Source organism: Mustela nivalis (assembly GCF_964662115.1).
Source record: "Mustela nivalis genome assembly, chromosome: 2".
Taxonomy (NCBI): domain Eukaryota; kingdom Metazoa; phylum Chordata; class Mammalia; order Carnivora; family Mustelidae; genus Mustela; species Mustela nivalis.
In genome coordinates this window covers 33,398,332-33,470,420 of record NC_139021.1, presented here as the reverse complement: position 1 = coordinate 33,470,420, position 72,089 = coordinate 33,398,332, and the positions used below count along the sequence as shown (strand labels likewise).

The following is a 72,089-nucleotide window of genomic DNA, read 5'->3' as shown; positions in this document are numbered from 1 at the left end:
GATAGGAATTACCTCCAAGTGGAAAGTCTGTTGGTATTTGTCATTCTGGGTAGCCCATGTGGCTTAAAATTGCTAAGCTTAAGAAAAGTGGAATGGTCCAGACATGTCCTACAGTGAGCTAGAATTTTTCTGCAACATTTTGATTAATGATTCAGTCACTTTAATGAGTGTTTGCTTCAAAAGCAAGGCAAGGTGACTGGGATGGCACAGAACTGAAGAAGCTGGGGCTCTTCCTAAGCCTCTTTCTTCTTTTGTTGGACCAGTTGTAGATGGTTCCATGTATATATTATTATTATTATTCAGCATTACGTTATTCCTTGATATTAACCACTCCTACCACCAGGCAAATGCAAGTAGAAGAGATTTTACTTTCACAAAACTCTGAGATGCTCATCTCAGCTTTTTACGGTCTGCTTGATTATCTATGAAATTACGTGAGACCACCCTGATTTGATTTTTTTGTGTACTAGTATTACTGCAGGCTTTGTTTTCCTATGTGACTTCTTAAAAAGCATTTTGTTAAAATGTGTCAAAATGTTACCTGCTTCTTTAACACCTGACATTGACAGACTGGTTACTTATTTATAGTTCATCAGAAGTTGCTGAGTTCTCTCTAAAATGACTCTGAATTATTAATATGTTTTTAAGTTTCTTTTAGGAGCGGTCAGAATGAGTTTCGGTGCTTTCCGAAGGTAAAAGATAGTAGACCTTGAGCCAGTAGAGAGATGAATTTTGCAAAGAGCCATTAGAGCAAAAAAACCCGGGGTCTTCTAAAACCTCCACCTATGCTTTATCTCTGATACTTTTTGCTATTGGTCGAAAAGAGACCAGTCAAGAATAAATATATAGTCTAGAATGTAAGGATCATGAAGGCAGATTCTGTTTCATTTACTGTGGTAACTGTAAAGTCCAGCACGTAGGACCCAGAAAATAGTTTTGGAGTGGAAAAAGAAAAGTAGATATATAGACCAGTTTGGCTTAAAATACTGAAGACCAGCTGTTTTGAGTAAAACTAAAAGATACCTTCAGTGGCGTGAAGAATTCTAAGAATGCCATGATTTAATTTTCTTAGAGTTCCTAACATCGGAGTCTCTTCTCTCTCTCCTTCTGTAAAAGTTAAGCTTTTTAAAATGTAGTTTGAGGAAAAGGAAAAGTGGAGTAATGGTCACACTACAACTTGAAAGCATCTTGTAAATGGAAATTGGAAATGCTAATTACACCCTATTTCTGTGTTTATGATAGGAGTGTACATTTACAAAAATGCGTTCAAACAGCGCTCTAAGAGTTTTGTTCAGTGGCTCCCTTCGGTTAAAATGCAGAAGTGCGTGCTGTCAGCGTTGGTATTTCACGTTCAATGGAGCTGAATGTTCTGGACCTCTTCCCATTGAAGCCATCATTTATTTGGACCAAGGAAGCCCTGAACTCAATTCAACAATTAATATTCATCGTACTTCTTCTGGTACGTAGAATAGTGACTGCAGGGTGTGCCTGACGTCTTTAGAGACGGAAGACTGGTTTGGAACCGCTATCATGTTAGCTCACCAGCCTTTGATAAAGAGACCGATAGCAAGTTTTCAGCACCTAACTCTTCATCCCGGTTGCATTTCAGAATTCCCTGAAACAGATCTTTAAAAAAAATACACAGATGCCTAAGTCCCGTCTCTGACCAACTGTGTCAGAATCTCTGGGTCTAAGACTGTATTTTTTAAAAGACCCCCGAAGTTGAAAATCACTGAATTAGATGAAATGGTAGAACAGCCCATAATGCCACAGAGCAGTGGTTTCCAACTCTGGCTACACATGAGGTTCAACTAGGGCACTTAAATCCCCACCCGCCCTTCTAAGGAGTCTGATTTCATGGGGCTAGATGCAGCCAAGGTACTGGAATTTCTAATGCTCAACCTGGCTTGAGGTCCACTTGGTAAGGTGATCATTTCTCTGCCTCATCCTTTAAAAGGATAGATATTGTCTGCTGAATTTGTAAAAGAGAACATTTCTATAGTGCATTCTTTGTTTCTGCCTAATGTAAGAGAAAGGACAATCATTTAAACCAGTGGTCATTAAGCTATAAGAAAAAACATTATTAGTTTGTTCTATTTGATTTTAAGGTTCATTAAAGAAAGTTTGGAAGATACCAAGAAATAGAGGGGGGAGGGGCTTCTGTTAATGTCATCACTCAGACACACCACTGTATTTGGCTGCCAGCCATTTTGGTTTCTTGAGTTGCAGTGGGATAGCACACTGTGATGGTCCACGTTGGGAGAATCACAAGATGTATATAGCACTGGCTTCATTCCCCTCACGTCTTGCAGGGATGTCTCACTAACCTTGTACGTAGCAATGACAGAGGGAAGAAAAGAGGTCCCTCCCTATTAATCAGAAGCAGTTCTATTTCAGCATGCTTTGGGGACCCAAGTCAGATACTGAACCCCAAAATTAACATAGCACATTTATTCCTAAGAAATCATGGCCATCCCTTCTGCATTCTTCCTCAAATCCCCACATTCTCCTTGAGATATAAAGAAGATATTTGAACCCCCTCTCTTGGCACATAGAAAAGGTCCAGGGAAATAAAGTGTGTTAGGTAGGACAGTACAATCAGTGTTCTGGCAAGCAGAAACCAGCTCCTTGCCTGCTCTCTTGTCTCCCCAGCCCTCTCATTGATAAAGTTAAAAAGTTTCATCACCAAGTCCTTAGATACTTGTGCTGGAAAGGATATGTTTTCCATCTGAGCAGCAGTCCCTGCAATAAGAAAAACCTAGATAGAAAATCAGAATTTGATTAGGAACTGATATATGTTTAGTATATATACATAGTATATATATATTATATACATAGACATAATATTTATTACATTATATACTACATAGTAGGTACAGGATATGTGTAGTTGAGATAAGCAACTAGCTTTCTATTGTATTACCTTTAAGGTGTTTGTGTTAATATCTTGCTATAATTTAAGCCTTTAGGCTCAGGAACTGTGACCTATACATGCATATGTTTTATAAATTATTTAACATAGCAGCTCCTAACCACAGTGTGGAAATTATTTGGTGTGATCACTTGGGTGGAATGTCAGAAGTAATTTGGTATTTATAACAGTTTTTGTATTAAGATGGTAGAAGGATACCTCCATAATGAAATCACTTTCCCTTGCGCACAGATACTCTTTCCTGAGAGAAAGGAGATACTCTACACTTAGTACATCAAGGATGACTTAAAGCCTTGGATATGCCCAAGGGAGTTTGAAAAACATTTAAATGTCACCTTGTTACCTGGGGCTAGAAAGGGAACAGGTCTAGAACCCCCTAATCCAACATATTTCGGGTGCTTATTAAGTTGCAATACTACCTTATCCCAGTAAATATGCTCATTCATTCAAAAAACATTATTTCACAGGTTCAAAACCATGAAGTGACCAATTGACCCTCCTCATGTGAGACTAGAGGTAGACTCAAATTTGTTTTACGTCCTGTACGTGTGGTGAACAAGTTTCTAGGCCATGGGTGTGCCGAACTTAGGAGAACATGAGTATTTCTGGACATTTTCACTCAGTGTGGCCCTAGATTAAGTGGGACTGTGATCATACTGCTTTGTTCTCCCAGCTTTGAAAGGGCACAGTCAAATCCCTGGATTCTGAGGGACTTACCTTAGATTCATTGATGTGTGAGCTCAAGGAAGAAGATCGCTTCAGACCTACATCCCTGAGGCTCAGTTGGAATGTACTAACCTACCAAATGGGAAACCTGACCGGTTACATGATAGCATCCCTCACTACTTCTACGTCAGAACTCATTTTCTGAAACAATCTGGCAACCTTGGGTTCCTTTTCCTCCTTACACAGACACGTATCTTTTTGTTTCTTAAAATGACCATTGAGGGATTTTTTTTTTTAAATATAGAAGGACCGCAGTAAGATGAAATGCAAGTTGTACATTAGAATATGGACCAGAGATCCTGAGAAAAGTTGTATATTAATAAAGCACAAGAACACTGAGGAAAAGCAGGGTGTTTGGTTTGTTCACTGTGAGGAAATTCCACGTAAAATGGGATTTCTAGACTGAAGGGCTGGTATAATGATTATGCTAGAATTTCTTTTAATGTTACAAAGTCCTTCTTTTGTATTTTGTATTTTATATTTTGTATTTACAAGTGTATAGGTAAGTGTTGGAAAAGGCTTACATATCAAAAAGACTTGCATATCAAATAAAATTTCATGGCTTTTTTTTTTTAAGATTTATTTAAAAAAAAAGATTTTATTTATTTATTCGACAGAGAGAGATCACAAGTAGGCAGAGAGGCAGGCAGAGAGAGAGGGGGAAGCAGGCTCCCTGCTGAGCAGAGAGCCCAATGCGGGGCTTGATCCCAGGACCCTGGGATCGACCCAAACCAAAGGCAGAGGCTTAACTCACTGAGCCATCCAGGGGACCCCAAAAGTCATGGCTTTCAAAAGTGTGGGCTTCTTCCATTTAAGGCAGTTAAAGAAACTGCCTTTATTTTTTGTTTCTAGTCACTTGAACAGTAACTTCTGGTAACTAAACAGATTCTGGTTTTATGGCTAAAACCTGTGAGAAAACTGCCTGTTCAGCTTATATCATCGGATGGATAGGTACACATTTTTTAAAAAATACTTACGTGGTAAGAAGGAGAGAACTTATCTTCATGAAGTCCTTATTAAGTGTTAGAATTTTTAATTCACTGTGCGTTCAATAGATTTGTTAGCTACCTTGCTAGGGTAATAACATTTAGATGAAGATTTTTGCTTTTTGTTCTAAAGAAGGGTGTAACTTTCCTCTCTGTTCTGCAGTGGAAGGGCTCTGTGAAGGAATCGGAGCTGGACTAGTGGATGTTGCCATCTGGGTCGGGACCTGTTCAGATTACCCAAAAGGGGACGCCTCCACCGGATGGAATTCAGTATCTCGCATCATTATTGAAGAACTGCCCAAATAAATCCTCTGATTTTCATTCCCTACCTCTTTTTTAATTAAAACTTTAAAGGGTTCATTTTAGTGGCATTTTTATATCATTTTTATGTATACGTCTGAAGAAGAAACGAAGATAAACGTGTCTCAGACCAAAGTGTAATCTCACACTGTTTGGAAAATCCAGTATTATTCATTTTCCTTCCATCAGAAATGGTTTCAGGATTTTGTAGTTGATTAGAATACCTTCTTCATAGTCCCCATTCCTTGAACCTGTAATCTGGAATGTCATTGTGGTCTTTAACTTTTCCTGTTCTCTTAGGATAGTGTTTTTTGAAACAGGAAGGCTACCATATCAGTCTTTGTACAAGTTGTAAATGTTGAGAACTATTTTATATCTGTGAAATAAAACTTATTTCAAACAACTTCAATATGTTAACCTAATTGCCACTAAAATTAGCATTCTTAGTACTTTCTTTCTGAAAAGTTGGGGTCATTTAACGATCATATATAAAATTTTAGTGCATGTATAGTACTGTTCCATATTTTGAAGAATATCAAGAAAAAAGGGGTATTTACATGTCAAGAAATACATTAGCACTTTAGGAATTTTATCTTTAACAAAGAATAAAAAGGTGTTATTTTTAACAAAGAATAAAAAGAGGAATTCTGTCCTTAAATTGTTTAGGATTTGGTAGGGAGGAGAAGATATATACAAAAATAACAATAAATCGAAGATCAATATGTAGATTGACATACAAGTTGTTGGAGGGGTGGTACAATTCAAGGGATGTTTTGTTACGTCTGACCAAGGTGATCAGAAAGAATTCATGAGGAAGGAAGGGCAGGTGTCAGACTGACAAAAGTTAAGTGAATCCTGGACTTGAACTGGGAGTATCCATATGAACTTCTGAAGTACTTTAACTTAAATAAGACTATAAAACAATAACAACAATGTCTCCTAGTTTCTGGCCTGCAAACAATATCCTAGAAAAGGCTTAGAAATGATGACCTATTGAGTAACGATCTCCACATTCCATTTCCTTCTAAAAGGAACTAAGCCTCCTTGAAGAAAGATGTGATTTCAGCTCCGGGATAGGAAGATGTGATTTCAGCTCCAGTGTGAGTCTGGAACATGTTGGCATACTTGGAAAACAAGGCAGCTATGAAAGATAACCGAAAAGGATCCAAGAGCCAACTTGAATTGGTTCCCTCTGGCAAGGACGGTACAATGTAAGCATCAATAAAGATAATAACTGCAATGGTTTGTAACACATCAAATATGTTTTAATATAGGAGTTCATGATGACATTAACATAAAATTCATCGGTCAACTTGGAGGATGCCAGCAAACCCCCCTGTTACTCTCAAGATTGGTAAATAGAAAAAAATACAAGCATTTATTCTGCTTTCTCAACATGAACCATATTTCTGGGTGACTATATTTTGGATGAAGGGAAATTTCTCCTTATGGAAGTGTGTGTGTACTTTGTAGTGTGTATTGGTATAGATAACAAATGAGGACTGATGGAATTGGAATATCAAATTTTCAACCCATCACAAATTAAGGGATCTAGCAATGACTGTCAATGACTGATTACTTTCCAAAAAGGGAGGGAAGAGACTAAGTACCTCTTAATGAAAGGATGTTAACACCACCCAAGAAGTAGTTTTGCCAAGGACAAGCAAACTTGGATTTTATAGAGCTTCCAGATAAAACTCTTAAACTTTAGGAAATATAGGGGATAGAAGAACCTGTTAATTGACACGACAGAATCATAATCAGCAAATCTAGACTGTGGAGACTTGAAAGACACCTTGGTTTCTTCAACAACAACAACAACAAAAATAAATTGCAAAACAAGAGAATGAAAAAACATGGATGACAAGAGATTTACTATTGTGTCAAGCCATCTCAATATTTGAACTTTATATGGATGTGAGATAGTTGAGGACATTTGGATATTAACTGGATATATGATATCAAATAATTACTTTTTAGATATAATAATGGTATTGTTATTTTTGGACTTTTAAAAAATATTTTATTTGCTTATTTGACAGAGATCACAAGTAGGCAGAGAGGCAGGTAGAGAGTGAGGGGGAAGCAGACTCCCCATTGAGCAGAGAGCCTGATGCGGGGCTTGATCCCAGGACCCTGAGATCATGACCTGAGCCGAAGGCAGAGGCTTAAGCCACTGAGACACCTAGGTGCCCCGTTTTTTGTTTTTTTTTTAAAGAATTTATTTTTAAGGGGCACCTGGGTGGCTCAGTGGGTTAAGCCTCTGTTTTTGACTCAGGTCATAATCCTGGGGTCCTAAAATCAAACCCCACATAGGGCTCCCTGCTCAGCGGGGAGCCTGCTTCACCCTCTCCCTCTGTCCCCCTACCCCACTCATGCTGTCTCTCTCTTTCTCATTTGCTCTTTCAAATAAATAAAATATTTTTAAAGGAAATTTTATTTTTAAGTAATCTCTACACCCAACATGGGGTTTGGATTCACAAACCCGGGATCAAGAGTCATATGCTCCACCGAGCCAACCAGGCACCCCATATGTGGTTATTTTTGAATAATGTTTATCTTTTAGAGGTACTGCAATATTTAAGGTAAAGTGATATGATGTCTGGGATTTGCTTCAGAATAATCTGGAAAGGAAAACTGGGTGAGAAGGAGGATGGATGAAATAATGTTGGAAAGAGAAGTTAACAAAGATGGGCAAAAATTTTGAGAAATGGGACTGGGATTAAGGACATGTTGGCTGGGGATGAGAACATTAGTTCAGACCTCTTTAAATCAGCACAGACTGTGAAGATATCTGGCTCCCACGTGAATGCCTACCAAAGAACATCCACTGCAGATCAGGCTTTTAATAGTGAGATGGACAAAATATCACACTGTTGATGTCAGCTCCTTTCTCCAGCCACTCCAGAGCTAGTTCAATGGAGCCATGAGCAAAGAGGCCCTGGCGGCAAGGATGGAGGCTCTTCAACAATATGGAGTTTCCCTTAAAAGGCTGGCTGGGTTAGTGTTACTGAACATGTAACACTGGCACCATTCCCTGAGAGGACAAGCCAAACATCTAGGGGACCTCTTCTACCACAGAGGGACAAAGATTCATTCTCATAGAAATAGACATATATTCTGGATATAGATTGCCCCTCCTCCCCATGCCAATAATACTTCTGCCAGCACTCTTATGCATGGACCCCACTGTCATGGCATTCTACTCGGCACTGCTTCAGATCCCGAAACCTCATTTTACAACACAGAAGTGTAGCAATGGGGCTCACCCCCATGGAATTAACTGGTCTTACTACTTACCCCGTCATTTGAGAGTGGCTAAGTCTAAAGGAAAGGTGAAATGGCTTACCAAGGACTCATTATGGTACCAGTCGGTAGACAGCATCCTAGAATAGGGTTTTGCCTTATAGGATGCAGTGTGTGCTTGGATCAGAAATCATAAGCTGTCATCTCTCCTGTGACCAGAATATAAGCAGTGGAAGTGAGAGTGGCTTCTCTCACTATTATACCATTTTGCTTTTTTTTTGTAGACTTTTTGCTTTCTGTCCTGGCAACTTTGAACTGCTGGTTTGGAGATCTTGGTATCCAAGAAGGGAATGCTTCCACCAGGGGAGACAAAAATAGTTCCACTGAATTGGAAGAGGAGACCTAGTTTTCTGTACTAGCTTTCTGTTGACTGCATAACTAATTTAGTAGATTTAGACAACATAAATTTATTTATCTCATGGTTTCTGTGGGCCAAGGGTCTAGGTACAGGTTAGTTGAGTCTTCTGCTTATGGAGTCACCGGGCTGAAATCAAGGTATTGGCTTAGTTATCTCATCTGACACTCAGGATTCTCTTCTCAACTCACGTGTTTGAAGAATCCAGTTCCTTGCAGCTGGGTTGTTAAAAACCTTGTTTTCTTGCTGTCAGCTGAGAACTGCTTTTACCTCTTAGAGGTCGCTCCCAGGTGCTATCTATGTGGCACCTCCTCTTATGACATGGCTCTTTTTCTTCCAGACCAGCAAGAGAACTCTGCTGCTTATAGGGCTTGCCTGACTGGGTTGATTGGGGTTCCCCAAGTTCATCTCCTTTTGGATTATAGCCAACTGTTTAGGGATCCTAATTACATCTGCAGAATTCCTTCTGCCATATAATATAATCATAGAATTGATACCCAACTCTATTGACAGGTCCTAACAATGCTCCACTAGAAATAGGTTGTTTACATCAGGGGCGGGGTTCATGGAATCCACACTAGAAGCCTATCTACCACAGCCTGCCACCTGGCCATTTTGCACTCTTTATACCACTGAACCAACAGGTGAAAAACAGGAGTTAATCTATCTGCTTTACTGGTGGATCCTAATTACCAAGGGAAATTAGTTGCTACTATGGTGAAAGCAAGAACTACGCTTGGAACCCAGAAGATTTTCTGAAGTTCTTTTTAGTACTTCAGTGTCAAAGATGAATGGAAAACCCGAAAAAGCAGAGTGACTGGGCATCCAGAACTTTCAGAAAGGAGGATTTGGACCTACTTCACCAGGTAAAGAAGACAGAGCTGTGGGTTCTGTCTGTGGGAAAGGAACATGTGGAATGGTAGTTAAAGGTGGAAGCTATAGCTATCAACTATGACCTTGTGAACAAGGACAGAAGCCAGTACTGTGGTAGTTTTGGATATTTTCTCTTTGGTATAGGTCTGCTTGCTAATGCTTTTCTTCCTTTCTCTCCTTCCCATTTTTATCTTGCATAAAAGTTGGTGGAGGTCAACTTTACAATGTAGTCTTTAGTTAACAAAATATTCACTGGGGCCATGACTGAATTTGGGGAGTAATTAATATAGCCAGCAATGGATTCAGTGATCGTTGGGCTTTGTATTTTCTCCTGCGGGGGGAGGGCAGGCACTTTTGGGAGAGCTGTATCATGCTAGGGCTAAAATAGTCAGTTGCTTCGTCCTTGTGCAGGAACTGGAATGTGTGTAGAAGGTTGCAAGTGAAACTAAGTACTCCAAAGGGTTAAGCTACTCACCAATTTATTACGTCTGAGCTCTAAACTGATTCTTCAGTACCTACACTGTGATAATGAGCGGGTCTCTTTAAGACGCCTCTAGTAGGATCCTATTAAGAGAATACTGGAGGGGCACTGCAGAAGAAAGAAGCTTGTCTTCCTAGGTTTCAGTGTGCTGAAAGGTGCTTTTTCTTGCTCCTCTCAGTGGTGTGTGTGTGTGTCTGTCTGGTGGTACTCTGCTCTTTGCACACCCAGAATGCACAGTCCTTTAACTAGGACTTATGGCCCCAGCCCCTGCAGTTGAGGACATCCCATACTCCTGGCTTCTGCTGTGGCGGCGCCCCTGACTCCAGCATGCCCACCCACAAGTCTCGGCTTGCCTGTGCCCTAGAGTTGTTTCTGAAGCCTTTCCAACGTGGACATCTGCCCTGGTTTTGCACCTGCAAAAATGTCCCAACTTCCTAGGCAACCTGCTCAACAAGACTTGGCTTGTGTCCTAAGGGATCTTTTCCTGTTTATCATATAATGCTAAACCAGCTCTGGCCCAGTAAACCCAGCAGACTTTGTCATCATCTGGTGGTCTGCGATGGTACCTTCTTCAAGAGGTCTGAATTGCAAAGGGGGGCCCTCTTCCAAGCTTGTCCTTCCTTGTCTCCTCTTTTTCACCTTTAGGGCACTGTTAAAGAGTTCCCGTAATATTTAGCAATTCCTTAGCAATTCCTTCAACTTCTCTTGGTGAAACTTGCTGTGTGTTCTGCCTCCAGATTGGGTTTAGATTGATAAGAAGGTAATTAGTTGATCGGAGATGGGGACAAGGAAGTGACCATGAGTAGTGTTTTCTCTCTTCTTTGGGAACAAGCTGCTCACAGCATGAGTTCAGCCCCATAACCCCTTGCTGTTATGTTTTTTTTTTTTTTTTTTTTTACGATTTATGTGAGAGAGTGAGTGAGTGAGAGAGAAGGAGCAGAGGGAGAGGGAGAAGTAGACTCCAAGCAGGGAGCATGACCTGAGCAGAAGCAGGCATCCAATCGACTGAGCCACCTAGATGCCCCCTTCTTGCTGTGTTTTACAAGGACAGGCTCTAAGAGTCTTGGTCCAGTGCTCTCTGGGGCTGGAAGCATAGGTGCGAATGACTCCGAGGCCTATAAGCAAAACTTCTTTTACACAGATACAAGTCTCATTTCTCTAATTTCAGCCTTACTACTGCTAAGGATGATAATATCCTATCATGCTTCACTTACCTTGTCAATTTATGAATTAGTTTTTTTTTTTAAGGATTTATTTATTTGAGAGAGAGAGTGCTCGCAAGTAGGGGGAGGGGCAGAGGGAGACAGACTCCTCGCTGGGCCAGGAGCCTGCCGCTGGCTCAGCTGCAGGACCCTGAGATCATGACCTGAGCTGAAATCAAGAGTCAGATGCTCACCCGACGGAGCCACCTGGGCACCCTCTAATTATGAAAACATTTTAACCCTGGGCGAGAAAGAGGTTAATGTGAATCACTTAACAAAAACTTCTTGTTGCTTTTCAACATGTTGTGTGTAAACTGTTTTTATCACTTCCTAGCCTTGAGTAGAACATGCCTGACATCACGATATATACTGAAATTTAATATAAACCCACAATTTTGTAATATTTGATGTCAGAAAATGCATTAGAGACAACTTCAAATCATCCAACACTTGTACAGTTGGACCTTCTCCAATAGCAGATTTTAGTTATTTTTCTGTCTGCTGGTCAGTCTTCCTCTTTCCTGCTTTTCATGGTGAGTTAAATAACCTCTTTAATTCTTGATAAATATTAAATAGCTTGTGTTTTTCAATTAAGGGAAGAACATTTCAAAAACCTATACAACCTATGGAAGGGTCACGAAGTGCTCCTTTTTCCTAAAAGAAACATCAATTTCCATAGAAACGAAGAGGTCAGCATCATCACAGTTGACGGGAAAATGACACAGAGACTTTAGGGTCTGTATCACAGTCCCAGGGAGTAATAGAAAGACCCAACTGAGAGTGGCTTAATAAAGCTATTGGTTCACTCAGTTGAAAACTATAGAGGTACATGCAGCTGGGGGTCAGAATTGATCGAGAATCTCATATGACATGATTTAGGGCCCCGTTTCTTTCCATTTTTTTCTTGTCATTTCCTTGGTTTTGATTTCATCTTGACTCCAAACTCCCCCTCTCCAATTCATAATCCTGAATTGCCTTTGAGGGGCTTTGTAAATTAGGGTACAAATCCTAACTGGTGAAACAGCAAGGAGAGAATCTATGTCAGGACACACAGATAAAAAAGTCTTTTTAAGAGTCACCCCAACTGGGCCAGCTTAGGCAACTGTTTCAATTCCAAACATTCATTGTGAACAGAGATGGCCCATTTAGATTGGCTCTGCTAATCAGCATCACCCCCCCCACACACACACCCACCCCACGCAAGTGAGGCCAGTTCCATCTAAACCACAAAGGTGTGAATGAAGGGAGAGAGGTTCTGAAAAGAAATTCTGGCTACTAGTCTCAGAAGGTAAACAGATGCCAAGCAGCCAGTAACAGGGTATTAACTAGAGATATTTGCAGGGTCTATTTCTTATTTACTCATTTGGAAAGACATTTAAGACCTCAGCCAAAGTAACCCAAAACTTCACATACTTTCTGATGTTAAAGAATGTATTTTCAGAAAAGAAATAGTTATATCGTTTCATGGTATTTTATTTCTGCAATTTTACAAACACTAAAGAGGCCTTGCTATTAACGTAACAACACTCTGCCTGGAGGATTCTATGTTCAGTAAGGTGTCCATTCTACAGACAGACCTTGCTCTGATGACTCCTGAACTCAAACACACTTTTCAGTTGATAACCCTTTTCTAGTATGGCTTTAAATAACACGACTTTCTAAAACGGCCACGCTACAAAAGCACACACTGCAAACATAACAACCTCCTTTTCACAAGGCATGAAAGCCAACATCGTCTTGGTTCCCATTCTACCATGCATTCATTCTCTGATGCTGAGCTCCAAGTTTTGTTTTGGCCTCAACCTTCCGGCTCGCACCCCCTCCTAGACTCCCAGAAATTTTTTCAAGCTAAAGTTCTCGCTCTACCTTTCCTTTATCTGCTGAAATCCAAGGAAGAAGAGCCTCGAGTGAAATGAATACTTGCTCTTTGCCCCACCTGCTTAACTGCTTGCAATCTGTCTTCAGCCTCTATAATTTGAATCTGCTTAAAGTTATCAGTGACATTCATCTTCACCTTACTGAAATATTTACATGGTTGATAACCCCTTCCCTTTGAGTTTGCTCCTCTTATCTGATTGGTTGTCTTCTGTCACCCTTACGATGTAACCGTGTCTCTCTCTTCTGTTAATGACTCTCACTTCTCTTTTACTCATCAAATAAAACCGAAACACATGTAGTTAAGACTCAGAACTCTCAGAACTCTGAGTCTTACTACATGTGTTTGGGTTTTATTTGATGAGTAAAAGATTCCAGACATGTGATCCTGGTCCTGGTCTTTCAGCTTTCTGTTCTATTTCTTCCTTTTTTTTTTTTTTTTTTTTTTTTACCACATTGACAACCCACTGCTCAAGACATGTCACCTGTGCTTTTTTTTTTTTGTGGTTTCCTTTGAAATCTCTACCACCAAGGCCAAACTTCAAGTTTTCTCTTCCACGAACCCTGCTCTAGTTCCCACCAAGCTATAAACTATCTCCAACTCCTCAAGCTCTTCACTAGGTGTCTGTGAAAGCTTCCTAACTAGTAACCCTGTTTCTTGTCTCCTATTTCCTCATACCATTGCTAGAATAATCTCTCCCCCAATCTAAACTTCTGACCATGGCCTGTAAGAGCTGGTCCATGCTGTTTCTAAAATGCTAAGCACTTGACATGGGTTGATCCATTTAATCTGATCAATAATCCTTTGAGCTACCTACTTTTAACATCCTCATTTGCAGATGCTGTGTTGATGACCCACCAAATCCCTTTTTACAGGGCCGGTGCACCCATATTCCCAGCTGCTAACAGCTGTCACCCCCACCTTATTTGGAGGGCTGCTCCTTCAGAGAGGGACCTAGCCTCCACTCCTCCCACCGTGACAGGTGGCGAATAACTGCCTGCTGTGAGAACACAGTAGCACAGCATCTCACCTCAGGGCAGGATAATAATCTCTGTGGTCCAATTCATACTGGTGTCCCGTAGGGTCAGGCTGAAGGTGAACTTCTGAAACTACTTCTTCCCCTGTTTTCTTCACTCCATTACCTGTGATCCTAAGAGCATTCCCTCAATGATTACTTGCCCAAGCATCTTCATATCACCCTCATCCGCAAAGGAACAAATCTAAGACACATTTTACAAATGAGAAAACTTGATTGGCCTGAGGCCAACCAGCAAATGGGAAGGCTAAAATCTGAAGCCAATCCTGCACTCTTTCCTTCCATACTATAAGGGCCGTTTCTCCATCCTCCTCCTCCCTGGTCACCCTATCCTTAACTCATTCCCTCCGGGTAAATTAATTCCTGCCTCAGGGCCTTTGTGTTTTATTTTCTCTCTGCCTAGAATGTGTCTATCCATCCTAGAATTCCTTATCTTGTTGTAGCTTGCTTCCTCCTTTCTTTCAAAATGTTTCAAATATTCTCTCTTCAAAGAGGTCTTTCCTGACCCTAAGCATCCTAAGATAGCAGCCCAATTTCCAACTCTGCTCTAGTTCTATTTATAGCATTTAATCTATCTGAGATTGTATTAGGCATAATTTATGTTCTCTGACACTTCCACTAAAATGAAAATCCCCTGAGGGCAGGAATGTTGTCTGGCTTATTTCCTGTTCTATCTCCACTGCTGGCATAGAGCAAGAACTCAGTAACAACTCGTTGTTGAATGAGAAGAATGAGTTCTCTTTTCTCAGAACTCTTACAGAGCTTTGTAGAAATCTTCTTGTTTGTTAGCCTAGAACTGTTAGTTACTTAATCCTTATTTATTTTTTCTGTAAGTTTGTATGTTCTTAGAAGACAGGAATTATGTTTTAGTAATATGGGGGTACACAGGAGGCATTCAAAGAATGGCACTACCTCCAAAACTCCAAACAGTAACTATAACTGGTCTTCTATGTAGAGACCCATATCAGGATTTCATATGAATTATAGTAAATCCAGAAGTATGAAAAAATACATCACATTTAATTTATAAAGTATCCTGTGCATGTTACAAGAGGTTAGAGTAAATACAATTAGATACGTACTATTCTGTATTTTTAAAACAATGTCATTTTCAAAATATAAAAAATAGACCCGTTTTCAAAGACCCATTTAAATATGGCTTTGAAAACCAGTTTTATTTACAACAAACAGATGGAAGTGCAACGGCATTCATAAAGGTTTATGATAAATAAAAATATTATTCTGGCATCCTTTTATAGGTATTTGCAATGGCTCATAAAAGTAAAATCAATAATGGCCATCAATGTAATTTGTATTTAAACCTGAATATGAACAACCAATGAAGATTAATCATTTATTTGGGATCCGAACCCATATGTTAGAGAGCTGAAGTAGGAAGTTAGTTTCTCACTTCCACACAGTTTCTCAAAAACATATTCCAATCATTCTCGTGTCTGTATGAAGTGATCTATTAGTCACCTACAGCCAATCAGTGATTTATAGCCAAATATGCTAACCCAGCTGAAGCCTAATTCAGATTTTTTAACTTTACGAGACACTAAGTACCTATGTCAAAAAATGTAACCGGATCCACAATTACAGAGCCCCTGGAGAAAAAAAATTAATGACAACAAATATCAGACATTTCTCAAATGAAGAGAAGTATATAACTTCTCAAATTTTCCTAGTTAGCACATTCCAATGGAATTAAAACGAAAATACACTTAACAGTATTTTTTTTTCCTCACCAAAATTTCCCAATTCAAAAATGGGAATTTTTCCCCAGCAAAATCCTTCAAGTTCAATTTACCCTTGAAATAGTCATAATAATTCTTTTCATAGGCCATTTTCTTGCTATTGCACAGAGACTGATTTTAAAACCAATCCAGGCAATCCAGGCAAATGAGTTCAGAAAAAGAAGCACATTCATCTAATCCATTTAGCAAATGCTATAATCAGCTTCTACATGAACAGTGAAATACAGAAATTTGTGAAACTCTCCGCTTGATGTCAGTTTTACTATTGTGTCGATGGGAGCCATTTCTGGCCGAGGTAGCCAAATCCCATACAAATGGGGAAGGCAAAAAGCGGAAAAACATTGCAAAGTCTTAGCAGTTCTTTGACTTCTAATGACTACAGACTGATTTCCATGTGACCCACGTTGCTGTGCAGTCTTCTTCCGAGGTTTACATCTCAAACACAAAGGAACAGTTGCTCCCTTAAGCAGATGTACTGAAATTATCTTCTTCTAGCTTACTTTTTATTTTCTCTAAGGTCAAGTAGAAAATGTGAGACATTCTCATATACCACAAAAGTAATACAGCAGGCTGGAGTCACTCTAATCAAATTGGGGGCAATTCCTTTGTAAAATCCACCAACGCCTTCTTTCCTTTAAAGGGAAAAAATAGATACATGCTTAATTTCCTACATAGCTAGCCTGAAGATACAAAAGTTTCATTAGCATAGGGCATGGAACCAGCATTCAAGCCTCCGTGTGATTCAAGTACATGTTCTTAACATGCTGAAGTAATGCAGTCTACGAGCCATTTGTAGGGGCTTCCATTCCTTCTGTGACTGACTCAGAAGAGAGGGGAGAGGCACCCCAAAACTGAAAAGTGCTGTAATGACAACCATCTTTCAAATGTCTCTAAAGGTACAAGCATGCAGGAGCATTAACTGATTAACTAAAGGAGGCATCAAATATCTTACAGCTTATATAAATGCCAGGCGACAGTAAATCTAGCACATACTACTAGCACATAAAACTTTATTTCCTTAATGCCCGGAATGGGAATATGGCCTTGGAACATGTCACTTGCATTTTCAATAAATATACACTGAACTCAGTGTAAACATCAAAAATATTCTGCTCTAGAATCCTCCCAGAATTACAGAAAAATATGGGGATGTCTATCTGTAACAGTTTATCCACAGGCTGAAGAGTGAGCATCTCTTCTATACATGGAGACAAGTGTTTGCAAGTTACTGTGCAAGCAGCAGTTTAATTATATTAAACTAGGGTTTTTATGACTTCCTATATTCAATGTCATTCAACTATCTTAGGACACCTAAATTTGAGTATATCAATTTGCTGAAGCACAGAATTTTTTGCAAGCAGGGGCAGGGGATGGGGAGGAGAGAGAGGAAGAGAGAGAATTGTGAGTAGGCTCCACACCTAGTGCAGCACCTGAGACAGGGCTCGATCTCATGACCCTGAGATCATCACCTAAGCCAAAATCAAGAGTCGGACACTAAACCAACCAAGCCACCTGGGAGCCCCAATCTCATTTGATTTTTAGAACAACATTGTCCGCCTAGATTTTCTAATTTTACAAATGAAGGAATCAAGGCTCAGAGATTAAGTCTGTGGTTCTATAGGTAGTCTATGGGAAATGGAAAAGCAGGGCCACTGGCTATGTTTTCAGCACAGCACACTGGCCTTTGCTATCCAACCAACAGCAACTGGTCAGTTTGAGGCATGCAGGGCCCCTCCTGAGAGCCGTTCTGATACGCCGCGTGCTCTCACCTCCACGTCTTTGTGATCACGTCCAGCACGCCCTTGTAAAACATGTGCTGATCCTGAAGACGGGCTCTCACGACCTGGTATGGGTATGTGGCTGCTACAGCAAATATCTTGGAGAGGGCAGCAACAGATATATACTCTATTGTGCTCTAAAATGACAACACAAGATATTAATTTTTCTTTAGGCAGGAGTCCCTTAAAAATACAGAAGTAAACATTATACAGGAAAATCTTTAAATGAACTGTAAATGAAAAACATGGTTTCCCCTCTTAACATAAGCACTGTACAAATAAGGGGTTCTATTTTTAACATATGTGTCATTGGCCTATATTTAATTGTACATTAAATTAGTGGCAGTCATCATCATAGCAGTATTACCAGAGTAAATGTGGACAAAATCTCCTTCTATTAAATGCCCATAAATGTAAATGAGATCCATTGTTTTTGTGTTTGTTTTTTGAAGAACCATCTTACCAGCTGGGCCTCTGGTAACCTGTTGATATGCTGGTTGTACTTCAACTTCAACAACTCATATGCCATGAACTGAAGGGCACCATGTGATGTTCCAAACAGCCCAGGAATAAATCCCTAAATGGGAACGATTAAAAAAAAAAAAAAAACAGAAAAAAAAACAATAAAAAACAAAAACTAAGCCAGTTCCCAAAGGACATAGTTTCTAGGGACAGGAGTAAGGAGTGGTTGACCTCAATGTGTGACTCAGAGAAATGGTTACTATACAAAATTTTACACGGGCCTTCTCAAATCCGCCAGCATCATTACAGTAATGAGGATAAACAGATAAAAGCACAATTTCCATATTATACACTAGGACTTTGGTTTTCATTAAATTGCTTCTTGCCTCAGTCGGGCTTCTTTTTAGGACTGACTACAGGTCATTCAGAACTCTGACAAGAGAGTCAGGGGAAGTTACAATGGTCAGTTTTTCAAAACATATTGATAATTCTTTACCTTATATAATCCACGCACACCTTCATACTTATATATTTTCAGAAGCGTATCAAACATTCCTTTATATTGTCGCTGTGAGGAGTTAACAACACCATTGTACTGTAACATAAGGCGAGTTTTTGTTACCCATAACGGGTTTGTAATGCAGAGGGTCATGGCTCCTAAAACCAAATTTAAATAAGATTACTCAGCATACAGGTTGTCACAATCCAGATTAAGAACAGTTCATTAATATAAACAATGGGGTTGCCCAGGGGTTGTACCCGCAACAGTAAGAGGTATTGTTCGCTGAAGAAGTCTGAGGGTTAAAGGGTAGCCATAGTTTTTGGCGACCAAAAAAAGGTTCCTCACTCGGTTAGTGGGAGGTAAATTAAAAGGGAGATGGAAATGGGAAACACCTTCCCTTTGAGCTGTGAGGACAGCAAAGACGTCCTGGCTCCTGAACAGTATGGCTTGTGTAGGGACAGATGGGGGTCCTAGGAAGCGGATGCTAGTAAGGAGGTATAAATATTTAAGAGGACATAGTATAACCCAGAGGGGTTAAAGATTAGGGGGAAAGGATCCGGAATCCAAGGCCTCAATATTTTCCACATGTACATATATATATATATCTACCCCAACTTTACCACAATCCTCCTCAAATTCATTCAAAGTAGCCAACGCATCTCCAAACTTAAAGAACTACATAATACTTTACATTCATTATAGAAAGTGACAATCTTGTATATAAAACATTTCATCTGGTTAAGTTTCTCATTTGCTGAGTCTCCTAAGTAGTCCTTTATTCAACAAACATTTATTAAGTCCCACTGTGATTCCGGTCTGTGCTAGCTGCTAGGTATTAAAAAATGAGTAGGCTTTTTAAGACAAGAGCTATGAGTAAAGTATAAAAGTAAGAGTTATAATAAAGATTTATGGGTCCTGCTCTGCTTTTCTCTTTGGAATATTACACAAACATGAGGCAATTAACAAGGCTACTAAACTAATATGAAAACTAAATTATACTTTATTTGAAGAAAACACCATACCAAATCATCTCAAACTATCAAGAATTCATACATTTTCTAAATTTTACTTCTTTGTGATAACTAAAATTCTTGAAATCTGTCCAGAGTAGCCAGTAAGAGTAGCTGCTTTCTAAGAAATTCCATGTGATAACTGGTTACAAAAGCATACTCAACTCTATTGTTCAATGGGGGGAGAAAGCAAATAAAAAACAAAAATGAAAATCAAATTGGAAGTTGCTATTTTACATTTCCCACTCTGTCTTACCAGCTTCCGCGGCTGAGACGAGGTATTCTGTTGCCTCTAAACGTTCCACTCTTCCTTCTGTCTTATATGATTTGATGGCATTGTAACTAAAAGAATTAAACATAATCAGTTTGATAAATATCTGAATTGGTATCCTAAAACAGTCAGGTCTGTTTAAAATGTAACTTAACAGCAATACCCCATAAGTAAAAGTCAATGCACACAGCAAAAAAGAAAGTTTCAAGAATGGATTTGCTGGAAATGGTTTATTCCAAGAGTTTATCATCTCTCCCCCAAAATGAATATGGCTACCACTACACAGGCAAAATATTTTAATCACATACTCATCAATGAGAAAACTGAGGGGAGGGGCTGTAGCAGTGGCACAGCTGTGGGGCAGAGAAGACAAAAGGACAAAAGCAGGCCCCTAACAAAAAAGTGCTGAACACATAGCCTTTAGGTACTGTGTTTGGCAATTCTGCTAGATGAAACACTGGGTGGGTCCTTCCTAGTGGATTAACAAGGACCACAAGCAGCACACAAGTAACCTAACAAAGACATCACAAATGGTGTCATAAGAGATTGAGAAACTATGGCTGAGATCACAAAAGGCTTGGTAGGTGGCACTGGTGGGGTGTGGAGACAGGTGCAGCTTCAATGGGGAAACTGATGAGCATGAACAAAGGTTATAATAAGGGCGGTGGGGGAAGACAGGGAAATGGAGCCACACTTGAGTGGCAGACTGACATCTGGGCTTTATTTGGCAGAAAATCGAGAGCCACTCAATGTTTCTCAGCAGAGGAGTCAGATAAGTCTATTCTAACTCCAATTTCCATTTTTCCACTTGGAAGAGGAGCTCAGCTATGTAAATCCAAACTTTACCATTTCTATTCTAACACGAAACAAGTATACTTTTATAAGAAATTCTCATCACCTAAACCTTACATTCATAAGCCATGTCCTTAGAAACTCTATTTAGAGAATGTACACAACTCAAAATTCATAATAAATTTCATACCTATAGTTTCACCCATCTAAGTATGTCTTAGAACTAAAAAAGAGAAAAAAATACATTTTTAAACAATATTAAGGTTGAATTTGTTCTGCATTCACTTAAAAATATTTTAAGATTGTGGTTGGGGGGGGGAGCCAGGGTGGCTCAGTCATTTAAGCGTCTGACTTGATTTTGGCTGAGGTCATGATCTCAGGGACACAAGATCAAGTTGTACACCAGGCTCTGCACTGGGTGGGGAGCCTGCTTAAGATTCTCCCTCTTCCTCTCCCCACCCACCCCCCAAAAGATTGAGGTTTGGAGATTGCCATAAAATTATGGGAGATAAACTAAAATATGCAACACAAAAGAGAAAAAGGCAAATAGACCGGGTACTGATGTTCTAAAACTGTCTGTCATCTATTAAAACAAAGACAAGCCTCCCCGTTCCTGGATTCAGTTTTAAGTATCAGGGCAGCATGTGCTCCTCCACTGCCCCGCTTTGTTCCCACGCTCTTGCACAGTCGGTAACCTGAGTGTGCCTGGCCCAGGTGTTTTCTGTGGCTTCTTCACTGGTCATGGAATCGCAGCTCTTTCACATGGTGACGATACCTGACAGGCGAAGGAGGAAGGAAATGAACGAGGTAGGAAGATGATGGAGCTGGTCAAATGAGAGGCAAGAGGGGATGTGCCTCCACATCTTATAGCCACGCACTGGCTTTTACTTTCTGTTCCCCAGAGGGAGCTCCTGTGGCATGCGTTCTTATGAGGACCCCAAGACCTGTCCTCTTCGGCTTTCCAACTTCCTTACGGATCAGAAGGACTTCGGTAAGGCATCTTCCTGAATTCACCTTACAGAAGTGGCTTCTGTAAGAGCTTTTCTCCCATTCATCCTCCACCTTCTTCCTATTAAGAACTTTTCTTCCAGACCAAATGCCTCTGATAATAGCTGACAGAGAAGGAAATAAGCCTTTTGCTCTTTCTGACCCTTCCTATTGAGAGAAACTGATGACTCACCTTGTTTCATTGACAGAAACGTAAAAATCACTGAAAAAACAAACTTCTTTTATTTAATATTGTAAAATCTCCCAGATCTACTCACAAGAAAAAGTAGAGTCCCCAGGATAAACCTGCACCCCACACGTTTGGGGTTACTCCTTGGTAGAGGCCTCGTAGTCCATCAAGTTTCCAAATGGTAGTCAAGCAATGCACAATTCCTTTATATTTTGGTCTCAGTTCCAATCCATCACTCACTGCAGTAAAGGCACAAAATTAGGTGAGAGCAAAGTTCTAGTTCTGAGTCACATATAGACCTAGATGTCACATTGTTACAGTAAGGAGATAAATTCAGAAGAAAACAGTTTTTAGGTAAAGAAAAATATTCTCTTTATTTTTTGGAGCTATTTATTCTGTATTATTTTCTCTTCAAAACATCTGATGCAGGGCGCCTGGGTGGCTCAGTGGGTTAAGCCTCTGGCTTCGGCTCAGGTTATGATCTCAGGGCCCTGGGATCGAGCCCCATATCAGGCGCTCTGGTCAGCAGGGAGCCTGCTTCCTCCTCTCTCTCTGCCTGCTTCTCTGCCTACTTGTGATCTCTGCCTGTCAAATAAATAAATAAAATCTAAAAACAAAACAAAACAAAACAAAATCTGATGCAAATTGCTAGAATGTTCAACAACTTTCAGTTCTTACATTGTCTCTGAACCTTGAAGCTTTTACACAGACTATTCACGAACACTGTCTTCTCAGTCACCTAACTCCTTTACACAGCTAACTTCGATTCCTCTTTAAAGTCTGTTTAATAATTTCCCTTGGTGATCCTTTCCTATCCCCTAGATGAGCTCAAGTTTCTTTGCACCCATGGCATAATATACTTTCCCTACCATAATAAAAACACTCTTCACTGCAATCATTATTGCTCAATTATTCTGGCTTCCCAGTAGGAAGATGCTGTGAGGGCAGAGACTACTACTATTTTGCTGCCATATTTCTACTCCTATCTTAGTGCTTTCTACACTGTAGGCTCTCAAGATAGATTTGCTCAATTATTATAACATGAATATTGCTTCTTTTCCAGATCCATGGTTCATCCCTCTCTAGCACATTCTGCCTGGCAGCCTGACCTTGTCTTCTAGTTTCCAGTTGAGTTGGGCCAGTGGGGATGCCTGACAAGAGATCAGAGGGATGGAAGAGAGTGGAGGAAGATATTTACTCTTTCACTTCCCTTCCTATGGAGTAACCTCAGGCAGGCTGCATTTCTCTACTGACAGTCACAGCTCTGCTCAAGATGGCCCTCTCTCAAGGACCTTCTCGCCTTGACATCTGGCCCTTAAGGTGGCAACAGCTCAAACTGTTTCTAGCTCCAGAATTCTGCAGTATTCGTTGTGGTTTTGCTATAATCTTGTATCTTTGTAAACAGTCCTTTGAGTGTTCTTTTTTTTTCCTAAAGATTTTATTTATTTACTTGAGAGAGAGACATGAGCGAGGAGAAGGTCAGAGAGAGAAGCGGACTCCCCATGGAGCTGGGAGCCCTATGCGTAACTCGATCCTGGGACTCTGGGATCATGACCGGGGCCGAAGGCAATCGTCCAACCAACTGAGCCACCTAGGCATCCCCTTTTGAATGTTACTTTGAATGTGCCTTCTGTTTCCTATGGGGAAATGGAATGAAAGAATGTTAAATTTATCTAGGTTTTTTTCTTTTTTTTTTAAAGATTATTTATTTATTTGACAGAGAGAGATCACAAGCAGGCAGAGAGAGAGAGAAGGAAGCAGGCTCCTGGCTGAGCAGAGAGCCCGATGCGGGGCTCGATCCCAGGACCCTGTAATCATGACCTGAGCGGAAGGCAGCGGCTTAACCCACTGAGCCACCCAGGCGCCCCTTATCTAGGTTTTTTAAAATTGGAATTTTACTACATATAGTTTTTTATACTGCTTTTTTCTTCACTCAAGTGTATACTGTGAGAATTCCTCTTTGTTATTATAGACTTGTTATTTGTAATTAAATGGACTTCCAAGGGCACCTGAGTGGCTCAGGTCATGATTCCAGGGTTCTGGGATCAAGCTCTACATCGGGCTCCCTGCTCAGCAGGGAGCCTGCTTCTCCCTCTCCCTGCCACTGCCCCTGCTCTCTCTCCCTCTCAAATAAATAAAATCTTTAAAAAAAAAAAAAAAAAAAAAAGACTTCCAAAAGTTTTTTAAAAATCATGTGATGGGGGATGCCTGGGTGGCTCAGTTGGTTAAGCAGCTGCCTTCAGCTCAGGTCATGATCTCAGCGTCCTGGGATCGAGTCCCACATCAGGCTCCTTGCTCCGCAGGGAGCCTGCTTCTCCCTCTTCCACTCTGTCTGCCTGTGTGCTCTCTCTCTCTCTGTCTTTCACAAATAAATAAATAAAATCGTTAAAAATCATGTGAAGGATGGGGCGCCTGGGTGGCTCAGTTGGTTAAGCCACTGCCTTCGGCTCAGGTCATGTTCCTGGATTCCTAGGATCGAGTCCTGCATATGGCTCTCAGCTCTGGGAAGTCTGCTTTTCCCTCTGACCTTCTCTCTGCTCTCTCTCACTCTCCCTCAAATAAATAAAATCTTTAAAAAAAAAAATCATGTGATGATTTCTCCTCCTATAGATATTCCATCATTTGTACAATCATTCATGTAAGTTGTTCTCATTTTTTTTTTTGCTATTATTAAAAGGTTTCTAGAGAATATTCTGTACAACATGCAAATCCCTACTTCCTTAGAATTAACTATCAGAATGGGAATTAATATGGGTCAATGGTTATGAGTACAAACTGAAACTGCCCTCTAGAAAGTTTATACAAATGACAGTCCTCTGGCACCATTAAAGCATGCTCAGTTCATTGTCCCCTTTGCCACTACACCACCACATAATGGAGTCTGGCAAAGAATCACTGTTTACCATTGCCAGGGAAAGGGAGAAAAGTTAATTTCTTTCATCATTAACCTGACAATGTTACACCATGAAATGAGATTAAAGTACATGAGGCTTTGTCAAAAGACCTGGGTTTGATCTCTAATTTCTCTTATTAGCTATGTGACCTTAATCTTTCTGAGCTTCAGCTTCCTCATTTATAAAATGGGGATAAATATGACCCACCTCACAGGTTGTTGTGAAGTTTATAAAGATATCAAGTTTAAAAGCAAGTAACAGAGGGACTGGCTCTCAAGAAATATTCTGCTGTGTATTTCATAATCTTTCTGATGCTTTCCTTGAATTTTAAGTCGCTTATTCTCCTGATAAATTTCTTCCCATACCTTTCCATTTTCCTTTCAGTAATAAGTTCACAACACAGTTTCTCTCTTGAGGTGAAAAACAAAACCACAAAACACCATCTTTGCTTTTCATGGGGATGAGCCAATGATTTATTATTTTGACAAGTCACTTAATTACAGAAGTAGAGTATTAGGTATCTCAGTAACAGGCAACAACATTCTACACCCTATACTTCCTGATGCTATAATCTGCTCTCCACTATATAGTTAGGATCAAATCTTTAAATCTGAAAAACAGTGATTTGTACACCTGTCACTTTATACAAAAATTTAAAAACTACTGACTCCTTGTTATTGCCAGCCAAGGGGGAATCTAAACAGAAGTAGGATACAAACTCTTACCCCGAGGAAGACATAATCTTCAAGGCCGAACAGCAATAATCACGTTGCACAGTTAGGAGCACTATGGTGAATGAAGTGTTATAGGATTACAGAAGAAACAAAAAGATGTTCTGTATAGAAAGAACTGGGGAGATGCAGTAGAGTGACAGTGAATGTGAGACGATGCTAGCGTAGAGCCTTGAGATTGACTAGAAACTTGTCTTTGGGGGAAGGAGAGAAAGATTTGCCTCTAGACAAGTCCAAGAGCTGTTGTGGATACGTGCAGGTATCACAGTGCCTGGCACTATCTGGGACAACATCAGGGATTTGGTATAAAGTGTACAGCTGATGGAGAGAAGGGCTGGTAGGAAATCAGGCTAGAAAGCAGGCCGATGGTGTGAACTGTATCCCCGCGCTGCCCCAGTCCACTGTGGTGTGATTTGGGCCTCCACCCATTACTGCAAGAGCTCTAGAGAGCCTGAAGTGAATCTGGGGAATCCTCTCTTTCTCATCAGCTATTTAGCAGCACTCAAGACTGTCTACCTCCTAAACCCTCTTCTTTGGCCTAATTTTACATGACACTCTCCTGATTTTTTTCTTTCTTCTCTGGCCACTAAATTTCCTTTGCAGCCCTCTTCCACTCCAACACTTAATTGTGTGACTCTGAGTCACTTACTTGATTACTCTGTGGTTGCACTAACACATACACAAAATGGGAGAAATAATAGAACCTAACTATGAAAAATACAAAGGGCTAAATGAATGAATACATATACAGCCCTTAAAACCATGTATGGCACACAGAAAGCATTCAGGAAGTATTAGTTTATTTAAGCTACAGGGGCTGGCAATACTACACTATATATACAAAACTGGACTGTGTGCTACTCTTGTTACTTGATTCTACACTTTCAACCCTCGATTAACTTATGGATTATTGGGCTTTCAAGTTATTTTAGAAAATTACCATTATACGTCATTTTTCGTTGAGGTGTACACACACACACACTCTCTCTCTCATTAGTCTTTTTAAAAATTTTATTAAGTAATCTCTACTCCCCACATGGGGCTTGAACTTATGACCCCAAGATCAAGAGTTGCTCGCTCCTCCAACTGAGCCAGCCACACACCCCTCTCTCTCAACATTCTTGGATTATTTAAAATTATATCTTAAAGTTAGAAGGGTCTTCATCAATCACCTCATCCGACCGACTTTTCCACTCAACACGGGTCTCTTCTATCTTCTAGCCCTGAACCACTTCCAGATATCACCAGTTTCATCTCTGAGCACCCCCACGTGGAACAGTCACAATCTGCTTACCTATTATTTCCACGCAACCTCTACCTTGTCTTTGGATCAACCCATAATAAAGATAAATCCCTTTCACCCATGGCGGTTCTTCAAATATCTTAAGTCATCTGTCTCTGCCCTCCACCCACCTGAAGCCAAACTAGTTTTTCCAGTCATTTCTTACAAGTGATTTCTAATCTTTCTACCACACTGGACACAACATTTTGAATTTGCACCTGAACTCACTGAAATATTCCAGGTTCAGTTCAATGGGGGCATTCAAGACTAATATCCCTTGTCACTAGGTAATTACAATTTCATTATCAGGACCCAAGTTTTATGAAAGCATAAGAACTACAGCATTAGTGCTGCTGCCCAATCAATATTTTGATTTGTTATTCATCTTCCTAGATTTTCCCCCTTTTCTACCACATTTCACTGCCACACTTTATCATTACAAACTCCTGCTTTGATTCCTCCATCTTTAATTTTATCCTCCATCCAGTCTCAATCATCTTACCTATGACCTTGGCCACACACTGGTCTCCGAAAACTCTCCACATTTCATCAAGATTACCAGGTACCAAGAATTCCCTTTCTTCAGGCACAATCTGCTTCACAGCCCTGCTTAAACTCACCAAGCCACCACTATTCCTCAATGATTATCTCAACTGTCACCTCTTCTCCTAGACAAAACATGGGAGACACCAAGTCATACAGGCCTGTACCTGCAGCCGAATCCAAAATTCTTTTCTTCATGTTCAAGTCACTGTATACTAGGGATTCCTAGAGGTAGAATAATGAGTGGTTAAGAGTCCAAGGGTTCTAGAATTAGACTGCCTGGGTTCAAATCCTACATCCATGCCGTTATAAACTTGAGATTTGAGCAAGTCAACTTCTATTATTCTCATTGGTATAGTAGAGATAATAAATTCACAGGGTTGTTCAGGGTAGTAAATGAGATAGATAATACATGTAAAACTCTTAGCTCATTGCCTTGCTCTTAGTAGATGCTCAATGTTATTTGTCATCACAATTTTTATCTGTGCATGTGTTACAAACTCCATGGAAATTATATGCCTTTCTGGGTTTTCTTCTAGGGAGTATACACCATTATTTTCACTGGTTTTCCTCCATAGAATGGCTTCTTGTCTCCTTTCCAGCTGTCAAAATATGAGGCCTTCTGTGTGCAACCTCAAGATCTAATGGAACCTTACAGATACAGATACATATGACCATCAGCAATCTAAAATTTTCCTGATAGTCTGTCTCTACTCATATTTTGGTATTTGGATTTTGCCCTTGGCTTTATGTTGTCTTAGAATTATCTTTTATGTGACTAACTCTCAAGGCTACAGTTAGAACGAAACTCCCTTGAGGATGGGAACTGTGTTTAGGTGCCTCTGTATCCTGTACAGCAATCTACAACTATTAAGGGAACAATATATTTAAGGTGGATAGAATCAGTCTGATTCTTGAAGATGAACCACTTCTGCAGATCTAATACTCAAGGCAGAACTTGTAGTAGTAAGAAAACCAAATGCCAGAAAATAGTTTCCCAGTAAAGTTATCAAGACCTTCTTCAGAACGATCTTTTCTAGAATTCACTGTTGAGTTTAACTTCCATGGTACTTTGTAAATTTCACTTACCTCACTGCACTTAATAAACCTAAATTTAAAAAAAAAGGGCACTTGGATTCTAGCTATCTATTCCTTCATGGGATTTTGTACCACACTATAAACACCAAAAACCAAGTCTTCAAGAGAATCCTATCCTAAACCCATTCCCAGCCACCCGTTGAGAATTAGCCCCACCCCAAGCACTTTTTCTCAGGTCCACCGCCAAACACGTGGCTACCGTTGAGATTTCAAAGTACCTCCAAGGGTGAATGAATGATTAACGCATGCGAGGGCTGAACCCTAAAATGTGCCAATCCCTTTCTCAATTTACAAATACGAAGGTGAGTCCCCCATCCTACGCCAATCTGAATTTTTCTCAGAATTTTCTATCCCTGTTGTCCATCCCTTAGACTTGAAGGAACGGGGACGAGGACAGCCAGATCCCTTTCTCAGGCTCCCCTTCCTCAAATCTAGTTCCAGGTGAGGCAGTATAAGCAGCACTTGGTTCAAGGCTCGCCTGGGAGAACGCAAGGGGCAGGGGAGAGCAAGGCCTACTTTTGAGTCTTTATCACCCAGTTCGGGGTACCAGCAAGGAGAAGGAGCCCAGGGTCAGAGCGGGCTCTTACCAGCGAAGCGGATCTTCACGAGATCGAGCGGGTGCAGTGCGAGGTTGGACAGGACCCCGCCGCTCACGCCCGCCACCAGGTTCTCGTACCGGACGTGGCGGAATATCGTGCTCCACACCGACGACCCTGACGCTGACTGTCCCTGGCCCGTCATAGTCCCAGGGCCCGCTGATACCGCGCCCAGGGCCGCGGAGGTGGTAGGAGATGCAGTGGCCGCCACCGTGGCGACCGTCGCCGCCTAAGAACAGAAACCGCGGGGGGTGGGGTGGCGGGGTGGGCAGCCCACTTCCGGGACCGGCGCTAGGACGCGGTAACTAAGCGGAGAGACCCCAGCGCAGAGCCCGCGTGAGAGCGGAAAGGTAGCACGTCACGCCTGCCGAGAGCGCGAAGGAGGCGGGGCGCCGGCCTCCGTCAAGGCCCCGCCCCCGCCCCGTCCCGCCCCCACCTGCTGCCGTTTCGGGCCGAGGGTGGCAGACACAGGAGCACTATTGAAGAACCACCTCGGGCCAATCTCTGCCGGCAAAACTACGGAGCGCCGCAGGGTCCTGCTGAGGCAGCCGGCTTCCACACCGTGGACGTCACATGACAGGAAGTAGTATTGAAGAAGCGGAAGTAGCATGTGTCTGAGGAGGCGGTGGTAATCCCAACGCGGAGGAAAGGCTTGGGGGGTTTAGGGGCAGCTAGCAGCCAAAATGAAGGTGAAGATGCTGAGCCGGAACCCGGACAACTATGTCCGCGAAACCAAACTGGACTTACAAAGAGGTGAGACAAGTTATTAGGGAGTCCGCCAGCCTTGAGTCCGCCTTCGGCTTCCACGGAGCAAATCTGGGGGAACACTGGCTGGCGCTCCAGGCTTGTCCTTTCCCGGTTCCCTTATGCCGAGTTAAACTTTGTGCAGATAAGGGTATTGCGGGACGGGGTAGCCGGTAACTTCTCTTCAAGGCCGTTTTTGAAGAACTTTTTCTAGTGGTAAGTGAGAATGCTTCCGCCTCCCCCTTTCCAGCTGCTGCTCTGACTTTTCTCAGATTCCAGTTGTAGAGAAGTGGAACTTGAAAGCCAAGCAAGTGAATTCAGGGTTTGAAAGGCTTCTTTAAACCCCTCTAACTTTTGGCCACTTTACTTAAAGTTACGTACTTCTAAAAGTGGGAAGAGACAAAGGTGAAACGTAAAGCCATCAGTTTTCTAAACTTTTGTGGAGAGGCCTGATGGGGAAATGGCCAAAGTGAAATTAGTAAGACTAATTATTTATTGGTCTTATTGGTCTGTTCCCCCAGTAGCATCCTGACTACTTATCACTTATTGATCATGATATCTAAATGACGAGGGATTAACCATGTCTGAAGAGAATAATAAAGGCTTTAAGGCAGGAATAAAAATAAAGTATAAGAGAAGAGCCACGTCTTTGGAGTTTGAGTGAGGGGGATAAGCCATAGAGGTTGAAGCTCGGATGATACTTCGGTATTTTGATTGAGTAGTAGAGGTTATTCATTATATATGAATAAATTCTGAGAGGTAAATATGTGGGTTCTGTTAACAAGATGTTTACAGTAACAAGATAGTCATGTTTTTAAAATGCAAATTATGTTACGTCATCTGGACTTGACATCATCCTTGCTTCTTGAACCTCTGGTCCCATCTTCCTCTCTAGTTTCACTAGTCACTATTTTCCTTGCAAGTAGCTTATATTTACCCTTGGATTTCTGAGTACATTTCGGATATTTCTCTTTCAGAAGGCCTGTGGCACACACCCATACTCAATTTAGCTCCTTCTTCTGAACAATAATCTTTCCCTACTTATTCCCTGTGGTTGCCCGCCACCAGCCCGTTTGAAGCATCCTTCTTCAGTGCTTCGATCACGTTTTTATACTAACATCAGAGTGTGTATCACATTGTCTCATGATTATTTTGGTTATCAGTCTTTTCCATCAGACTGACCTTGCATAAAAGGGAAGAATCATATTTGCGTCTAGACAACACCTGGCACATAGTGTTTGCTTTATGAATGTCTGAAGGAATGAATGAGTGACTGACTGGCTGGTCATAGACTCTCCATGTCAGGAGGTTATTAGCCATCTGATGTTACCGAGTGTATTTTTTTCTATAATATCTTCCTATTTCTTTATAGTTTCTGATCGAAGTTTTCTTATTAAAGATTTTATTTATTTGAGGGCGAGCAAGGGAGCAGGGGCAGAGGGAGAAGGAGAAGCAGACTCCCTGCTGAGCAGGGAGCTTGACTCAGGGCTCAGTCCCAGGACCCTGGGATCATGACCTGAGCCGAAGGCAGACGTTTAGATGGAAGTTTTAATAGCAAAATGGAAAAAGTGGAGAAGTTTAGGAGCTCCGTAAAACATAAATCAAGGAAGACATTTGTTACCTTTTTATTTTTTTAAGATTTATTTATTTATTTATTTGAGAGAGCATCTCAAGCAGACTCCCCTGGGAGAGCGCAGAGCCCAACGCGGGGCTCAATCACAGGACCCCAAGATTATGACGTGAGCTGAAATCAGTAGTCCGCTGCTTAACCAACAAAGTCACCCAGGCGCCCCATTTGTTACCTTTTCTTATTCTTTCATTCTTGTTTAGGTGTTAATTCCTTTTGATCAGATGTTGGATATAGTAGCAGTAATAGGGAGTTAGAGAAAAACAAAGACAGCAAGTTGAAGATGTGGGATAAGAAGATGCATTTACTTTTCAACATTAAGGGTTTTTTAGACATGTGTGCTTAGAACACAACTCTAAACTGAGACAGTCTGTTTGGCAGCATAGGATAATAGTTAAGAACATGGATTCTGAAACCAGACTGCTTTGGTTTGAATCCTGGCCTCACTTCATAGGCAAGTTACTTTTCCATGCCTCAATTTCCCAGCTATAAAATGGGAAATAGTAATAGAATTTACCCCATGGAGTGCTGTGGAGATTAAATGAATTAATATACAGTATTTGGAACAGTGCCTGGGACATGGTAAACTTTTTTAAGTAAGTAAACGAATGTGTGAAATGCTCAATAAAAAGTTACTATAATCATAATCACAACAGTGTATATCAATATAATGGTTAGCACTGGTGATTAATACTGTTACCTGCCTCAAAAGGAGCTTAGAGTTCGGTTGGGTAAACATTTGTCAGAGATTTGTTTTGTACCAGGCACTGTGCTAGGCATAAGTAGTAAAGTGAAAAATGTAGTGAAAGCCCTGCCCATCAAAGCTTTGCAACCCAGTTAAAGAATGTAGTAGGACATATAAAAGTAAAAGCTGAGGTTATATGTAGGGTCTAATTATTTTGCAAGATGTATGCATTCCATGATTTTCCGGTAGTTTTGGAAACCTTTGGAAAGGTTTCTGAGTTAAAGGGCATCAACTTTTGAATTTTTCACAGTGCTAGGCATAGAACAGTGTTCCTAACAAAGGCTTATTGAGTAACAAATTGAATAATTAGCTGAGGAAGACCATAGGAAATATTAAAAGTGAATTATTTTATTTTATTTTATTTTATTTTTATTTTTTTAAAGATTTTATTTATTAATTTGACAGAGAGAAATCACAAGTAGACGGAGAGGCAGCCAGAGAGAGAGAGAGGAAAGCAGGCTCCCTGCTGAGCAGAGAGCCCGATGCGGGACTTGATCCCAGGACCCTGAGATCATGACCTGAGCCGAAGGCAGTGGCTTAACCCACTGAGCCACCCAGGCGCCCCAAAAGTGAATTATTTTATTAAGAGAAGTCTTTTTTTTATTTCAGTTCCAAGAAACTATGATCCTACCTTACATCCTTTTGAGGTCCCGCGAGAATATGTAAGAGCTTTAAATGCTACCAAACTGGAACGGGTATTTGCAAAACCATTCCTTGCTTCTCTGGATGGTCACCGAGATGGAGTCAATTGCATGGCAAAGCATCCAAAGAGCCTGGCTACTGTCCTTTCTGGGGCATGTGATGGAGAGGCAAGTGGCACTCTAAACATTCCTATTTTAAACTAAAAATAGTTATGTTATAAATGTTTTCTAGTTTTGTGTTACTGCAGATTTTAATTGCTTTGATTTCATTTTTCTGTGTCCTATTTTTTTATTAATTCTCAAGAATGAATTCTGTTTGAATTATGAACTACATAGTTTCTTATCTAAGCCTCAGAAATTAGAAATGTAACAGCTGAAGGCTCAATTGAGCTGAAGTCTCAAGCATGTTTACAGTAGTAAAGGTATTTGTGAGTTTTGCCCCCCCCCCCAACAGAGGATGTTATTAATGATTCAACACTTATTTCCACTCTGGCAAGAAAAGAAAGCTTTGAAACACTTTAAACTGGAATCAACAGAGTACATAACAGATTGAGTTTTCTGCTTGTTGATATACTGTCCATATGCACTGCAGTATTTTAAACTAGAGGATTTTGTTTTTAGCAGTCTGGTAGAGTGAGTCATAGGCTTTTCAGTGTGAATTTATTTTTCTTGGAAAATAATACTCCTGTGCTTGAACATTTTATGTTTATAGTTCACTAAAATTTCCTGGTATGCTTTATCATAGGTTAGAATTTGGAACTTGACTAAACGGAAATGTATCCGTACAATACAAGCCCATGAAGGTTTTGTACGAGGAATATGTACTCGCTTTTGTGGGACTTCTTTTTTTACTGTAAGTATAATGCAATTAAGTAATTAACTCTTCTCAACATGTATAAGACTGAGCTAATGTTTTCTCAATACATTTATTTCTTCCAAGAGCCTTTTGGAGTTTCACAACCCAATACAACTTCTTAAAGCCTTGAAAAGTCCTGGTTTTCTTTATATACTTCAGCCTTCTTCATACTTCTTGATTTTTTTAAAGTAACACTTAACATGTATTCGAATTAATATTCTGTAGAACACTGAGTAGTAGGATTAATGCAAGACAAGGCTGGAAAGGTGGTTTACTCTGGAAGATTTTCAGTGTTGGAGATGAATAATTTGTACTTTGTTAGTACATTTTGGAAGTATTTATGTGTGTGGTAAGGTATACAGAAAGTACAGTTTACCATTCTAATCATTTTTAAGTGTCCATTTCAGTGGCATTAAGTACATTCACATTATTTTGTAACTGTCACCACTTTTTCATCTTCCCAATCAAGCTCATGTCCCTTAAATAATAACTCCTTATTCCCCCTGCTCCAGCCCTTTGCAACCACTGTTCCACTTTCTTTTTCTATGTAGTTGACTATTCTAGGTGCCTCACACAAGTAGAATTAAATAATATTTTCCCTTTTGTGTCTGCCTTATTTCACTTAGCATAATGTCTTCAGGCTTCACCCATATTGTAGCAGGTATCAGAATTACTTCCTTTTTTTTTTTTTTTTTTTTTAAGATTTATTTATTTATTTATTTGACAGACAGAGATCACAGGTAGGCAGAGAGGCAGGCAGAGAGAGAGAGAGAGGAGGAAGCAGGCTCCCTGCTGAGCAGAGAGCCCGATGCGGGGCTCGATCCCAGGACCCTGGGATCATGACCTGAGTGGAAGGCAGAGGCTTTAACCCACTGAGCCATCGAGGCGCCCCAGAATTACTTCCTTTTTATAGTTGAATCATACTCTGTTGTACGTACATATGTTTTGTTTATCTGTTCATCCATCAGTGGACGTTTCGATTGTCTCCATCTTCCTGCTTTTATGAATAATGCTGATATAAACATTGGTGTGCAAATATCTGCTCAAGTTCATTGCAAGTTTAGTAACAGGAATGAATCTAAGCTGTGCTTTGAGGTAATGAATTTGACAGCAGTAAATGATCAGTTTGGAGGCTGTTTTAATAAGCAATAATGAATCTGTGCTAGGGAGGGAAAACCATGTGGAAAGTAGTTGTTAGGTTTAGAAACATTTTGGAGGTATGACAGGCTTGGCAACTGAGAGTTGTTCAGCAAGATTCCTTTTCCTTCCAGGAGTGAGGAAGTCAGGAGTGTCAGAAGCTTTAGAGGAGAGAGGGAATGGGAAGGGCATGGTATGATGAACTGGACTGCAGTGGGCTAGGTGAGTGAAGAGTCTGTGAGGCCCTTACAGATGTAGCTCTGGAATTGAAGTTCTGAAGAAAGTCAGAACTAAACTTGGTATCATCAGTACAGAAATAAAGATTGAAGCCGTGGTATGGCATCACTGGGGGAAAGTGACAGGGAAAATGTAGAAATACAGAAATGTCAGGGAAATAGCCTTGGAGAATGCCTGCTCCTAGGAGGCAGGAAAACTTTTGGGAGTAGCCAGAGAGCTAGAAGAGCCTGTAAATGAGCTTAATGTGGCAGGGGGAAAGGATCATGGGTCGTGTGAACGACTACAAAGATGACGAGGATGAAGACTGAAAGAAATATTTTAGGAATATAGACCTGTAAAAAATAGAAAGTTAAAGGTCCTGTGATTTTAATCTTTCAGTTTTACAGCTGTTGGCGGTTTGGTATCTGTCCTTTCATATGTTTTGACCTGTATATATAGCAGCTCGTGTATACAGACGCACTAATCAACTGTGTAAATCTTGAGTAGCATGCTCCGTGCCAAGGTAGATGGGAAAGGAATAGCAAAGGGAGGAGATGATTTCTGGGGAACCTTTAAATATTTGAAAGATTTTTAAAAATATATATTTGAAAGTTTGTTGTGTGAAAGAAGAAATGGACTTTTCTATATAGCAGCCTTAGGAATAGTTAATGTTAAAATATTTTGTTTCGGTGTAGGGACCAACTTACTGTCGAAAACCAAAATAGGCTAGTTGGCTAATAGGCAGGGAATTCAGGTATTTTTCAGTAAAGGTTTTTTTTATTTTGTTTTGTTTTGTTTTTTTAAGATTTTGTTTATTTATTTGACAGAGATCACAAGTAGGCAGAAAGGCAGGCAGAGAGAGAGAGAGAGAGGAAGCAGGCTTCCCGTCAAGGAGAGAGCCCAATGCGGGGCTCAGTCCGAGGACCCCGGGATCATGATCTGAGCTGAAGGCAGAGGCTTAACCCACTGAGCCACCCAGGCTCCCCTAGCTCACACTTTTTAGGAGTACGGCATCTTCATATGCTGTAGAAACTGACGTTGTCATAGAGATGGTCTTTTTTTTTCTTTAAAGAGTTTATTTATTCGACAGACAGAGATCACAAGTAGTCAGAGAGGCAGGCGGTGGGGCAGGGGGAAGCAAGTTTCCTGCTGAGCAGAGAGCCAGTTTTGGGGCTTGATCCCAGGACCCCGAGATCATGACCTGAGCTGAAGGCAGAGGCTTAACCCATTGAGCCACACAGGTGCCCCAGAAAAGGGGTTTAAACAAGCTTCATCACCCTGTATACAGTATGTTGTAGAAGGAATTGGGTGGGGAGTTGGAGCAGACTGACTTTAACTACACTTCCAGTTGGTTATTCTTTGGGGTATATTGATTAGTTTAATATCCCAGGCAGAGGATTTACTGGCTGTTTTTTTTTTTTTTAATGCTTAAAATGAAAAAAGTCAGAAAAACATTTCATATTCACTATTCACTTCCTTTCTTCAGATAAGACATGTGAAAACTACTTGTTGGCCGAATTTTAGGACTTCATGTTTCAAAAAATGTTCAGTACACAATGTTGCAAAAGATGAATCTTTATTAGCTAAATTTAATAATATTTACTGTATCTCAATTTGTGGCACCAACAGGTCTTTCTTCAGCTTACTCAGCCTTGAGATAAGATATGCCGGCCAGGCATATATTGCTTGGCTCCTCATTTCTACAAAATGTTAAACCTTTCTCAGGATTGATGATCTGCTGAGGCTTATACTCAACAGGCTGTATAGAGTAGCATAGTCAATTACAAAGGAATTCAGTTTTGAGTTTGCAGATAGTAGAAGCTTGATCGAAAGCAGCAGTCTTTGGGGTAGATGTTCTCAATGACAGTTTTATCCTGTCTTCCATAAATGCTAAAATTCCAGTGGGTCAAGCCAGATTAGCAAAGACCTCTGTACCTAAACTGCATCCTCAATTCCTCAACAAAAGAAATTCCTGTCTGACCTTAGTACCAAAACTTCTTCCCTAATCACTTACCTGTTCTAATATCATGGGCTCTATGGATTGTTTTGCAGGAAGGATTTCCCTCTTTGAATTTGCTATAAGAAAAACTAAATTTATACTTCTGTCCTAGATAAATATATATTTTTGTTAATATTTTTATTTAGAAAGTAGATATAGATTATGTATAATATGAATGTAAAAACCTAGAAAGTTTTTACATTCATATTATACATAATCTTTCTATACATAAAACTTTCTAGGTTTTTACATTCATATTATACATAATCTTTCTATACATAATACTTTCTAGGTTTTTACATTCATTCTAGTTTTCAGTTAAAAACTAGTAGTTTGGGGCGCCTGGGTGGCTCAGTGGGTTAAGCCACTGCCTTCGGCTCAGGTCATGATCTCAGGGTCCTGGGATTGAGTCCCACATCTGGCTCTCTGCTCAGCAGGGGGCCTGCTTCTCTTCCCCTCTCTCTGCCTGCCTCTCTGCCTACTTGTAATCTCTCTCTGTCAAATAAATAAATAAAATCTTTAAAAAAAAAAAAAAAAAACTAGTAGTTTGGTGTATATATAGAGTTGTTCACACCCTGTATGTGATTATTTTGTGTTTTTAACCCTAAACTAAGTTATATTGTGCATTCTGTTTTGTAGCTTATTTCCCATAATACCTTGAATGAATCTGCTACATGCACAAGTCTAAATTACCATTGTTTGTTACCTTGCCTTCATTTGGGCCATGGCTTTTTCACTATCTGCACAACTGTCCGTTCAGTGAAAAGACAAATGATGTCTTTAAAACATTATGGAAATCGTTTTGACCTCATGGATCCCTGAAAAATTCTCAGGATCCTTCAGAGGTCTGCATTTCACAGTTTGAAAACCACTGACTTAATAGTTTTGGAGTCTTCTGTCATGCAAAGAAGGGCTTTACCCATGGCGAGATTATAAGAATGACTTCTGTCTACTATTTTTATGTTTTGTATTTAATTTTTTACCTTTAAAATTATATGGAATTTTATATTAATATCAAGTGTCAGATTGCTTCAAACTTTTTAAATGACTAACCTGATACTGTAATACCATTTTATTACAATCCACTTTTCTTCCTTATTTGAAATGCCATCCTTATCACAGTATGCAGTTTTTTGCCATATTTATGACCTAACTTTGTTTCTATTCTCCTTGTGCTCTACTTACATTGTCTTATTTTTATTTATTTTTTTATTTTTATTTTTTTAAAATTTTATTTATTTGACAGAGATCACAAGTAGGCAGAGGGACAGGCAGAGAGAGGAAGGGAAGCAGGCTCCCAGCCAAGCAGAGAGCCAGGTGCGGGGCTCGATCCCAGGACCCTGGGATCATGACCTTAGCCGAAAGCAGAGGCTTAACCCACTGAGCCACCCAGGCGCCCCTGTCTTATTTTGAATTTTATCTACACTGTGTATTTGTCACAAATCTTTACTGTAACATGTGGGACGTAAAATGCATCAACAAATACAGTACTGGAAGGATTTGGGACATTATTTTTTTAAACACGAGGTATTTATAATTTGACATATATGTTATCAAGTTTACAGTTAATAAGAGTAGTTCATTATTACCTGAATCATTAATGTTTCAAGGTTGGCGATGACAAAACTGTGAAGCAATGGAAAATGGATGGACCGGGTTACGGAGAAGAGGAAGAACCATTACATACAATATTAGGAAAGGTACAGAAATAAATTGACCTATACTTTGTCTATTAAAATTCTTCTCTTAAAATTATTTCAGAAATTTAATTAAAAAATAAAAGATGTAAATGAGACTTTAGGCTGCAATAATTGACCTATTTTAAGCAATATTTAATACAGTTAAGGTCCTTTGCAGCTAAAGAATTTGAATGGGTCTTTGGTGTTCACTGTATTGGGTTCAGGTTCTGTGTTTACCTGGAAGATGCAATGAAACATTTCCTATGGCAAGTCCATGGGAAGAAATCTAAGAAAAATAATGCTTCGGCTTCTCTCTGATTTATATTATCATAGATCTTACACAAAGCTCAGAATTTCTTACTTGGAAGAACCCCTTAGGCAATGAAGAGGTATTATAATATACTTTTTGTATAAATCTCATTTACATTTCTTAGAATATTATTCTGTAAATCAAATGATATGGTTTAGTTATAGCTTAAGTGTAATTCAGATCATATGGCCTGTCCATGTTTCATAATGCTTACATTTTGATATTAAGGGAACTTCTAAAGTTAGATTTAATCTTTAAATATATACATTTGTAAAATCGGCTTGTCATTTTAGTATTATTGCTGGTATATATTTAAGTTCTGCTTTTCAGATTTCAAGAAATTTTAAATTTTTTAAAGGCACATGGAGGTGGGACATGAGTATTAGATGGAAATAATTTGCAACTGGTAAAAAAATTAGGCATTAATTCTGAAACAAAATTGGTTTCATTCTTGAAAATGCCTTCTCTCTAGGAGTTCCAAATGTTTTTGAAATATTTCATCTTACCCCTGTATCTGTGGTAATGGGGATTAATTCTTACTGTAAAGTTTGTCAGATTTGCTTTCATGAATAGAAAATAATTGGAAGCCTGCAGATGCTGGTAAGAGTTCTTAAAAGCGTAAAGTGTTGGCTAAATATTTCCCTTTAATTTGCTTTGCAAACATTTTTTACCACATAGTATAAAGACAGATTTTAATCTGCCCTGAATAGATCATTCTCATCTTTTAAGTGGATAATTCAAAATTTATAAGATTTTATTGATTTTAACAATGTTAGCATCCACCCTTGCCAGGTTTTTTTCAATTTTTATTTTAAGTGGGTTCCATGCCCAATGTGGGGCTTGAACTCCCAACCCTGAGATAGAGTCATATGCTCTACTGAATTTCTTTCTAAACAGGGATTTTCTTTAAAAAGATGAAAGTGTGGGTAAATATATTTAAAATATATAGATTTGAAATATTAATGATAAAAAGACCCATCTATAACAACATCTTTGCTCTTAAAGACAGTGTATACAGGAATTGATCATCACTGGAAAGAAGCTGTTTTTGCCACATGTGGACAGCAAGTAGACATTTGGGATGAACAAAGAACAAGTCCTATCTGTTCAATGACCTGGGGATTCGACAGCATAAGTAGTGTTAAATTTAACCCAATTGAGGTAATGTTGCTTTTTGAAATAGTTCTGCTTGCTGTTTCTTTATTTAATAATTTCAACTCTGTTTAGGAAACTTTGTATGCTATAAGAATTGTGTTTAAATTTTAATGGGCTTCCGGCATTTGGTTAGTTTTCCAGATTATATCTGAGTTCTGTTACCTTTGGTCAGATCTCAACATGTTTGCCCACAGTTTAGTCCCATATATCAGTGTAATATATCTTTAGATGAAGGTTGTGTGCATGTGCTCATAGGAGTAGAATTCAAGCAAATGGTGTACCGTGCCTTCACATAAGTAAAATGTCAGTAAAATGATAGTTTACTCATGCCTTTGGTGCTCATGTTCCATAGATTACATCACTGTATATTAGGGAAAATGTTAATTTCTTAACTCTCTTTGAGGTAAGAAGAGGCATTGAGAATTAATTATTTGTAAGTGACAAGGGCACTAATAATTTATAATAATAATATGCACAATTAGTACTATGCTGGATGGTGATAGTTATATTTTTCTTTGGTCAGATGTCTGATATGGTGATCCTACATCCTTTGAGGTCTGAGGGAAGAGTTGGTGATTTAACTCTACTTATTGTTTATAGAGGTCTGAATTTAGGAAAGGAGGCTGCCCTAAATGCTTAACTAGCCCTTGAACTTAAGACCTTTCCCTGAGCTATTTCTGAATACATAACAATAGATGAACTCATTGTCCAAAAGGCTCAGTAGAAATACCTTTTCCTGGAGAAAGAAAAGGAAATTACTGCATGTATAAACTAATCTTCAAAGTTATGAGATTATCATGTCAGGTGGTATCAGAGATTATCCTGATACGAAAGTTTTGTACTCTCAGAGACTCAAGGGATAAAAGGGATAAAGTTAAGTCAAAGTAGCAGGGTATAAAATTGTTTATATGAAGTTTTGGAACATGAGATATTGCAGTTTTATGTGAGTTTGGCCTTGTGGTGCTGCTGAGAGATCAGAGAGTCAGAGGGCACCCTTCCTGCCCCCCAGCATATCCTACCTGAACACTTCTGGAGGGGCTATGGTCAAGAGCAGGATTTGGAAAACTGGTTTGTGAGTCCACTGCCTGTTTTTATAGATCGCATTTTTACTAGAACATAACCATACCCTGTTATTTATATATTGTGCTGTGAGAGCAGAATGGCCAACAAAGTCTAAAGTATTTACTTTTTGGTCCTTTACAGAAAAAGATTGCTGACCTTGGTCTAGTGTTTCTATCTGTTCTGTATCTTCCTCACTCCATCCTACATCACCTTTTTGGTTGTAGAAGTGAGATACAGCATGGTGGGGGGTGGGGTGCAAGCCAGCTTTACAGAGCCAGGCCAAGGTGACCCTTGGCAGAAGCAGGCTACAAACACTAGCAATTTGTAGGAACATTTTGTGTCCTACTTGGTGTGGAGCTAAACTGGAACTGTATTTCCTGCCAGGGTACCTTGTCAGTGACCTTATACAAGTCACACTTTTTTTCTATATTTGCTTCTTTATTTTTAAAATGAGATTAAATATATTTTCCAGTGTACTTTATATGGTTGTCATGAGGATAAACTGTGATTAAATTTTATGTGAATATTTTTTAAAGATGCTACCCAAATTTAGGATGATGTTATTACTATTAAAAAAAAAATAAACAGAGCAGAGAGATATTGATTCCTCCTCTGAGGGGTAAGCAGTATTTTGCTTCTCTATTTTGGTGAACACCTATGTCAGAAGAGCTGATAGTTAATTCCAAAAATCATAATTGTTATTAGTGATGACCTAGTGACCATGTTTTTCAGACTTGCCTGTGTAAGAACTGTATTTGTTCAGCTGTGTGGGTTTTTATTTTTTCTTTTTTATTACCCTCATGAACTTGAGTGGTAAAAGCAAATGGTGTGCATGTCTCTTATCCTATATTAAACTTAATGGGAAGGGCATGTTGCTGTGAACAAATGGAGTGTATTTGTTTCCTCTAATCATTAATAATTAATTTTCTGTTAAAATATTGAAGCCTACAATTTTGGTAAAGCCAGAAGTTTTATGCTGAGCATTGCCACATTTTAAAGTGTAAAAGTCGGCCTTCACTCTAGGTAGAATTTTTTGCTCAGATTAAAATCTTTATTTTTAGAAATGGAACCTAGTCAGACTTTGAGGTGGCATAATGAGAAACCAAGAAAGATTTAGAGGAGTCACTAATTAGGGGAAAGTCTCAGAGGAAGTGATTAAAAAAGGAAGGTTTGGGGTTTTTTTTTTTTTGTTCTTTTTTTTTTTTTTAAGATTTTATTTATTTATTTGACAGACAGAAATCACAAGTAGACGGAGAGGCAGGCAGAGAGAGAGAGAGGGAAGCAGGCTCCCTGCTGAGCCTGATGCGGGCCTCGATCCCAGGACCCTGAGATCATGACCTGAGCCGAAGGCAGCGGCTTAACCCACTGAGCCACCCAGGCGCCCTGTTCTTGTTTTTTTCTAAAGATTTTATTTATTATTTGGCAGCGAGAGAAGGAACAATGGGCGATGGGGGTAGAGGGAAAGAGAGGGAGAAGCTTATTTCCCACTGAGCAGGGGGGCCTGGCTGGTTCAATCCGAGGACCTGGGATCATGACCTGAGCCAAAGGCAGACACTTAACTGAATCACCCAGGCGCTCCAAAAAGGAAGGTTTGGGAAAGGACTAGAGAAGAGATCATGATTGTAGCATTAGCTTTTTGATGTTTTATTTGAACTGTGTACACACATACAGTAGGAGTTAGCTGGCCCTAGGGCTATGTAGTAGATAACTCTTCTTCCTGCACCTGCAGTAGGTAGTGATAGGCAGAAGCCAGGAGTTATGGGTGTCAGAAACCATGAGTGAGGAGGCCTGGCGGGACTCAGGCCCTGCTCCTCGGTAGGGGGCTTGTCCTCATGTAAAGCCAAGGGTTATATCAGCCTCTTGAGCATTATAACTAACTTATAAGTAAACTAAGGACTTGCAGGTAGGATATGCTGGGGGGCAGGAAGGGTGCCTTCTGACCGTTTGACCTCTCAGTAGCACCACAAGGCCAAATTCACATCGAACTGCAGCATCTCATGTTTCAATACTTGATACAAACAATTTTATACCCTGCTACTTGACCTTTTTTCACTTTTACTAACTTTGAGTCTCTGAGAGTGTAAAACTTACCTATCAGGATATTCTCTTATTCCATCTAACATGATAATCTCTTGATAACTTTGAAGATTAGTTTATATATGCAGCAATTAAACAGTTGGACAAAGAACAGGTTTAGTTTATACAGAGTTAGTGAACGTGAGGAAATGTTTAACTATTAAAAAGCAATAGTTTATATGATTAGGAAATATTGCTGTACAGACATGAACTTTTAAATGCCACTACGTAATGCTTCCTGGTTGCAGTAAAATTGATGTATTTCCACACTGCAGTGTATATTGATACAGCTCCTTGGAAAACAATTAGTCCTAAATATCAAAAGCCATAAACTTGTTAATTCTTTTGACTCAGTAATTCACTACTGAAATTTTATCAACTCTTAAAAGAAGAGTTGAGTTTATGAAAATGTTTGTTGAAGTGTTAGTGATTCTACTGAAAACTAGGAAATAGGTTTAAATTGAAGAATGGATAAATAGGGGCCCCGGGGTAGCTCAGCAGTTGAGTGTCTACCTTTGGCTCAGGTCGTGATGCCGGTATCCTGGGATTGAGTCCTATGTCTGGCTCCCTGTTCAGTGGGGAGTCTGCTTCTCCATTTGCCCCTGGTCCTGCTTGTGTTCTCTCACTCTGTCTCTCAAATAAATAAATAAATAATTTTTTTAAAAGAATGGATAAATAAAATCTGTTCTGTTATAAAAAGAACACCGAATTATCTGAACACTCCCATCACTGGCATGTAAAATACACATTTAGCAATGAAAATAACTTAGGTTGCTGAAGTTATGAGTGATTCATTGTTCTATCTTAAAAATGGACTTCGATATTACAACTTTGTATCTTAAATATTAAGGGTAATTGAATCATTTGTTCGTTGAATGGACAGGGTTTGCTGCCAAGCCTGGCCTTTAACTGCTGATTGTTATTTTTAGACATTTCTCTTGGGAAGTTGTGCTTCTGACAGGAATATAGTACTATATGATATGAGGCAAGCTACTCCTCTGAAAAAGGTGAGTTTCAGTTTGTTTTCTGCTTTGTACAATTGTTAATGCATTCCTTGATGAGATGAGTGACCAAAAAATGTGAAACAATTTTTTTTTTTTCAGAATTAAATTTTTTCATAGGCTTGTTCTTAGAAGCCACAGTAATTATAATGGCATTCTCTCATCTTGTTGCTTTTTAGGGACCCTTAAGTTTTTACTAAGTTCTGTATCCTAGTCAACTTTGTATCTTCTATAATGTCAGTAAATTTTAGGCACTGAAATTGGTACTTACTGAGCTCAGAGTTCTAAGTATTGCATCCCATTACTTCACACCCCATGGTTTTCATATGACACATACAGGATTCTGTTCCAGAATGTTTTGTAATGGATTCACCTAACAAGCTTTATTTGTTTAATTACATGCTGATGGATACTAGTTGACTAGGTTGTGTTTAGATAAGCACTGTCTTGTTCAAGGTGACTCATTTCCCTAGCAGTTTTAAGGCAGTCATTCCAGGACTTAGATACCAAACCTGAAACAACCTTAAGCTGACTCTACAGAGGGACAGACATATTGTCAGTAAAGAGAGGAGTGCCATTATAAGTAAAAGGGTATAAAGTTGAAGTCAAGTGCTCAAACTCAAGAATGCAGAAGGACCTAGACATCATTCATGTGTTATAGGTCTGTTGTGATAGTCCACATGTGAAAGAAATGCTTTTAATACTTTTGTTGTTCCTAAACTATTTTTACTACATGTAATAAATTCAGAAATATTAGAAGTAAAGTATATTCATTGAGATTTGAACTGCATAAAAATGATGATCTTTCCTAAGTACCACTTTAATCCTTTCACTCATTCACGTGGTCTAGTGGGCAGATTTTGCATAAACTTTGGTGTTAGGCCTTAAGCAGGTAACTTGATCTGTGTTTCTCCTATAAAATGATGATATTAATAATTATTTTCCAGCACATTGGTGAGAATAAAACGTGATATTTTATCTTTTATTAGCAGAATACTAAGATGAAATCTAGTTTAATAGATAGTAGTTTCTGGCCCATCTGCCCTTACATTTTCTGTTTTTAATGGTGCTCCGTTACTTTTGGTTGAAGAAAAGAACTATAGCCTGGCTTTCAAGGCCCTCCATATCTGGTCCCAGTTTGCATTCCATTGATCTATTCGTTTCAGTTAGTGAGATAACATTTAAATAAGGTTTGTCACATGCAGGTCACCTTGGTGGAGGCAGAGGTCCTGTTTTCTTTCATTTCTTTATTCTATATAGTAGGCTATCATTGTTTTTTCTGTCCTTTCTCTCCTACTCTTATTAGTTTTCAACCAGGGGTATATTTTTAGAAATGTGAGAGGGGCATTTTAGAGACTGGCCTTTAGTGGACATGTGCCTGAGAGGCTAAACATTTACAGTGGATGTTCATAGCAAAAGATTATCCTACTCGAAATGCCAGTAGTGTTCTTGGCTGAGAAACACAGATAGGCTGGTCCATCCCAGATCGGCTCAAATCATGCTTGTCTTTTTAAAATCTTTTTTCTTTAACCCTAAAATCACCATTTATTTTGCCCCCAATTTGATACTTAATCATTTACTGTTTTTATTATATTTTAACTTCTCTTACATATATCTCATTTTTCTGACTAAACGATAAGTTATTCAAAGTTGAGGGACCATTTATTAAGCGTTTTTGTATTTTTCAGTCTTTACTGTTTAGCCTGTGTGCTCCGGAAACAATTAGTGATTGATTTCTTTTCCTCTTGCACCAACCTGAGTACTGTGCACATAATAGGTGTTTACTAAATATGTGTTTAAATCAGTTAAAAAAGAAAGGATGTGAAGTGGGAGACTTAATTCATTTGAGAGGGAATTGATTTCACGGTGATGGGTTACTGTCTTCTTCCTTTCTCAGGTCATCTTAGATATGAGAACAAATACAATTTGTTGGAACCCTATGGAAGCTTTCGTTTTTACTGCAGCAAATGAAGATTACAAGTAAGTTTTCTTCTTTTTAAAACTTATTTGGTTCTAGGGGCACCTGGGTCGCTCAGTAGGTTAAGCCTCTGCCTTCGGCTCAGGTCATGATCGCAGGGTCCTGGGATCAAGCCCTGCATTGGGCTCTCTGCTCATCGGGGAGCCTGCTTCCTCCTCTCTCTCTCTCTCTGCCTGCCTCTCTGCCTACCTGTGATCTCTGTCTGTCAAAAACAAAACAAAACCCAGAAAACTTATTTGGTTCTATGTGAAGTGGCTCAACTGAATAAATTTTGCTAATGAAATACGTTTTCCTAGATAGTATTCCTTCAAATATAAGATAGAAAATTGTCACTTCTGTCTCTAAAATAAATGTATCTTCCAAACTGGAGAAGAGTGTCTTAGAAAAATATTCTCAGTAGACCAGAGACAGTAAACTACGACCCATGGGCCAAATCCTGTCTACTGCCTGTTTTTGTAAATAGTTATTGGATTATAATGATACTCATTTATATATTGAATATGGCTGCTTTTGTGCTATCATGTCTGAGTTGAGTGGTTGCAACAGAGACCATGTGGCCCACAAAGCTAAAAATATTTATTATGTGGCCTTTCGGGAAAAAGTTGTCTGATCTCTATGCCATATAGTGACTGAACCATACATGTTTTAATAGAAACTAAAAATATTTGCCTACCAAATGTGTAGTTCTGGGACTCCTGGTGGCTCAGTTGGTTAAGCAGCTGCCTTTGGCTCGGGTCATGATCCCGGCGTCCTGGGATCGAGTCCCACATCGGGCTCCTTGCTCAGCAGGGAGACTGCTTCTTCCTCTGCCTCTGCCTGCCATTCTGTCTGCCTGTGCTCACTCTCTCCCTCTCTCTCTCTGATAAATAAATAAAATCTTTAAAAAAAAAATGTGTAGTTCTTCACTGATGATACTCATATAGTCATGTTATCAGCATCACTATTAACTTTAGTAAGACAAAAGGAAAAATAAAATTTCAAGTCTTACCTTAACATGTATAGACTCCATGTAAAGGTAACTTAGAAGACTTAGAAGTCTTACATTTTTTACTTAGGTGGAATTTTTTGTTAATTTTTTAAAAATTAACATATAATGTATTATTTCCTTCTGGTGTACAGGTCTGTGAATCATCAGTCTTACACAATTCACAGCACTCACCATAGCACATACCCTCCCCAAAGTCCATAACCCAGCCACCCTGTCCCTTCCCCCTTCTCACCCCCCAGCAACACTGTTTGTTTCCTGAGATTAAGGGTCTCTTATGGTTTGTCTCCCTCCCTGGGAAATCTGAGATTTGAGGCTTATTGAAAAGACGCAAAAATAATACCTACCAGCCAGCTTCCTCTAAGGTTAACATCTTAATGTAGCTATAGTTCAGTTAGCAAAAACAAGAGATTAACGTGGGTACAGTGCCTTTGACATCGGTTAACTAAATACAGACTTTATTCCATCACCAGTCTTTCCGTTAATATTTTTTGGTCTCTTCTAGAATCTAACACAGGACTCTGCGTTGCATTTAATTGTCATGTCTCCTAGTCTGCTCAGTGTGTGACTGTTCCTCAATCATCCCTTGTCTTTGATGACCTTAGTCCTTTTGGAAAGGATTTACTTGTTAGTTTATCTTGTAGACTGCTCTTAATTTGGGCTGACCTGATGTTTTCTTATTATTAGATTGAGATTATGCAATTTTTGCAAGAATACCTCAAAACTGATGTGCCCTTCTTGGTTCATCACTTCAGGGGTACATGATGTCACTTTGTCTTATTATTGGTGGTTTTAATCTCAATAACGTAGTTAAGATAGTATCTGCCAAGTTTCTGCACTATAGTTACTATTTTTTTTCCTTTGGTAATTAACACAAATCTTTGGAGAGATACTTTGAAGTTATGTAGATACCTGGTTTCTTCTCAAACTTCTCAATAATCTTAGCATTTTGAAGTGTTTAATATTAGGAACTTGAATACAGTAATGCTGTGTTACTGTTGTCCTTGTGTGCATTGGTTCATCTGAAGCATTATTCTTTTAGCTGTTCGTAAAGGATCTTTAAATCTTGAAAATCATGAATTCATTTTTTTTTTATTTTACCAGCTGTGCAAAAAGTATAGCTTTCTAATTTTAATATGCCCTTTGAAAAGCCATAGTCACTTTTATATATCACTGACAGGAGTGGAACTTTATTGGAAATGACTTGTCAACCATACGAAACCTTAAAAGTTCTCATGCTTTTGGACTTAGTAACTTACTTGTAGGAATTTGTCCAGATTTAATTGAATCTGTCCCATTCAGTTACAGATTGAATTTCAGAAATTCTAATGCTGGAATTTAATTCAAGAATTACTTAAAATTGAAAGTTGGAAATTTTTTATTAAATTATAAATAAATATATTTAAAATTTTAAGTATAAATTATTTTAACTCATTTAAATATGCAACCATAAATGTTTACAATATGCTACATAAAATATCAGAATATAGAACTTTATACAGTATTACCAATTTTGTTAGTATATATCTAAATATTAGTGTAGTGAAAAAATTAGAAGTAATTATACTGCACTACCTGTTGTTCCTCTAGGTGGTGGAATTAAAGGTAAGTTTTGTACTCTGTACTTTTTTGAAAGCATTACATTTTCTGCAATGAGATTTATGTTTATGAGGATTAAAGTGTGTAAATGTAATCTTTAGGAATAATAAAAACTGGTAATATTTTTCCCTATCCCTTAGCTGCTGTGTAAAAAAGCTATATATTTAGGTGTGCATGATTTAGCCAATGGTCTTAATTTCCTTATTGTCTCTTAGTACTGCATTGTTTCTTTATAAGAATTTATATGGAGTAATCAAACATTCTTTTACAGCTTGTATACATTTGATATGCGTGCGCTGGACACTCCTGTAATGGTACATATGGATCACGTGTCTGCAGTGCTTGATGTGGATTATTCTCCCACTGGGAAAGAGTTTGTGTCCGCCAGTTTTGATAAATCTATTCGTATCTTTCCTGTGGACAAAAGTAGAAGCAGGTATGTGACTACCAGTAAACTATTTTTTCTTATCTTGATCATCATTTACCTTTTTTGAAAGGTGGTTTGGTTATGTGTATATGGGGGACTCACATACTTAGGATACCAAATTCCACGGTGTCATCTATGGGCAAAACGTGAGCCTACTGGGCAGTTTCTTTCTCTGAGTAGGAAACTACCTTTATATAATTAGAAATCTTAGTGTTTGCCTTTATTTCAGAGTTGTTTTTAAGTGTTTATAGTACACTCTTTTTTAAGACTTAATTTTTTTTTTTAAGATTTTACTTATTTATTTGACAGAGACCACAAGTAGACAGAGAGGCAGGCAGAGAGAGAGAGAGAGGAGGAGGCAGGCTCCCTGCTGAGCAGAGAGCCCGATGCGGGGCTCTATCCTAGGCCCCTGGGATCATGACCTGAGCCAAAGGCAGAGGCTTTAACCCAGTGAGCTACCCAGGCGCCCCAAGACTTAATTTTTTAGAGCATTTTTAGGTTACTACTAAATTGAGAGGAAGGTAACATTTTGTTTTTTTTGAGATTTTATTTATTCATTTGAGAGAGAGCATGAGAGTACAAGCAGGGGAAGTGGCAGAGGGTAGAGGGAGAAGCAGGCTCGCCACTGAGCACGGAGCCTGGTATGGAACCTGATCCTACCCTGGGATCTTAACCTGAGCCAAAGGCAAATGCTTAACCAACTGAGCCACCCAGGCACTCCCAGAGATTTGTTGTATGGCCTCTGCCCCAATGCATGGAGAGCTGCTACCCCTCCACCCATTATCAACATCATTCACCAGAATAGTATGTTTGTTAGTAATAAGAATAAATGTGCATTGACACATCTTCACCACCTTAAATCCATAATTTATCTTTAGGGTTCACTCTTTGTGTTCTGCATTCTTTGGGTTTGAACAAATATATAATGATATATTTTCATCATGATAATATTTTCATTGCTCTAAAATAGAAACTTTAAAAAATTATTTAAAAATTTTTAAAAATGTTAAGAATGTAGAAAAGTTTTCCCTCATATAGTTTAAGAGCAATTAATAACAATACTTTACCTTTTTTTTTTTTTTTCCTTATTCAAACTCAGCTCTTATACATTCAAAGCAAAAATAAGAAAGAGAAAATAAAAAACCAGTTTAAATTGTGAGGACCATTCTTCCTCCATTCCACTAGTAGTTATATGGCCAAGAAGTGGGAGATAGGATACTCAGCTGTCCTGTCCTCCATTTGTCTCTTATTCTGTAAGCACATCCAGTGTAATTCTAGTGTGAAGATAGATGTTACTTTGTAGAGCTTGGCCTTTTACTACATATTATGTATTACTGAATGTAATGTATATTTATACATCTCTATTATATAGTGCTGTATTGAGTTAGTTAATAGCGAATTATGGCATTTTAAGGTTTTAAGGATAGTTTTGACTGCACTTGGTTTTTTGCTTTATGAGCTGACTATAAAACCTAACTCTTGTGTAAGATAATTGCTGCTTGTATAGTGTGCTTTGGTTTATAGAGCACTTTTATGCATACTCTTGTTATTCCTTAGTAATACTTTATATTGTCCCTAGAAGCATATTCAGAGCAAAACCAAGTAAGTTGGGGGAAATTTTCCCATAAAAAATGATTTTTAGTACACCTGGCTGGCTCAGCCCATTGGGTCATGAGTTCAAGCCCAATGTTGAGTATAGAGATTACTTAAAATAAATTTTTTTAAAAGATAATTAAAGTATTATAGTGGTGTTCACACTTGAAGATATGACTACCTCCATTTAAATATAGTAATAGTATTGACATTAAAATTTAAAAAGAATAAATGAATATTCTTTCTAAAATACCATATAAATATATATACACAGTGCATTCATATGCATAAATACATACACTTGATTGATTGTCCTACTCTTATGTGGTGGAATTAAAGCTCAATGGGGGGGTGCCTGGGTGGCTCAGTGGGTTAAAGCCTCTGCCTTCGGCTCAGGTCATGATCCCAAGGTCCTGCGATCGAGCCCCACATCAGGCTCTCCGCTCGAAAGGGAGCCTGCATCCCGCTCTCTCTGTGCCTACCTCTCTGCCTGCTTGTGATTTCTGTCTGTCAAATAAAATCTTTAAAAAAAAAAAAAAAAAAGAAAAAAAGCTCATTGGGGAAAAGATGGACTTGGTGAAAGGTAACAGTGATTAGAGGTAGGAAAGGAAAGGAGAGGAGTGAGTGGAATCTGGGAGAGGAAGGAACAGAAAACATATAATGAGAGTGGGAGGTGATGATCTGTGCCAGAGGACCACAGTGTGGAGCTGGTAAAGCAGTGTACCCAGCTTCATAAAGATTGCTGATAGTAGGCAGGCAGGGGATACTCAGCACTACACTAATGAGGACTGGCTCTTGATGATGGTAGTAGAGAGTTGTTCTGGGACCCTTCCTTCCCTTAAGGGAAAAATGACTCTAGACAACATAAATTTGGTGTTGTAATTACAGCAGGCTGGAGAAATCTCACCATTTTAGTGCAGTGATGAGAATTTTGGTCACTACTTGTACTGAAAACTAGCTTATCTTCTATAGTACTGAACCTTTTTGAGTCTTTTGAGTGGTGTTCATTTTCAAAGTTCGTATTGTGTCCTTTTTCTGACTCGAGGGCGTTCTGTTCTAGAATTCAGGTACATCTAAGTCAGGGGCCTTAGGTGCAGAATTTCAAGGAGTTCCTCATTGTTGTCAGGGTTGTGCAGGTGTCATCCCTGTGTCTACACCTCAGTTTCTTCACCCTCATCCCAGCCTCATATCAGAAATAAAAAAGTCTTTCAGTGACTCCTCAAAGTCAGACAACTCATCCATACCTTTTTTCATCCCAGCCAACCTGCTTTTTTTTTTTAACTTTTTGGTATTTTTATTTATGGTAGTTGCGTCTTCCTACCCTGTGATTAGAGGGAGCCATACTGATTCCTAACCTTTCTTGTATTACTGATTATCAGCATGCCATTATCATCATTGTTATGTATCTCATTAAAAAGTTTCTTGAATCAAAAGCATAATGACTGGAATATTCTGATGACGTTGATCTTCATTCCATTTTCTGCATGTAGAACTCCCGGTGTTGGGTTTCATATGGCTGTTGCCTCCTTTACAACTTACTGGATATTCTCCAAACTGTCATGAATGGTTTGTTGGGATTATTCAGTCAGGCCCGCAGCAGGGCTGCTGGTTTGCATTCTTCTCACATCCCTGGAAGATACTAAGAATTTGGGGAATGTGACCCTCCGTTATTTTCTTTGCATCACAGCTGCCATAGTAGGACAGCACTTTTCTCTTTCTTTTTTTTTTTTTAATTAAATTTTTTATTTTTTTATAAACATATAATGTATTTTTATCCCCAGGGGTACAGGTCTGTGAATCACCAGTTTTACACACTTCACAGCACTCACCATAGCACATACCCTCCCCGATGTCCATAACCCCATGCCCCTTCTCCTGGCCTCCCTCCCCCCAGCAACCCTCAGTTTGTTTTGTGAAATTAAGAGTCTCTTATTATTTGTCTCCCTCCCAATCCCATCTTGTTTCATTTATTCTTTTCCTACACCCCAAACCCCCCATGTTGCATCTCCACTTCCTCATATCAGAGAGATCATATGATAGTTGTCTTTCTCCAATTGACTTACTTCGCTAAGCGTAGTACCCTCTAATTCCTTCCATGTCGTCGCAAATGGCAAGATTTCATTTCTTTTGTTGGCTGCATAGTATTCCATTGTGTATATATACCACATCTTCTTTATCCATTCATCTGTTGATGGACATCTAGGTTCTTTCCATAGTTTGGCTATTGTGGACATTGCTGCTATAAACATTTGGGTGCACGTGCCCCTTCAGATCACTGCGTTTGTATCTTTAGGGTAAATACCCAGTAGTGCAATTGCTGGGTCATAGGGTAGCTCTATTTTCAACTTTTTGAGGAACCTCCATGCTGTTTTCCAGAGTGGTTGCACCAGCTTGCATTCCCACCAACAGTGTAGAAGTGTTCCCCTTTCTCCGCATCCTCGGCAGTATCTGTCATTTCCTGACTTGTTAATTTTAGCCATTCTGACTAGTGTGAGGTGGTATCTCATTGTGATTTTGATTTGTATTTCTCTGATGCCAGGTGATGTGGAGCACTTTTTCATGAGTCTTTTGGCCATTTGATGTCTTCTTTGCAGAAATGTCTGTTCATGTCCTTTGCCCATTTCTTGATTGGATTATTTATTCTTTGGGTGTTGAGTTTGCTAAGCTCTTTATAGATTTTGAATACTAGCCCTTTATCTGATATGTCGTTTGCAAATATCTTCTCCTATTCAGGACAGCACTTTTCTAATAGGATGCATAAGCAGACAGAAAGAATGGGAAAAGAACTAAGAAAGAGAGAATTGAAAATGTTTGGACACCTATCATCTCAAGGACCCGCAGCTGAGTTCAAACTGAATTATTCCAAAGCTATTGTGGGCATCCAAACACGGGTCTATCTAAAAAGCTCAAGTAATTTCCAAAGTTGTATGAAGTAAGGAGTTCTTAAGCCCCATTTCCAGGGAGTTGTCTTCTGATGTCATTTAGAGATTTTGTAATCACTGTGGTGATATATAGTACTTGTTGGGTTTAGATACAAGTGGTATTTCCTCTAATCTTTGCCTTCATCTGCTGAACAGGTAGTTCTGGTTTGTTCTGTGGTCTGCTTTTTATGTAATGTTTATGTAATGTTTATTACAAACATCAGATAGCACAGCTAGTGCTTTGAATAATCTTTATTTTTAAACTGTTTTTCTCTGAAAGACCTTAAAATGGTAACATGTACTTTTGAAGTAAAGTCAGTATTTGAAATTAGAAAATAGTATGAAGTTTCCTCAAAAAGTTAAAAATAGAGCTATCCTACGACCCGGCAATTGCACTACTAGCTATTTACCCCAAAGATACAGATGTAGTGAGAAGAAGGGGTACATGCACCCCAATGTTCATAGCCGCAATGTCCACAATAGCCAAACTGTGGAAGGAGCTGGGATGCCCTTCAACAGAGGAATGGATAAAGAAGGTGTGGTACATATATACAATGGAATATTACTCAGCCATCAGAAAGGATGGATACCCACCATTTGTATCGACATGGATGGACCTGGAGGGGATTATGCTAAGTGAAATAAGTTAAACAGAGTAGTACTGTGATAAGGTAATTATCACATGGTTTCACTCGTATGTGGAACATAAAAAGTAGCATAGAGGACCATAGGGGAAATGAGGGAAAACTGATTATGGGGGGAATCAGAGAGGGAGACAAACCATTAGAGACTATGGACTCCCGGAAACAAACTGAGGGTTTCAGAGGGGAGGGGTTTGGGGGGATGGGGTAGCCAGGTGATGGGTATTAAGGAGGACTGGGTGTTACATGCAACTAATGAATCGTTGAACACCACATCAAAACTAAGGATATGTACTGTATGGTGGCTAACTGAACATAATAAAGAAAAACAATGAAGTTACTAATTTGAGAGCTTAAAAAAATGATATTAGGCTTATTGGGATTTCATTCAATATTTACTAAGCAAACAAGTAAATTACTTGCATTCACATGGAGTACTTTGACTGTATAGTAAAGAATTTAAGTTTTTTAAATGTATCTCCTAATAGCATGACTTTCAGTGAGCTTTTTAAAATCTTTAACATACATAAAGGTATCTAGAAGTTAAGAATTTCACATACTTTACAATTAAGGAGGATCTGTTTTGGTTAAGAAACCATTGGATTTGACTGGTTTCATATATCAACAGATTATTTTTAATGGTTAAAGCCTGATTGAATTTTCCTATCATTTATTTTTTTTTAAGATTTTATTTATTTATTTATTTATTTGAGGGAGAGAGTGTGATCAAGCACAAGCATGGGGAGCTGCAGAGGGAGAGGGAAAAGCAGGCTCCCCACTGAGCAGGGACCTGGTTCTATCCAGGGAACCTGATATCATGACCTGAGCCAAAGGCAGACACTTGACCCACAGAGCCATCCAGGCATCCCAAATTTCCTGTCCTTTAAATTCATCATGGGATGCCTGAGTGGCTAAGTTGGTTAGGTCTGCCTTCAGCTTAGGTCCTAGGGTCCTAGGTCCCAGGGTCCTAGGATCGAGTTCCCCATCACGCTGCTTGCTTGGTGAGGGACCTGCCTTTCCCTGCTGTTTCCCCTGCTTATGCTCACTCTCTTTTTCTCTCTCTTTGACAGATAAATAAAATCTTTTTACATACATACATACATACACACATTATAGTGCTAAAGAAAAGAAGGGCCACTTAAGTAGGTAGAGATTATGAGAAGTGAATCTTGTAAAAGCAGAGCATTGAGAGGGGAAAGAAATGCAGTCTGTCTCATCTAGTTTTTATTATAATAGGATGTTCTTTCTAACCATCTTTCCCCTTTTAGAAATAACTTTCTTTGGGTTTCTCTACATGTTCACTTGAGCTCAAAACATATCCGTTAGAAACATTGTAAAAGACTAGTTTTGTGAGTGTATCTCAGATAATTTTTATAAATCCAAATTCTTTCTGATCTGGTCATGATGTGTGGGTTTTCTTCTACTGTGCAAAATGGCCAACTTTGGTTCCTTTCTGTCAAGTCTCTGTTTTGAATTGTCTAACCCAGATACGGAAAACTCATTTCTCCAAAAGTCTCTATTTTTCCTGACCTTGCCTTTTACTTGTCTTTTAATGCTCTTTTTAACACTTTCCCAATATAGAATCTTCTGTGAATTCACTTAGCGTGTTTCACAGCCTTTCCAAATAGGTACGATATTTTACATCTCCATTTATTAAATGATTCTTAACTCATCAGACACTTCTATAGCCCACCCTTTCCGTTCACACATGTAAATCATCAACTCTCACTTTAATTAAGTAAGCTTTTTAAACAATTCGACCAAAACAAAAATCATACATTAGGATCAACATACCAGGATGTGCTCTTTGAAAGCTATTACATTTATTTTATTTTCCAGTAAAATGAAAAAAAAAATATGATTATTGATCTGAATTGATTTGGAGGGAGGAGACAGTTTCTTTTTGCTAAAAAATTACTCTAGCTTCACCATATTTTGTTTGTGTTATAAATATGCCTTCAGTAATTTTGTGAACTTTCCTGGGCATCTGGTTTTGTTTAGTTTGTTTATATTTATTTTTCTTATTGGATTCTAATTCCTCTGAGGGCAGGAGTTTTGTTTTGTTTTGTTTTAACTCCCCAGGGCATAGCATAGAACCTTGTTAGTCTGGTTCAATGAAAGTACGTTAGCATTAATTTGAATTTCCCTTTTATACTCTCTTAAAGACTCAGAAATGCTATCCTGATACTTGATGGGCAATGGTTAAAGAAAAGCTGTATCAAAATCCTAATTTTAGGGGTGCATGGGTGGCTCAGTTGGTTAAGTGGCTGCCATTAGCTCAGATCATGATCCCAGGGTCCTGGGATCGAGCCCCATATTGGGCTCTCTGCTCAGCAGCAGAGAGCCTGCTTTTCCCTCTTCCTCTGCCTGCCGCACTGCCTGCTTGTGCTCTCTTCTCTGTGTCTCTCTGTCAAATAAATAAAATCTTTAAAAAATAGTAATAAAATTAATTAAATTTTTAAAATCCTAATTTTTACTAAATTCCTCTTTTGTAGGGAAGTCTATCACACAAAGAGAATGCAACATGTTATCTGTGTAAAATGGACTTCTGACAGCAAATATATTATGTGTGGATCTGATGAAATGAACATTCGTCTGTGGAAAGCTAATGCTTCTGAAAAATTGGGTGTGGTAAGAGAACCCTTTTTATTTCATTGTCATAAAACTAGTTTCTAATTTAGTGGGTAATATTATATTGTAAAGAATTTATTTGAAATATTCTTAAGTATTTTGTTTTTTGGGTTTTTTTTTTTAAGATTTTATTTATTTATTTGACAGAGAGAGATCGCAATTATGCAGAGAGGCAGGCAGGCAGAGTGAGAGGGGAGAAGCAGGCTCACCACTGAGCAGAGAGCCCCATATGGGGCTCAATCCCAGGACCCTGGGATCATGACCTGAGCTGAAGGCAGAGGCTTTAATCCACTGAACCACCCAGGCATCCCAGAAATATTCTTAAGTATTTTGATCAAACTGGCATAGTTGTGATAAAAAATAAGTTAGCAGCAAAATAGACAAGGCTGTATTGAGGTTTACTTTTTTATGTCAGAGGCACCTTCAGAGGCCTTTGTTAATTAAAATATTTGATAATATTTGAGTCTTCTTGATTCTCTGTATTTTTCTTGAGACAAGGAGAGAAGGTCTAAAGACTAAAAAGTTAGAACTGAGAATGCTTGCTTCCTCTGTTAAAGGAATAGTAATCAGGCACATAAAGGGTTCAAGTGCCTGGGAGGTCTTTTAATTTCAAATACAGTGAAACACTAACTTAAAAAAATATATAGAAATCTTCAGACTGTAAAGAAGATTCAGTGAAGATAGAACACATATTATCATTGGCTGGCTACCTCTGGATTGGAGGTTATGGTTGGTTTTTCTTTTGTTTTTGATGTTTTCTGAATGTCTCATGTTTCTGCTATGAAACATTTCATATCAAACATGAGTGTTTTTATCAACAACAAATACTAAGTTTAAAGAGAAAAGGTTAAGTGTGAGTTATTTGCTACATAACCCCAGTAAGGAAAATCAAGATAAGATAAACAGTAATTAAAGGCAATTTTATTTTAGGCTTAATGATTGGTAAATATCACACTATGCGTAGGTTTCAGTTCATCATTATATGTTCCTCTAAATCCTATCCTTAATATTTGTTAAACGAGACATCACAGAATTGAACACTTTTTGTTTTCTTTTTATTTTTTTAAAGATTTTATTTATTTATTTGACAGAGATCACAAATAGACAGGCAGACAGAGAGAGAGAGAGAGGGAAGCAGGCTCCCTGCTGAGCAGAGAGCCCGATGCGGGCCTCGATCCCAGGACCCTGAGATCATGACCTGAGCCGAAGGCAGCGGCTTAACCCACTGAGCCACCCAGGCGCCCGAACACTTTTTGTTTTCTGTTTCAGTAGTTATTATTTTTTTTTTTTAAAGATTTTTTTTTTTTTTTTTTTTAATTTACTTGAGAGAGAGACAGTGAGAGAGAGCATGAACAAGGAGAAGGTCAGAGAGAGAAGCAGACTTCCCATGGAGCTGGGAGTCCGATGCGGGACTCGATCCCGGGACTCCAGGATCATGACCTGAGCCGAAGGCAGTCGTCCAACCAACTGAGCCACCCAGGCGTCCCTTCAGTAGTTATTTTTATGGAAAAACTGTCAAGGACTTGATTTAGGTGCTTTTTCTATGCTGTTTATGCCCAGAGGTCTGACTCAGTAGTCCACTTAGCCCTACTCCCTCAGGACTGATATTTTAAGTGGTGGCATCTATCTACATTAGAGGCATACAGCCCAGCGTTTGCAGAGATAAGATTCACGTAACCTTGCTAAAGGTAGAATTATTTTGGTATTTTTGGTCGCATATCCTAGAAGTTTAGTTTTTGGAAGAAACTGCGCTTCCTAGCTTTGTTATTTGAAGAAAAGAACAAACCATTCACTGAAGTATCAAAATGCATTTTTCCAGCTTACATCACGAGAAAAAGCAGCCAAAGATTATAACCAGAAGTTGAAGGAGAAATTTCAACATCATCCTCATATAAAACGCATTGCTCGTCACCGACATCTACCAAAATCTATCTACAGCCAGATCCAGGAACAGCGAATCATGAAGGAAGCTCGCCGACGAAAGTATGATTTGGGGCATTTGATTCTCTCTCAGTACCCTTCTCTAACTTTCCCTCTCAGATCACCGGAAATAAACAGAAACATTCTTTTCAAGGGAGTAATTTATGTGCTGTTGCACAGTAGAGATGTTTTTGAAATCTTCCCTGAAGGCGAAACAGTGATTATCTGAGAATTTCCATTACCTATTTTATGAGATTATGTTTAAAGGTCAACCAGTAGAAATGAATTCCATCAAAATAAGGAAACATTTTTGCTCATTCTAAAAAAAGTATTGTAAATAATGTTTTAAAAAATTCTTTCTAATGAAGCTGGAATTAAGAGGTATTGTATATTTTCCAAGTTAAAGAATGCAAAGAACTCATAGCATCCATTTCTTGAAACATAAGTTTTACTCATAGAATTTTGAATCTGAAGCAGAGCTCACTGCCATTTTCCCAGTAGAATGTTCTTCTCTTTGGAATAGGACACTATTATGTGATGAGAGAAGAAACAATTAAATTAACCAACTTGACTTCTAGCTACTTTTTACCCAGTCTCCTTCTGAAAACATTTTTCTTTATCAGTAAGGAGTTTTCTGGTGAAAGAAAACCCTGGTTTTTCTAAGAAAGGTTTCTTTGGTTAAGGTGATTTCTCATAAACTTGCTTATGTTTTGTGTATTTTGTTTATTTCTAGGGAGGTGAATCGTCTCAAACATAGCAAGCCTGGATCTGTGGCAATTGTGTCAGAGAAGAAGAAACACGTAGTGGCAGTTGTGAAATAATACTTGGTATTCCTACCAATCCTGATGTATAATTATTTGTTATATTTTGATGTGCAGACTGTATAAATAAAATACTGGTTCTAGAATAATGACAAACAGCTCAGTTACATGTGTAGAACTGAAAAACAGTACCCCTGAAAAACTGTCCTGAAAGATGGCCTGGCTGATAAGACTATCCAACATTTTATCTTTGATCTGCTTACTTATTTCATTGAAGAATACAGTATTGCCAACTAACATGTTTATTACTGCTAGAAATTACAGATACACTTTGATCTATTATTGTAGATATGCTTTACATTTGAATTTACATTTATGACCAAACATCTCTTTTGTTACCTTTAGTATTACTTTGGGTAATTATTGCAATGATTCTTCCAGTGATTACATATAATGTGTGGAAGAATTATGTTAAAACTTTTTTTAATTAATTTAATTTTCTGTGCTTTATTTGTATTTGGCTCTTTGAGACTTTAAAGATAATCAGGTTGCATTTATATAACTTTTATAAATAATCATTGTAATTTATGGTCAAGTTAAGATAATAAAACATCTTTTTCTCAGTGTTGTAGCTTTGATCCCTTTCTGCTAATTTCTCTTCATTCTCAGTAAATCGTAAATACTTCTGTGTTGGTTTTTTTAAAATTGTGGTTTAGTAAACTTTATTATGAGTATATATAACCCAAATTTTAGGAAATTTTAACTAAAGAAGAGATTTTTAGGGGTACCTTGGTGGCTTAGTTGGTTAAGCATCCAACTCTTGATTGCAGCTCAGGTCTTGAACTCAGGGTCATCAGTTCAAGCCCGGCATTGAGTTCCACACTGGTTGTGGAAACTACTTAAATAAAAAACTGAAAGAAGAGATTTGTAAAAACACACAAATATATATGTTAAGAATGCATGTATTTGTAGTAAAAATATAAAGAAATGCACAGGAATGATCAAAATCTGGAGAGTTGGAGGAAGATAAGGTGGGATAGACAGGAGACTTCCACTCTTACTGATGTTCCTTTCTTAAGCTGTATGATTGTTGTATTATTTATGCTTTCTTGGGTATTTCACCATATTTTTCTTAAGACGGAGAAGAGGTCAACCATCTACCTTTTAATTCATGTGATTTGTTAAAGGCCTTACTTATTTGATTTGCAAGGTGAATCAAGTTGGTTTTTGCACTATACTGCTGTTAGTTTGGGTGTGGTTTCAAAGATGTATGTATGCAAAAACTGATCCAAAAACATGAACTTTGGTGAAATTTGAGTCCTACAAGAAGCAGATACCTAAATGGGATTAGATGCGCAAGAGATTTGTTGGCAGGAACTATCTGTAAAAGACTAAGAGGCGGGAGCAGGAGTACGCAGGGAGAGCCTTCTCTCTGGACCATAGGCTTGACACCTGTGACAGGAGAGCAGGAAGAAAGGAGGACTACAAGGAGCCTCAGGATGCAGTGTCGTTTTAAGAAAGGTTGGGCCAGACTGATGGGGTGTCCTGGTACCAAAGTTGCTTATCTGAGGAGTCCCGTATTCAAGAATGGGCCAGCACTACTACCCTCATGTGCCCAGTCAGTGGCAGGGAGCAGCCGTGGGGAAGCATGACCTTATAGTAATACAGTAGTGGCAGCTGGGACCCTTCAGCTAGGACTTTATAGCTGCACCCCTTGTGCCGTACAGATCCACTTCTTACAGGTTTGGGGAACAACTCCTCCATGATTTCCATGCATCTCTTTTAGAAGAGGGAATTTGAATGGTCAGTAACCCCTCTCTCTGAAGGGCCACAACTAGTACTCATCTTCTCTGTCTTCTGTCATCTTTTTATAATTTTCCTTATCTTCAGCTATCAGCTTAGCAAGTTTTGGTGGTTTACCTAATAGTATGACCCAAACCTTCATTCCTGAGGGGACTGAACCTTTGGTAATCATAACCTCCCCAACATAGGGGTTCCATACATACCCATTTACAGTTGCAGTGGAGCAAGGGAATATCAGCAGACACCAAAGAGATTGCCTGTGTTCTGCACGTATTTTTCCCATCTCCCCCCTAAATGCCTCTGGTCAAAGTCCGTACTCCTGCCAGGAGGCTGGCCACTCTTCTATGCTTTTGGTCCCTGGACATAAGTTCAAAGTACCTTGGTGAGAGTCAGTAGGACTTCTGCAGTGTTCCTTAGCAAGAGTATATACACCCCTTTTGGCTACCAAATCTTCCAACCCTGCAGAGCTCAGAGTTTTAGTAATGGGAAGTAGTGGGTCACTAAGAATGGTGGAGCCATTGCTTTTCCCTCTAGGTCCTTGGACACAAAGGTTTGTGATTTAGTGGATTTAATCATTTGAAAGGATGGTACCCCATCCTTTTACCATATTGTATCTGAGCTGGTGCTTACATTATGTCATTAGGCCATTCCAGTAATCTAGAAGATTGTGTATTTCTGTGTATGTGCTGTGATCAGTGGGGTCCTTTGGTTGGGTGCAGTCTCTTACTCCTTTGTTTTGAAGTAGGTTCCCTAGATGAATAACTGTGGAGTGGGATTCATGCCTGTGAATTAGGCATTCTGTTAATGCCCAGAAAGTGGTGCTGGCTGAGATTTTGTGACTGCTATCTGGGGATATTGGCATTGGTATGTCTGTGAAAATGAATTGCTGGCCCTTCTAGGATCAAAGGGATCATATAGTCGTGTTGGCGCCAAGTGGTTGTTTGTTCTCCTCAGGGAATAAATAGTGCCATATCAACACAACATTGGTCTCTGTCATTAACAGGACAGTCAGAGACACAATAGCTTAGATCCGCTTTGGAAAGTGGGACTTCATTTTGTTGAGCTCATTCGTAGCCTCTATCTCTGCCACAAGCCATTCTATCCATGTGCCCCGTGTGCCCTTTCCAGGTTGGCTAATGTCGACTAGTAGTTATTCTGTCTACTTGGTGGTTCAGTGCCTCTTCCATGGTCGATTTTTTGGTGAACATTAGCATGCTGTATGAAATACTGAATCTTGACTCCCTCATATCCATTCATACATCTACTCCAGACTTCCTTGTCAGATCTTCTAGCCTTTCCTTCCACATCCTGACCTGCCATCAACCATTGCCCAGGAATCTCATCTAAGGCTGCTTCTATATAAAATGATAACCTGGTATATTGCTCATAGATCTACCCATTAGGATGATTTTTCCTCACCACTGTCTTTCAAGGCCATCCCCTTTATGTGTTTTTAAGGCAGCCATGGTTCATTTGTGCCGTGTGCCCACATACTGAGCCAAGCGAACCCCTCAGTAAATGAAGCTTGGGCCTTGTCACTTCCTTCAGCTGCTGTACCCCCCCCCCAAGGCTGTTGATGCAAATGGAGGTAAGACATTGATGGCAATTGTGGTGGGTGATGTGGAAATCTGTGCTACCTACTCATATAGCTTGTTTTGCCCTCTGATCCTGCTTGGGCTCTATCTCAGATGTACCATTTCTGTCTTCTGATAGACTGCTGCTGAGTTCATACAGCTTTATCTCTTGGTGATTCTAAATTCAGCTCAAAATGGACATACGGTTATTTGGTGCTCATCGCCAAACATTCTGCGTCTACCAGAGCTCAGTCACGTTCCAGAAGTCACTTCTCAAAAGGTCTGATTTTGCACTACAGGTAGCATGGCCTTACTGTGGAATCCCAGAGTCATGATTCTCCCACTGGGGTTTACTATAAACTTTACACTGCATCTTTTTCCACCATTTCCACCATGCTTCCTTCACTATAAGGTCTACTGGGTCTTGTGACCCACGCATCAGGGCTACTTGTACTGTGGCCTAGACCTGATAGAGAACTATTTCCTGATCTGGGCTCCGCTCAAGACTCGTAGCAGATGAGCCAAAGCAGTAAGTATTCTTAGGTATGAAATGTGTTACCTACAAAGCTCAAATGGGTCTACCAGCCACAATGCTTCCTTCCAACACAGCAGTTACCCTTTGGAAGAGATCTTGTGGTATGCCCCCTGATTGCTGGACCCCTAAAAAGTCACTAACATGGCGAATTGCTGGACCTCAATAGGATTAATTTCTCACCCTTTTGACCCTGTGTATCTTACCAGGACTTCTTGTGTGTCAGCCATTTCTTGCTTGTCCTGTCCAGTCAGCAGGAAGTCATCAGTGTAATGTACAAATGCTCTGGGATGTCCAGTCAGCCTCGGATCTCTGGACTGTGAGAGGGTACAGGAGAGTACATAGCCCAAGGGCAAAATTAAGTGAATACTGTTCATTCCATGTGAGCATGAACTTTCTGATCCTCTTTTCTAGCCGGAATAGAAAACACATTTGCTAAATCAGTAGCTGCGTACTGTGTACCTGAGGCTTACCAGCATATCTGCTCCAGCAACAGTACTGTGTCCAGCTCAGCAATGGGGATCAGCGCTGCTATGACTACTTGCCTTGACGTATGTTACAGTCGTTCTCCACCAATCCATCTGGTTTGTGCAGAGGTCAGACCGGCAGATTCAGCAGAGATATGAAAGAGACCGTACCTGCTCCTTTCTTGCCCACCCACTCCCAATGTGTTTCAGGTCCTTAATGGTGGCACTCATCTCCCCTTTCCTACCTAATGCAGTATTGATTCTGATTTATTGATTTGGGGGGAATAGGTGGGATTTAAGAGGCTTTTCCTATCACAGCTCTTATTTCATGGGTCAGTGACCCAATGTAGTTACTCCAACTATATCATTTCCAATTACACACTTTGGAATTGAGGAAGTGACAACTGGTTAGTTCCATGGACTCAGTCGACCTATTATACGTTAGACTTTAGCTCTCCAGCTATAAGATCCCCATAAGTTGTCATTCTAACAGGGTCATAATGACTCCTCAGGTCTTGGGAATAAAATGTCAACTCAGACCTTGGGTCCAATAATCCTTGCAATGTTTGGGTATTCCTCTTTTCCCCGTGCACAGTTACAATAAGTAAATGTCCACAGGTCCTTTTGAGAGACCATTGTATCATATACTTGTGGTTTTGCAAGGTCCCTCCCGCTAAGGTCCCAACGACCTCTTCAATTAGCAGTTCCAACTCAAGACTGGTAACTGAGCAAGAGACTGTGCCTTTTCACTGTGATTACACTCGGCCTCCTCCATTCTTGCTTTTTTCTGCCTGTAGATGTCAGAGTATCATTATTGCATATCCAATAATTGCCTCAAGGACATGCTTTAATGATTTCCCAAACTGCCTGCAGATGAAGGCTATTTGGCTGCCCCTCAACTTTGCTGGTCATGACCACTTCCTGGCTTCTAATGGTTAAACACCACCCCTTGACCTCTTTTACTGATATGTGTTTGGGAACAAGGGCTTTCAGACTACTTTTCCTACCATCGGTTCTTGGCTGTAGAGAACTAGCACTGAACTTTTTGATGATGGTGGTGCCCCTCTCACCAGCACATTCCTATTGACCCTTGGTGAATGGTGTGTGTCCTAGGCTTTCCCATGCACGTAAGCTGGTGGTCTCTGCCTTACATAATATATCTGCCCATCATGCCAACTTCCCTCAGCTCTCTTTCTTCCTCTACAGGCTGCCAGGGCAGCGAGGTGTTTCCACTTGGCTCAACATTGGCCATCACTTTCTCCAGGCTTCTAAGAGCCATCCTAACAGTGAGTGTCCCCCTTTCCCTGGGGTCCTTGCCAGGGTGTCAAATCCCATACAAAAGACATGATTCTTCCTTTTTCGGTGTTACGCCCCTCCCACCTTGAAATTCAATCCCAGCGGTACTCCCTTGACTCCTGCCATAATACACCAATTCTTGTAGCTCTTTTGGTGTGTAATCTATTTCTTTTCTTGTCAGGCTCAGCGTATCCCTAAAGAGGAAATGCTGGAATTGAACTCTAGTTATTGGCCCACCAGTCCAGAGTATAGACAGGGAGTGCTCCATACCTGTTGCCTTGCCGAGAAGCAGCCTGTGTGGTGTCTTCCCATGCAGGAGAAATGCTAGCTCTTACTAGGAAGGGGGGGCCCACCTCTCCAAGCTCTAGTAGTTCAGGGAGATTTGCAGTGCCCACATCATCAATATCCTTGGAGTTCTCCCACCTCATATTTCAGAGTTCTCGGTTTTCTCTACCAGAGCCCTGTCATTAGCAAAACAAACTACACTGGCTGAGCATTTAAGTGTCTACAGAGGTTTGCAACTCTCCTGATCAGATCCCGTGTCTGCTGCTTGGCTTTGCCGGCACCTTTTCTGCAGGAGGGAAAGGCCACTTTGTAAGCTAGCGGAGTCTGGTCTCTGATTCTCAGTTAGCCTTTAGTCGTTGGCCCTCAGTTTCTCATTATTCCTCTGCCCGGCACCAGTACAACTTAATACCCAGCCACTATGCTGTCCATGAAGACATTGTGCCCTCGTCTCCTTCACATGCCTGAATCATCACACCTGCAAGGGTAGTTCCTCTCATCAGGACATTTTCCTAGGTCACCGCACTGAAACCTTCAGCGGCTCAGCCACTCAGACTGGAGCCGTTTTTCTCAGCCAGGCAGGGAGTGGGGCTGTCTCCGCACTCCACCTTACCTCTTCTTTTCTTGCCCTACCCCTGTTTCTAAAAGGAACAGATGCCAAGACAGGATTAGGCAAACAAGAGATTTATTGGAAGGAAGTGTCTGTGAAGGTGAAAGGGCAGGGAGCCCAAAAATAAAAATAAAAAAAATAAAAAGGCAGAGAGCAGAAGTACGCAGGGAGAGGCTTCTGTCGGGACTGTGGGCTTGACACCTGTGACAGGAGATCCTCAGGCGGCTGTGCAGTTAGTTCTAAGAAAGCTTTAGCCAAGCCAATGGTGAGTCCTTGAGCCCAAGTTGCCTATTAGAGAGTTCCTTAACCCCTCAGGGATGGGCCAGAACTAAGACCCCTACTGTGTTCGGTCTTTGGCTGGAAACAGCTGAGGGAAGTGTAGCCTTGGGCTGGCTCCTGGTAGTGGGTCTGGGGTTCTTAATAGTCTCAGCTCCCCACCCAGCTCTCTGGAAGGAGATCTGAGGGGCACATTTCCATGGCTGCCACAGCTACCTGCTTCCATGCCCATTGTCCTTATGAATTAGTATCTGTTGATATTTCTACATAAAGATCATTCAGCAAGTACACAGTAATTTTTTACTTATCTTGAACTTAATGTAAGTGAAAGTGTAATTAATTTGCAAAGTGCTATTTAAATATTGGTCTTAAGTGATATTAACTGTCATGGAATTGGCATGTAGTGGGTGCTCATGAAATGTTTGTTGACATAAAGTAAAACCAGACTTGAAATCCTGGTGGAATATTTACTGATGATTTTAGTTGTATATTTTCATGACTTAACACTTTTCTCCTAATTCCTTTGTCCTCCATAAGCCTGCGAATGCAGAATGTCTATATTTAAGGAGAGTGCCTTTTTAAAATATATTTTGTCCTGATGGACACCTGGGTGGCCCAGTGGTTTAAGCCTCTGCTTTCAGCTCAGGTCATGATCTCAGAGTACTGGGATGGAGCCCCACATCAGGCTCTCTGCCCAGCAGGGAGCCTGCTTCCCCCTCTCTCTAACTGCTTCTCTGTCTGCTTGTGATGTCTCTCTCTCTCTGTCAAACAAATAAATAAAATATTAAAAAAATAAAATACATTTTATCCTGAAATACTAAAAAGTATATTTTCACATGCATGAATAGATTTATTCTATTTAAAATTAAATTTAAAAATTGATTTTTGATATGCTAACATAAAAAAATTATTTGATAAAATAAAAAGTTGATTAAATTCAAGCCATTGAACTCTACAGTGTAACTGCTTCAATTAACCTTTATGAAAATATGCAAGCTATTTTTGTCATTCATACCACACCTCAGTTTGAATTAACTAATTGAAATTATTGAGTCAAATCATGAAAATACACCCATACAGAAAAGTACAGTCAAATATTTAAAGTTAAGCCAAATAAATATTACAAAATACCTTTTAGATTTTATTGTTTTGTTGAAGAGTAATCACTATGACTGAAGCAGGACCCAACCAGGATTTAAGGATGGGGAATGAGAGAGCATGTGTCAAATCATGCAGTTAAGAAACCCAGGGACACCCGGGTGGCTCAGTTAGTTAGGCTTCCAACTCTTGGTTTTGACTCAGGTCCCTGATTGTCAGGGTCCTGGTATCGAGCACCTCCTTGGGCTCTGCACGGAGTCTCTTTGAGATTCTCCTTCTCTCTCTGCTCCTCCCTCTGCTTGCACACACACACTCTAAAATAAATAGATAGATAGATAGATAGATAGATATTTTGAAAAAAAGAAACAAAGCCCCAGTTTTCCCCTTCTGCTTGATCTCTCTTTATGTTTTTTCTTCAATTTTATAAAACACAAAGGAGAGCCACGGATTTTTCTGCTTGTCCTCATCCTTTTTCATGTTTACTGGAGGGAGTGCAGAGGGGAGTGATGGGAACTTCTTACCACTCACAGCGACTGAGTTCTCAATTCAAAGATTTTGATGTAATGAATGTATAGGATAAACCTTTTTTTGGAGATGTAATCTACATGTAACATTACTTTCAGATCTACCACATACAATTCAATATTTGTGCATACTGTGAAATGATCACCATACGTGATTATAGTTCTTGTAATGAGAGGTTTTAAGATCCACTCTTTTAGCAGCTTTGAAATGAACAGTGCAATATTATTAATTAGAGTAACCATGCTGTACATTACATCCCTGCGATAACTTATTTTATAACTGAACTTTTGGCCACCTTCACCCTTTCACTCACCTGCCCTTCCACCCAGCCTGCCTCTGGCAACCAACAATCTTTGTATCTATGAGTTGGTTTTTGTTTGTTCTTGTTTCAGATTCGCCATATAAGTGAGATCATAAGATATTTATCTCTCTGTATGATTTATTTCACTTAGTATAATTCCCCTGTTGCATAAGCCCTTTGGCTTTTCTTTTTGTAATGCAAATGCATGACTTAAGGTCTAATTTCGAAGAGGCCTCTACTTCAAAGATGGCTGTCTTAAGTAAACACTTGCCAGCCCCAATTAAAGAGTCAGCCACAACCCACTGCCTCCCCAACCCCCACCAATCTCCTTTATTTTAGAGATCTTGGTTGGTCTGGATAAGTGACCACTTGGGCCACTTGGTTTTCTGGTTTTGGGTTTTTTTTGTTTTTGTTTTTTCTCTTTCTGCACTTTAAATTCCCTCTATTCTGCTTTAAACAATTCAATAAAAAGTGAGCCTGAACCCTAGGCCCTCATCCTCAACCCTAATAAAATCAGAACCCTAGGGCCATGGATGCCCTCTCTTTTTCTCTCTACCCGCAACCTCCCTGTGTAGCCACAGATGTGCCATGTAATTTCCAGGTACTATAAGTAATTAATCTTGTTTCTTTCAAAGTTTCCTGATGGTTATTGCTAAGGGCATCTTGCAATTATAATAAGAACCACAAGGGATGGTTCAGCCACAACATTGGTTATTGATAGGCTGAGACTGGCACACAACATGCCCTCAAGGTCCGTCCATTTTGTTGCAGATGGCAAGATTTCCTTCTTTTTTTATGGCTGAATAATATTACACTGTGTATGTGTATGTGGTTTTTTATTCTTTCATCTGTTGATGAATAATAAAGTTGCTTCCGTGTCTTGGCTATTGTGAATAATGCTGCAGTGAATATGAGAGTGCAGATGTCTCTTTGAGGTCCTGATTTCAATGCCTTGAAATATATATCCAGAAGTGGGATTGCTGGATGATATGGTAATTCTATTTTTAATTTTTTGTGGAACCTCCATATGGTTTTCCATAATGGGCATACCAATTTACATACCCACCAAAGGTGTACGAGGGTTCCCCTTTTCTCCACATCCTTGCCAACACTTGTGTTTGTTCGTTCCTTCTAATTATAGCCATCCTAAATGGTGTGAAGTGATTCTCTCATTGTGGCCTTCATTCACATTTCCCTAATGATTAGTAATATGAGTGTCTTTTCATGTATCTGTTATCTATCTTTGTCTTCTTTGGAAAAATACATATTCAGATTCTCTGCCCGTTTGTTTTTAAAGTTTATTTATTTGAAAAAGAGAGTGCAGGAGGAGGGGCAGCCGGGGAGAGAGAATCCTGAAGCAGACTCCTCACTGAGCCTGGAGCCTGACACACAGGGTGATCCCAGGACCCCGAGATCACAACCTGAGCTGAAATCAAGAGTTGGCTGCTTACCTAGCTGAGCCACCCAGATGCCGCTGCCCATTTTTTAATTGGATTGTTTTTTGCTATTGAGTTGTAGGAGTTCTTTATATATTTTGGATATTAACCCCTTTTCAGATATATGATTCACAAATATTTTATCTCACCCAGTAGGTTGCCTGTTTGTTTTATTGATGGTTACCTTTGCAGTGCAGTAGGGTGATGTAGTCCTACTTATTTGTTTTTGCTTTTGGTGTCAGATACAGAAAGTCATCACCAGGATCAATGTCAATGAGCTTACTGCCTGTTTTCTTCTACAAGTTTTATGGTTTCAGCTCTTACATTCAAATCATTTTTGTATTTTGAGTTAATTATTGTGCATGATTTAAGATAGTGGTTTATTTTCATTCTCTTGCATGTGGCTGTCCAGTTTTCCCAACACCGCTTATTGAAGAGGTGGTTCTGTCTCCACTGTGTATTCTTGGCTCCTTTGCCATCAGTGCTTGACTATATATGCGTGGGTTTAATTTTAAGTTCTCTGTTCTGTTCCATTGATCTATGCATCTTTTTTTATGCCAATACTATACTGTGCTTTAATTATTATAGCTCTGGAATATGGTTTGAAATCAGGATGTATGGGGCACCTGGGTGGCTCAGTGGGTTAAAGCCTCTGCCTTCAGCTCAGGTCATGATCCCAGCGTCCTGGGATCGAGCCCCACATAGGGCACTCTGCTCAGTGGCAAGCCTGCTTCCCCCCTCTCACTCTGCCTGCCTCTCTGCCTACTTGCGATCTGTCTGTCAAATAAATAAATAAAAATCTTAAAAAAGAAAGAAAGAAAGAAAGAAATCAGGAAGTATGCCTCTAGCTTCATCCTTCTTGGGATTACATTGACAAGTTAGGGATTTTGTGATTCCAAACAAATATGAGCATTATTTGTTCTAGTTCTGTGAAAAATGCCATTGGAAGTTTAATGGAGATTGCATTGAATCTGTAGATTGCCCTGAGAAGTATGGACATTTTAACAATATTGCTTCTTCCAGTCCATGAGCACAATGCAGCTTTCCATTCTTTTGTGTCATCTTCAGTTTCTCTCATCAAGGTCTTAAAGTTTTCAGTCTTTCGCCACTATGGTTAAGCTTATTCCTAGGTATTTTATTCTTTTTGATGTAATTGTAAATGAGATTGTTTTCTAATTTCTCTTTCTAATAGTTTATTATTAATGTATAGAAACATAACAGATTTTTTATGTTGATTTTGTTTCTGGTAACTTTACTGAATTTATTTATTCTAATAGTTTTTTGGTGGAGCTTTTAATAATATCATGTCATATAGGCTTTATAAAAAAGCAGTATAAAATGATGTTTTTTGGGCGCCTGGGTGGCTCAGTGGGTTAAGCCGCTGCCTTCGGCTCAGGTCATGATCTCAGAGTCCTGGGATCGAGTCCCGCATCGGGCTCTCTGCTCAGCAGAGAGCCTGCTTCCCTCTCTCTCTCTCTGCCTGCCTCTCTGCCTACTTGTGATTTCTCTCTGTCAAATAAATAAATAAAATCTTTAAAAAAAATGATGTTTTTTAAAAAACCCAAACATTTGGCACATATTGCAAATATCCAGGAAGGGGAATCACTTATTTATTTATTTATTTATTTGAGAGAGAGAGAGTAAGCACAAGCAGGGAGGAGGGGCAGAGGGAGAGGGAGAAGCAAGCTCCCCACTTAGCAGGAGCCTGCCAGGTTCCATCCCAGGACCTTGAGATCATGACCTGAGCTGAAGGCAGATACTTAACTGACTGAGCCATCCAAGTGCCCCAGGAATGGGAATCACTTCTGAAATGAGTCTTAATCCTCTGTCACTGAAGTTTAGGAGTTTAATAAAAAACTTCTTCTTAAGGACGCCTGGGTGGCTCAGTCAGCTAAGTGGCTGCCTTCGGCTCAGGTCATGATCACAGGGTCCTGAGATCGAGTCCCACATTGGGCTCCCAGCTCAGCAGGGAGCCTGCTTCTCCTCTGCCTGCTGCTCTCCCTGCTTGTGGTCACTCGCTCTTTCTCTCTCTCTGACAAATAAATAAGTAAAATCTTTAAAGGAAAAAAAAAAACCTTTTTGTTTTTCTTAAAAATGTTTAAGAAGAGTCTGGCTTTATAGCTCTCAGTTACCTTAGAGCAGGGCTTTTTACTTTTAGACCTGTGGTTCTCAACTGGGACCAGTTTTGTACCTTTGGGGACATTTGACAATGTCTGAGA

General features: G+C 39.5%; 3 protein-coding genes across 3 annotated transcripts in view; 2 read left to right on the top strand and 1 right to left on the bottom strand.

Moving 5' to 3' along the window:
• Positions 1–5,347, top strand: part of CTHRC1 (collagen triple helix repeat containing 1) — a 10,623-nt gene extending 5,276 nt beyond the window's left edge. Inside the window, exons 3-4 of the mRNA XM_082720052.1 lie at positions 1,243–1,459; positions 4,808–5,347. Coding sequence (XP_082576178.1) covers positions 1,243–1,459; positions 4,808–4,950 — 360 coding nt within the window. The 3' untranslated portion in view covers positions 4,951–5,347. The remainder of the gene's footprint in view (positions 1–1,242; positions 1,460–4,807) is intronic.
• A 9,725-nt stretch (positions 5,348–15,072) lies between these two features.
• On the bottom strand, positions 15,073–29,306 carry SLC25A32 (solute carrier family 25 member 32). Its single transcript, XM_082720051.1, has 7 exons — positions 28,958–29,306; positions 21,911–22,061; positions 19,839–19,924; positions 18,567–18,727; positions 18,072–18,185; positions 17,600–17,745; positions 15,073–16,462 (listed from the first exon to the last, which is right to left on the bottom strand). The coding sequence occupies exons 1-7, from the start codon at positions 29,109–29,111 to the stop codon at positions 16,327–16,329; spliced, it is 948 nt and encodes a 315-aa protein (XP_082576177.1). The 5' UTR covers positions 29,112–29,306; the 3' UTR covers positions 15,073–16,326.
• Positions 29,307–29,544: 238 nt separating this feature from the next.
• On the top strand, positions 29,545–60,301 carry DCAF13 (DDB1 and CUL4 associated factor 13). Its single transcript, XM_082720050.1, has 11 exons — positions 29,545–29,719; positions 32,692–32,891; positions 33,469–33,576; positions 38,542–38,631; positions 39,926–40,081; positions 44,143–44,220; positions 46,112–46,194; positions 49,048–49,212; positions 56,854–56,989; positions 58,809–58,972; positions 59,643–60,301. Exons 1-11 carry the CDS (start codon positions 29,650–29,652, stop codon positions 59,728–59,730), a joined length of 1,338 nt encoding a protein of 445 aa, XP_082576176.1. The 5' UTR covers positions 29,545–29,649; the 3' UTR covers positions 59,731–60,301.
• Positions 60,302–72,089: the final 11,788 nt, after the last annotated feature.

Bases quoted from the DNA above. Each gene is read 5' to 3' on its own strand.
- DCAF13 (XM_082720050.1), top strand. From the start codon at position 29,650: ATGAAGGTGAAGATGCTGAGCCGGAACCCGGACAACTATGTCCGCGAA. The intron at 40,082-44,142 runs GTAATGTTGCTT...TGTTATTTTTAG, and splicing joins TTAAATTTAACCCAATTGAG to ACATTTCTCTTGGGAAGTTG. The intron at 44,221-46,111 runs GTGAGTTTCAGT...TTCCTTTCTCAG, and splicing joins AAGCTACTCCTCTGAAAAAG to GTCATCTTAGATATGAGAAC.
- SLC25A32 (XM_082720051.1), bottom strand. From the start codon at position 29,111: ATGACGGGCCAGGGACAGTCAGCGTCAGGGTCGTCGGTGTGGAGCACG. The intron at 18,728-19,838 runs GTAAGACAGAGT...ATTTGGTTTTAG, and splicing joins CGTCTCAGCCGCGGAAGCTG to GAGCCATGACCCTCTGCATT. The intron at 18,186-18,566 runs GTAAAGAATTAT...GTTCCCATTTAG, and splicing joins GTGTGCGTGGATTATATAAG to GGATTTATTCCTGGGCTGTT.